General features: G+C 41.0%; 1 protein-coding gene across 4 annotated transcripts; it reads right to left on the bottom strand.

The window, feature by feature from the left end:
• Positions 1-25,877: 25,877 nt before the first annotated feature.
• gata6 (GATA binding protein 6) lies at positions 25,878-31,016 on the bottom strand. Of its 4 annotated transcripts, none has more exons than XM_069157631.1 (7): positions 30,712-31,016; positions 29,180-30,079; positions 28,399-28,571; positions 27,467-27,592; positions 27,292-27,379; positions 27,093-27,190; positions 25,878-26,638 (listed from the first exon to the last, which is right to left on the bottom strand). In XM_069157631.1, exons 2-7 carry the CDS (start codon positions 30,018-30,020, stop codon positions 26,477-26,479), a joined length of 1,488 nt encoding a protein of 495 aa, XP_069013732.1. In that variant the 5' UTR covers positions 30,021-30,079; positions 30,712-31,016; the 3' UTR covers positions 25,878-26,476. The 4 variants fall into 4 exon arrangements, with proteins under 4 accessions (XP_069013732.1, XP_069013735.1, XP_069013734.1 ...); XM_069157634.1 differs by having other exon boundaries at positions 28,399-28,565; XM_069157633.1 differs by having other exon boundaries at positions 29,180-30,074.
• Between the last annotated feature and the right edge of the window lie 20,637 nt (positions 31,017-51,653).

Genomic DNA, 51,653 nt, shown 5'->3' with positions numbered 1-51,653 from the left:
CGAGTGTGTGAGGCCAGCACTGAGCTCTCCAACAGGGAAGGCCTGTCTTAATGGGACCCGGGGTCTTATCAGAGGAATCTAAAGAGCTCCCTGAAGTTCACCTCAGTTTAATCGCAAGCTGTTGGATGACAATTGGATAGCGCGGTGATGTACTCAGAGGTGCAGACCATTCACTTTCAGAAGACTGAGAATCATGGGAAATAGGTTTTGTGACATGCAGATGAAAAAAATAAATATTTTTTCTTATTTAGTCAGAGATGATAAATTTCCAATTCATTGAATCTCTAAGGAAGATTATAAGGGAAAAGAATAATAGAAGAATAATTTGACTTTTGGGGGAAATACACTTATCTGCTTTTTGCCAAGAGTTGGATGAGAAAATGTATACCACTCTGTTTAGCTGTAACCAGCAGCCGGTTATCTTAGCTTAGCACAAAGACTGGAAATTAGGGGAAACAGCTCGCCTGGCTCTGTCTAAACGTAACAAAATCCACCCAGCAGCACTCCTAAACTTCAGTAATTTATACATGATATGCTAAGGGGGTGCCATATCATATTATTAAAAAAAAAAAAAAAATTAAAAAAAAGATTATTTGAATTACATGAAAATGTATATTATGATAATGGAAATATTCCAACTTGTTAAATCAGGTGACATCAAGTGACCCCACGGTGGAGTTAGCTCAAAAAAACGGGAGTGACCTCAGTCGTGTAAAAATGGTTTAGTTACAAAAAAAAAATCAACAAACCATTGCAAAATGTTTTACTCAATATTTAAAGGTAAACTGTTATGCTGACATATAAAACCATAACACTTATTTCTTTGCAAATTTGTGTTCTTGAAACTAATGTTTGAATATTTTGTCATATTGTAAAAAATATTGTTATTGCAGAAATACCCTGAAATACTGTGACATTATTGTAGGACCATATCGTCCACCTGTAGTTTTATCTTGTTTGTTTAATCCTCCCAAAAAACGAAAGTGTAAAAAGATACCATGTGGTTTTACAAGGGATTGTGCAACAGACTATGTCTCGTCCTGGTGACTTCCTGGTGTCTTCTTGTCAAGCAACTAACCTTCAACGAGCCAGTAAATAAGCACATTTTCCAAAATGTCGCACAATTACTTTAAAGGGTGATCATCGGGAATTAGGAATGTGTGCTTGTGTGTCAAAAGCTTGCCGTCTCACAGTCTGCCTGTTTGTGCCAAACAGATATGCTTATCCTGGCTGAGTGTTAATGCTCTGTGGTCAAGAGGGCAGTGCTGGTTGTGGTCCGGTACGCAGTAAAAGGAGGAGGAGGCGGGAGGGCGGTGGAAGAGGCGGCGGCGGGAGGCGTGGAGAGGTGGTGGGATCTGCGGTTGTGTTCCAGGATTGATGACTCCGTTATAGGTCGCGAAGAGAAAGCCCACCCGTGTGCCACAGCCCCCCAAACATCAAACATGCCGTATTATGTTGATCTATGGAGATGGCCGGGCAGCACTTTCAACTGAGTCAGGCCAGGTCCATCAAAGGATTTATCTCCTCACAAGATTAAAGGAGGCCAAGGCGTCTGCTAAACAAAGGCTAACTCTGAGGGTCAGCCCAGGTCCTGAACTGAGAGATTTAAACTGATACAACCTTCGTATCATAGTAAGACCCAGAAGAAGACATTATAGCCTCTGTTACATATTTCTTTAATTCAGTAAGCAGACATATGTCATGACTGTCCACCGTGATTGATAAATTTGGAATCTCTGCATGTACACGTTGTTGCAAATGTACAGCAATATCACCTCACACTATAAACACATTAGCACATACTTTCTGTCAGACCTTGTGGCAGGCAGGGTTATTCAAAACCTCCTCTATATTCCTGACACGTTCCTGGTATCTTTCAGGATTCCACAGGAATGATGAAATCACTTTTTGGGAACATTAAGGTCGGTTATTTTTTCCTGTTTCCTTTTGAAAATGGAAAGCTGGGATTTATAGTTAATCATGGACGTGAAAGTTTGAGTCACGTTTGTTCAGATTCATGTCACATCCATTGACTTGTTCCTGTTGCTCTGACCTTTGCACTCCTTCCTATTAGTCACTCTGTAATGTTTTTGGTCTCGGAATGCCGGCAGGTTTCACTGTCGCACTTTCAGTGAGATGCTTTGGACAATTTTACAGCTAAATGCCAACTTGAAAGTGTAGAATTGCAATGTGAACATTGATTATTGACCATGTGTCTTATTTCACTGCTAATGGTCTTCTCATCTTCCTCTTGTCTACCAGCTGTTCTTCACTTTGCACCAAATTCAGATGTGAACAACTGTGTTGATTTAAAAAAAAAAAAAAAAAAAAAAAAATTGGCAAGTATTTTCTACTCTTGTTTTTCTTTTACCCGAGTTTGCTCCTTCTTTAAGAGTATTAGCCAGTGATTTTTTTTTTGGGAACATACTTTGCTGTTTTTGGTCTGTCTCACAATGAAAACACTCATTTATATTCATTTGGAATTGAGTGGGTGAGAGACAAAGTGGACCGGTGGCAAGATACAATCAGGCGCTGGAACTGGGATGGTGTGGCCTCTTTCATATGAACGTGGAGGCTTTTAAACGAGCTAAGGCCCGAATTTGGCCAAGAAAGCCTTAAATCAGGGTAAAACATTGTCAGGAATGTAGCTTGACATACCTTACCGCTCATTTCACATGGGAATATTTGTCTCACTTATAAAATCAGTGGTTGTGGGTGTGTGGTGATGTTAATGGAGGAGTGAGATGAAGGAGAAGAAAGACTTTTATTTGAATTCTTCTGTTCTTCCAAAGCAGTTTGTCCATAATAGCCATAAAACAGAGGGGACATGTGACCCATACTGACTTCTTTATACCTCATCATTATTAAACTTACTACAGTGTTTTGATTGGCAGTTTGAAAGCCATTGTCTTGCTTATATATAACAGTGAGCATGATGAAAGACTGTAACTGAGCTTTTAAAGCTGCAGTGCTGCAGAAGAAAGAATTCAATTAGCTGATTCTGAACTTTGAATGTACTCACCCAATGAGCAAATATCACAATCCTTATTCTCCGAGTGTGTGTAGGCAGGTACGTTTGTGTTTGTCTGTCTGTTGGCGGGAGTGGACACGCCTCTCTGTGTATGCACATATCAGTATCAGTATTAGCACAGTGTTGCTAGGTGCTGCAGTGCCAAGCCTCGCCCATAGTAGGAGGAGAGTACAGGGCAGGGTCAACACTGTGTGAGCCAGAGGAGACTCTGTGCCTGGCACAGACACACACACACACACACACACACACACACACACACACACACACACACACACACACACACACACACACACAGGCAACCTTGAGAATCCCAGCCAAAGCAGAACAGAATGTACATTAAGGAGGTCATCTCTCCTCCCCTCTTCTTCTTATTTCTCCTCCTGCAAGCTCCATCCTAACTACATGGCCAGGCTAAAAAAGTTTCCTAAATTCTCTTCCTTATTAATGCGACTACGTTACCTCTTGCTTCACAGTTGTGTCAAAGAACTCGGAGAGTATTTGCATCCAAAGAAATGTGCCATTGGTTCCAGTTTACGACGGTGTTTGCTTCTCAACATCAGGAGCGTTTAAAGGTTGAAGAGCACTACGCCATAATCGAGCCCTCGCCCTGCTGCTCCCTTCCTCCCTCAGTCACTGTCAAACAGTTTTAAACGTCGGAGGTCACATGGCTAAACTTTGCCTTGTAAACACCCATCGGAGGGTTTTACCTTTGTGTTAAAGGTCCTGCTTTAACAACGCACCCAATGAGTAGCAGATGAGGGGAGTTGTGTGGGTATGGGTTATAGGTGTCAGTGTCAGGTGTGCTGTTGTGGAGGACTTGGAGGATCTATTGCAGGTCTTGGGACTTTAGGAGTAGTATGTGTTGAATAATGTTCTGTTTTACAGCCAAAATGTGAAACATGATCCTGAAAGATAACTGACTGACTGAAGAATGTAAAGCCAAGAAAGCCAAGAAACAACTGTTCCATTACATACTAGAACTGACCTGAGATGTAGGATCCACACCATGTTTTAAGGGAGGATTCTTCTTTATTAGAACTTCTGCAGTTTTAGTCACCATTTTTACTCGTGATATTATCACTCAACCCAGCAAAGTCAATGCTCTTTGCTGAAATTTTTCAAAAGTAATTTACAATATTTTAACGGTGCATTAGAAAAATATTAATAAATGTTCAACATTTGTACAATCTGCTTGTTACACACAAAGTGACATGCAGCAGCGCACAAACATACAATGTGAAAGATTATTACTATGTAAATTAGTCTGCACATGAGCAGATCCGTTTCCTTTGCAGAGGTGTTCTTTCCTATTACTTGCCAAATCCCCCATTATAATAGCAATCCTCCAATCTGGCTTTAAGCGGGAATGGGAGATGGCGCTCTGCTTGGTTAACTTTATGTTAGGCACATACACACCAATGATGAATAAAGAGACTAAGTACCACCCCGTTGAACCATGCGCCTTTCTATGCAGTCGTTATCACGAGATTATCCACTGTTAAACTAGCAAAAGTGGCCCTGAATTGACTGTTCTCTTCAATTGTAAAAGGAAAGCTCTTTAAATATGAAGTTCCCGACAAAAAAAGAAGTTTAGGTAATCCAGCCAAACTATAGGGTTGTTTACAACCTCTAGCTGACTGGCTGCTGTTTTCTTATCCCAACCTCATTGCACCATTGTTGCCAAGTACAATGTTATTATAACCAATAGAAATGAAAGCCAGCAATACAAAAATTAGGCCCAGAGCATAATAAACCAGATGTGTCCTTTGAAGATGTCAATGATGGGGCTTTATTATCCATTCAACATCCCAAGTTGAATTTTGGTAGGGGATCTTTGTTACATGTCATGCCTCACCACCTTGTCAGCTCAGAGCTGCCAACCACTTTGTTCTGTTATCCCTGCTGCTGTTGATGAGAAAGGGTTGAGGGAGAGAAGAGAAAACACAAGCAGCAGATTTCAGGCATTCTACAATGCATTAGGTCATGAGAATTGGAACTGGTGCTGTTTAAATGATGAAATGGCTCACCAAAGGGACCTCAGTTGAGGTCTACGCCATTGGTCACCAAGAGGTCATCTCCATCGGAGAGAAGAGAAGGAATGATAAATACGCTTGGCTCCACACAATTATTAAATTTCATCTTTTCCTTTTTTTTTCTCTCTCTCTCTCTCAACACTAAATGAAGTTGTTCTCGAGGGCTGTTTAGGTTTGAACATGAGCTTGGTCTTCGTGTGGGAATTCACATGTGACAGACACACAGAGAGCGACGAGGGCCAGAGTACAGAGAGGTCGTAGCCAGACATCAGAGCTATTTTTGTTTGTAGAAATTCAGAAGTGGTCCTGTTACCCTGGAGGCGGCTCGTGTTTTCCATATAGCTCAGCGACTTGGCAGGCCTCTGCAGGGGCAGTTTCACATTGAGCCCTCTCCCTCTCCCTCCCTGTTCCATGCTCCTCTCTCAACCCCGCATCTCCCCCACCCTTCTCCCTTCCTCCCTCTATCCTCCCACCGTGCGCCTCTGCCCCCCCCCCCCCCCACACACACACACACCCCACCCCCCTTAAGCAGGAAAACGCTCGTGGCCCGCAATGGAGACAGCCTGACTGCGCAGGCGGCCCGGCAGATGCACTGGAGATAAGTTTGTGTGCGTAAGCTGGGCCGCGACCCTCGGCGGCAGGACATTGACCAGATCCTGTCAGTGAGAGGGCAAGAGCCGGCCCAGCACCTCCTCTGCTCGTTTGCTTCCATGCTGCCCCCCCCCCCCTCCCCGCCCCCACCCCTATCCCACTGTCTCCATGCCTGGTTTCCCCAGCGGCTCAGGATGGGACAGAGGGGAAGACGGGCCCCCTCTGGAGCCACGGCTTTCCTCTGGGATCCGAGACTGCGGCCCTGGTCTCCGCAACACCCGTGCATGCACAGTAGAGGTGCCACCAACACAATTAAACATAGTCACAACTCCACGGAACACACAATAGGGCCCCAAGATAATTTTCCCTGTCTCACGGAAAGATAATGGACGGTGGTGTGTGGCAGGCTTTGTGACAGAGACGCCGAACCACTTACGAAAACACCATCCTTCACGCTACATCAGCACTTTTTGGTTTCTTTTGTCCCTGAAATGGTTTCGCAGGAAACACCTAGGCTGGAAATGTGAAAGATTTGTCATGTGAAAGCGGAGCTCGTGGCACCAAGTGGTGACTGTGACAGAAAGCTGCGTACGTTCTTCTATAGTCAGGTTTTTTTTTTCTAGCAGGGATAATGTACAACCAGATTTCTTATTGTGTGAGGACATTTATTCAGAGTCAGAGAAGCTGAGAGGAAAGTTACCTCTGACAACAAGACACCATTATAAGGTACAGAAACCAGGTCTGGCCTAATAAACGCTCGAGGATGGTTGTTTCTATATACTATAGAGTGCTCCGCCAGTCCTCCCACATCCCAACTAGTACCAATGACTTCCTGACTCTGTCTAAGTGCCTGGCCCTCAAGGACCATGGGCAGAGATGAAAGAACTGGCACAACTTGAAATGCCATAGGGAAGTATTGACAATTTGGCTGCTTTGAAGTACAGATAATTGAGCTTTCACTAGTTTTTATCTCCTCCTGAGACTATTTTTAAACCAGTGTGCACAGGGCAGTGCCATTTAGATCTTGCCATGAAAACAAGTGGCCAGATCTCTGCAAATACAACTTATACATATTCTGCAATGGAAGGAAGAGCCTGGAAATTGATAATACAGATAACAATGATTCCCTGCACCTGTGCAAAAAAAATACACCTAAAAACACCAAACAAAAACTATATCGTCACAAATATGAAAGTGTTCTCCAAAGGCAATGGGACTTGTTTGAAATATTTAAAGACGTTTCACCTCTGATCCGAAAGGTTTCTTCAGTGCTCCTGCCTTTTGGTGAAATGTCTTCAAGAGTTCAAGCAAGTCCTCTTGCCTTTGGATTACACTTTGACTGACCATGACCTAGATGAATAAGAATCTTCACAGAAATGTGGAAAATGCTCTTCAATACATTCTGTCATGTGAGGTTTTATGTTTAAACAATGCATATTTTAGATACAACTGGAAATAATGGAGAAAACAAAGCAATCCCATTCTATTCACATCTAAAACTGCAGTCACTCGTGCCTTTCTCCATTCGGAGGAATGAGAGTGCTTGTGGCTCAAATCTCAGTGCGCTGGAAGGAACTTAAGTCCAAACATCCTCCTGCCTTGAATCACATCCCACCACTAGAATTCATCTCTTCACCAGACAAGCGACTCCTCCACACGGAGCAATAAGAAGCTGAACACAGTTCCTCATAGCTGCAAGGTTAAACCTAGTTTGTCATCAGATTCCAGTGGGAGGGAGCGAAGAAGACGTTGTGTAAAGAACAACCAGGTCTGTTCACAGGCAGGGTCTGACTCCTACTGACACCTCTTCTAGGAACTCTCATCAACAATTCCCTTTGAAACCAGTGGGTTCCTCTCTTTCCCTCCAACTTCTTTTCTTGTTGCGCAGTTTTTCCTGAGAACAGTGTTTGTGTGGGGACTTTAGATTATCTTCAGTCTCCACCCAACATCCACAACTGCAGGACAGAAAAAGTTGAAAGTGTTTTAATTAATTCAGCCTATTTTAAAGGCTGGCACAAAATGCAGCAAAGTCAAACCCATGGAGGAGTTACTTAACGGCTGAAAGGGCGCAGGCCCAGGGGCCCAAGGAGTCAAGGGGCTCCTGGTCCAGAGCCTCTGTTTGTAGCAACCTTGTAACATTTAATGTTGGTCAATCACACAAAACAAATACAAACCAAAAAAAGGAAAGATGCAAAATGAGCACATACAGATACAAAATCTCTCCAAAGAGACTTGAAATTACCACAGAAATGCACAACAACCACAAGGGGACTTGAAACATATCCATGTTGGTGGGGGGTATGTATGAGAGAGTTGGGCCTTTTTACTTGTCTGTCCATCTGTCTATGGCTAAGACGGGTAGCCTGGCTCTCTCCAAAGTTAACAAAATCCAACTAATAATTCCTCTAAGCTTGTTAATTAATATATCTTATAGTTATCTAGTTAACTACTATAGCTATAGTTATAGTTCTCTTTTTTATGATGTGTTTTATGATTCTGAAAAAAATCTAAACATGATGAATAGCAGTAATGACCATTTGATTATCACTCCCAGGAACATTATAGGAAATAATCACACCTATGGAGGTAAAGTCACTGTCTACACACATTAATACTAGATGCTGCAAACCCAGACTCACCCTCTTTCTACCAACTGGGAAGAATTAAGATCTTGAGTGATGATAAATGGCACCAGGTTCATTGATAGGTAACAAAAAAATTGTTGGTGCTGTCAGGTGGAACAGTGAAGTTGGTTCCTGGCACCTCCTTGATCACCTGTGTGAGTCACACAGACCCTGACAGGCTGCAAGCTGCAGATTGCTAATGGTTAAACATGTAGTCTGCTATGTCAGTCACACAAGTAACAACTTAGAATATAGCATATGTATAGTCTGCCATCATGACCATCTCATCCCGGAATCAGAAATCTTCAAACACGAAGATTTGTTGGGCAGAAAAATTACACCAATCAGATTAATCCAAGTGTGCCACGTTATGGTCTAAAGCTAAATGGTCACACTGTGAATCAAAAAATTATGTCTATAGCAATATTTTATCTCTGTTTAAATGTTTTCAAAGTGACTACTAGCTGCACTTTTGGTGACTCATTTCTTTAACAAACATCAGCGTCTCGCCCACTGTCTGCCAGCAGGGAAGAGTTATTGTAGGTAGCAGATTATTCCAGAGAAGCCCATGAGGATGTAATAAAGTCAGTGATGTTTCTAATCAGTTTTTGTGCCCTAAAAGAACAACATTGAAACAGATGTAATGTTGTGTGCAGCCACACTACTCTCTGTCCCCCCATAAATTTCCTGTTTCATTGCGCAACATGTGAGAGGCTGTGATCCAGGGTAAATATTGTCATAACATGATTCAACCTCAAATTCTTGAATGCACCGGTGATATTGTGACTAAAGTACATGGTTTCATCATCAGTATGCTTCTGTCTCTGGTGACATTAGGTGTGTTATTTATGTCATAATGGGAGTGGAGAAAAGGCACTTTACAGTCTGATTTCAGAGTCAAAATCAAACTGATCAGTTGGTGCACAGCTACACAGTAATGGTAGAAAGTAATTAAGGACACTACAATACTACTACACCAGTACTGCAGTTCAGGTCAGAGTTACTTTTATTTTCTCAGTATGTCAGATTTACTTTATATCCTGTGTCACAAACTGGAAATTTCAATTCTTATTCTTTTCTTTTTTTTTATTTCATTCAACTTCTGTGCAAACTAGTTTTCACGCACTCTCCTTCACAGCACTCGATCACTCAGATTATCGGGAGGTGTGTGCTGCAGCGCTTCTTGACTTTTCAAATGTTATCGGACCAAATGCATTGAATTCTGAGAGTGTAACGTGTCATTTAGCGGGGGTTGTGAAACAATTTGACCATCTTGCTACAGTAGCAGGGGAGTGGGCTACGACCATTGACTGTATATTAAAGTGGACGTAGTTTCCAGATCTGAAAAGTGATACCAGTGTGGTGGTGCCTTAAAATGCAATACCATGGAGGGCCGCTAGGGCTGAGTGCCAAGAAAGGCTCCGGCTCCATAGACTTCTCTCATGAAATACAAAATCAATACATTTTCTCTTTAGGTAATGTCCTCGGAGATTGATTCAGATCCACCGCTCCCCCCCTTGCTCGCTCGTCCAAATATGGTCACGTCTAGCGCCAAAATAGCAAAATGGCGGTGGCCAAAATACTGAACTTGAGGCTTCAAAGCAGCCGTTCACAAACCAATGGGTGATGTCATGGTTGATTTGCTGCTTTGCTATAATGGTAGCTATGACATAAGCATGTGTCAACAGTGTTTTTGTAAGTGTTTTGTCATAGAGACAAAATTACTGCACTGGAGGTTTAAGTACTTTTTGCTGATAATACTTTTACTTACGTGAAATTTATTATAAGACAACCGTTGCTTGTTAATGAGTGTCCTCACATTAGTGGGTTGTCTACTTTGACTTAAGTGAAAAATATGAGTTCCAACACCGGTGGTATGCAGTAAAGAAAAGCACTGATTAATTATGAGTCTTCTTTAGTGAATCCTTCTTTGGGAATACCCGCTCTCTGTCTGTTCAGTGTGTGTTGCAGATAACTTCCTGTGAGATGATATCCACTGTTTGTTTTCTGCTGTCACAAAAATTAATGGTGCTTTTTATGAGAATTTGTTACGCCATAACTCACGAGCTTCAGTTTTAATTAACGTGTGAATGAACATGTTCTTGAGGGAGTGTCTTGTTACAATTAACATGCCATTCCTTCGCACGGTGCTCGGCAATCGAGGGAATATGTTTTCTGGTCTTAGGAGCTAATCTTTCAGCACATGCAAGATGTTGCTAAAAGATTGAATGAATATAACAAAAATGTTGGGTTTCTTCCCAGATTAGAAGATCAATGATGTTCAAATTGTTTTCCCCTAAACTCTTCGGAGTCTGAGAGGAACATTAGTGTGACAGATGTGGCATATTTTGCTGTGGTTATGGATGAACTATACAGTACATCTTTGTTTAATTTTGGATAAAGGGTTTCCATAAATGGTTGCTAACATCAAAACATGTAAAACCAGAAGACGCCACTGTCCAATCTAACCTATGTTTTGAAATGTTGACTTCCGTTTTACTGATGAGCATATTCCTTTTTCTTTATAATTTAAATATTTTAGCACTTTTTATTTACTCTACATGGATTCAACTGAGAGGTGTTCCTTAAATTTTGTCCTTCCCATTTAAATGAATTGGGTTGAAAAAAATGTGGGCAATACCTCTCGATCTGATCCAATAACAGCCGAACATTATGATCCTTGTGAAGGGCAGATTTATTAGTAGGCTTGTTGTACTTTATGCTTCACCTGTCAGTGGTTTTAATGTTGTGGCGAATAAGTGTAGAAAACTCTGAAAGGTTCATAAACTTTCCTCTATATCCTCTATTTTGCTACGATTTTATATTCAGCTTTGGGGCATTTTCAGTACAAAAGTGCAAACAAGGAGAAAACAGCACACCCACAGTCCTGGACACCTCCAGCCTCAAGTAGAAAGAAAATCGACTGACACCAACATCCGTTGGAGTGGGTGAAATATTGTTCTCTGCTGTTTACCTCAAACACTGGCTGCCTTTTAATCTCTAATCCCTCTCTCAGCCTCAGACAACACAGGCCAGCAGATCCATTGTATGGAATTCCACATGGCTCGCTCAAGGTGTGTGATTAACCCCTACTGTACATAAGAGCAAACATCACATCAAAGGCAGCCACAGAGGGTGTCTGCAGGTGATGGGTCAGCTGGAGGTGAGGGGTGAGTTGCAGGCTGACAGGGCAGCCAGTCTGGGCAGGAAGACCAGGCCCAAAAGATTTTACTGTTGAACCTTTACTCCTCCACCTCAGCTAAAACTAAACTGTTGCCCTTTAAAACCAAATAGTCCCAAAGTGCCTGATGAAAAACGACCCAACAAACACCGCCGCTGCTCATTATGCGATAAAATGGACAAGACACATCCATCAAAGAACTAGCTGAGCAATCTGTGTGTCTGAGATAGGCAGTGATGTTGAAATGCTGTTCTTGTAGTTGTCTAATTTGCAAGAGGCTGTCCTCCCTAAAGAATAACATATACACATATCATATGTAAAGTATGTTAACCATATAAAATATTCATACTAATTGCCTGTCAGGTTAACAATATAAAACAGACCAATGTTAAAAGACATACAACCTGTTTTTGTTCCCATGATTCTCACATATGTTTTGCATAATTCAAGAAATGGTTTTACTCCTTTGTCCTTGTTTCATTGTGGCATATCACCAATCTGTCTTTCATCGCATTTTCTTTTCATTTTTGTGCCTCATGCTGACATACAGAATATGTCATGTAAAAAATTTTAAATCCATTTTGCAAGATCTACATCATCTGGGATCATTCTGATGTCCTTCAATTTGGGTCTTTTTTTTACATTGTCAAGAGAAAGCGGCAACCAACAGTTCATGAACTGCTGTTTTGAAGCCTGGAGTTTGCCATTTTGGCAGTCACCATTTCCTGTCTATTTTGGAGCCAGAAATGTCCATATTTGGACGAGTTTGGGAGGAGCAAGTGGAATCTGACTTGGTCTGATTGGGAACCCGAGGACACTAAACTTTCCCACCTATAACGGCAACCTGACAGCACCATAGGCTTGTCAATCAAACAGACATGCCACCAAATATAACTAGTTTTGGGGCCCATGTAATGATAGGAATATTTTCAGATGGACTACCAGAAAACTAATAAGAAGAAGTGACTTTAGTGAATGACACCACATTGACTTGTGGAAATTTTTTTATTGACTTTGTATTTCAAGAGAGAAGTTGTATGGGAGTATATGAAGCCAGAGCCTCTTTAGAGACAACCCCAATTGGCCCTTGGGGGTATTGAACTTTAAGGCTCTTCCTAGTTAAGTTCCTGGTTCAAATTTGACTCGCCATATTTGCCGTGTGCACACAGATTTCCTGTGAAGTCAGGGAATATTATTGATATTTTACTTACACTGTCGACTTGCTTAGAAACAATTTTAAGGACACGTGTTTTTATAAAAATCGATTTCTGTCGTGCAAATACAGGTGCACATACGTTCAGATTCATACTGTAGTGATAGCTCTATTTAGCAGGTGTTTGCATGGGTCAGGTTGGGAATTGATGTCACCCTCCATAAACAGCAAGAGAGTGAACACAAACACGCACAAACATGCTCACACCTCTTGCCACCAACAGAGAGTTTACCAAAGACCACACAAACTGTATTTACACCTTGCATTTCTCTGCATAAACACTGCTGCTATTAATTAAGCTCACGCTGTTTGTATATAGCTCTGTGTTGCTAGTGTGGGTTTTGGGGAACAAAGAAATTTCAGATCCCTCCTCCTCCTCTTCCTCCTCCTTCTCCTCCTCCTCCTCCTCCCACTGTTGCACTAATTGAGTGATTCAGAACAGGGCTCAGACTCGACGGCCCTGCGACTCTATCTGACTGGGATATTATCGGAGTGGCTGTCAGAAGAATGGTCCAGAGCAGCTTGAGAGGAATGCAGCCTACAACTGTGGGCCAGCAACAGACTCTTCTGCAACTGCAGACCCTCAGTCGTTCCCCCCCAACCCCCCCTCCCCCCCTCTTATTCCCCCGAACCACCTCAGGCCAATCAGTCAACAGGACCCCAGGGGACCATTTTCAAAAACAATCACTCTCTCTAAGTAGTCAAGAGGTGCCAGGGCTAATTATAAACAAACTATTGATGTTCTAGCAAAGGATTGTGCTAGACTGTGCCAGCGCAGTAAATGTTTGAGTGTGTATGCGTGTGAGTGTGTGTGTGTGTGTGTGTGTGTGTGTGTTAGGGTCACAGCAAGGTTCTGCTTGACAGAGCATTTAATTGGCCATTTAACAGACCTCACCCGAAGTGAACGCTCCATGAACATCTACAGACTCCTATTGACAGGTGCTTGAATTTCTCTCAAATAAATGGCAAGAAACTGTAAATATATATTTAAAAAAGTATTGATTATGATCCATTTTTGTCTGGGTTTTTGATAAATTCAAAACAAATATTTTTAATTTTAAGTCTCATCAAACAGTAATTGCCATTATTTTTTTCAGTTTCAGTTCCTAAATATGCAAATATCCTAAATCTTAATACTGACATAATGAAACTTGAAGTAATACAAAATATCCAGAAGCAATCAAGAAAATGGTACATCATATTAATATTTGCATACACAAGACAAAGGGTCCTGTTTTAATGATCTGAGCACACAGGCCAAATCCACGGTGGTAATCTGATCGGAAAAAAGGCACCGACGGTTTGTACGTTCTCTCTAAACTAATATTAGGTGTGTTGTGGGCGTATATGAAGTAAACCATTCAGTGTCATCTCCCATTCCCTTTAAATGCCAAGTACACTTTCTCCTTGGCGCATTGCTATTATAACAGTGGATATGCCAAGTAGTAGGAATGAACGTTTCTCGGTAGAGAAAACCGATCTGCGTTGCAATATGTTTGCAATGATAATGTTAGCATGCTAATAACTTCAAAGGTAGAATTTTCACTACATTGGTTTAGCATGTAAACATTTGCTAATTACCACTCAACCCAAAAGTACAGTTGAGGGCACCATTCGTTTTGCAGGTATTTGGTCATAAACCAAATATTGGACAAATAGAAATTTTGAAATGTTGATGGCATTAGAGGAAAAGTCAAGGGGACATCAAAGTTGTAAGGCTCCATCTTCTGGGTGAATGCCTGCATATGATCTTATGTGAATACATCCAATAGTTGTTTGAGACATTTCGGTCTGTACCAAAGTGACAGAGCAGCTGATAGACCAACATTCTTAGAGCCATGCTGCTCATAACAACAACAAAAAAAAGGCATAGAAATATACAAATATTTTCACTTAAAAACAAGTAAACCAAAAAATTACCCTCCGGCTCAACCATTTAACTCTTCAGTGACACCCAGTGAAATTTCACCCCTGAGTGTTGTGGCTGCAGGCAGTCCACTTTTAAAATAATGTATTTAAGTCTAAATCATGTGATAAGAGCTGCTGGTCTGTGCTGTGTGACGGAGACAGAGAGCAGAGTGACAGACACTCTGCAGAGCCAAACAGTTCCATCCTCCTCCGGTTAAAACAACAGTCTCTTTTGAGGAGCTATCGCTATGACACATAGTCTGATCCAAGAAAGTCATATTTATTTTGGTATGGGCTACATTTCTTTCCTTTAAGTAATGAATTAAGAAAACACAGGGCCTGGCGCTGGGATGTGGAGATGTGTGGGAGAGAGCTGCTCGCGCTGTCTCACTGCAAACGTTTGAGGAATGGAGTTTGGGAGTTGGGTGTGAAGTATCCAAGGGTAAGAGCGTTCCCTCTCATCTTTTCATCCTCTCATCCTCTCATCCTTTCATTTCTTGACCTCACCAACCTTTCTTTGTGCTGAAGTCATGTTTTCAGGCCGCCGTCCCAGAGAGACGTCCAAACTTGGGAGGACTCGATGAAGTGGGAGATGGAGAGTAGCGGAGTTCACGGGAGTTGGAGGCTGTCTTGAAAACAGTCTAAAACACTTAATGGCAGAGAGAAGACAGCAACAGCGTGTTTCTACATTATACGAGTATATGAATCTCTGAGGTTTTTTTACATGAGTGTTTCGGACATTGGTTAAGGTTGGTAACAGGTCAGCCAAAGAGATTCGGTAACAGCTCCCTCCCCTGCACACCCTCCAAGAGAACACCTCCTGCAGAGGGGTTAAATAAATGTTAGTGATGTGATAACCAGCCTGTTTATTGAGGGGCCTCCAGCAGGACAGCTAGTAGGCCTGCTTGGATTTCCACTCTGATGATGTCATACCACCAACCCAATAAATCCAGCGTACCTTCAGTTCCCTCTGTTCTTATACATAAAAATTAGAAAGAAGAAATGTAGATAAATTAAGTTGTGTGATATTTTAGAAGTATGTTAAAAGCATTTAGCTCGTACGGTATTGCCTTGATAATAATGTACAAAATGCACAAATCCTGCTGCACCTAAATATTAGTGTGGGCAGCTGCTATTGCAATTTAGCCCTGGACCCTTCAGTTTTGTAGAGATACATTGTGATCATTGATTCAGACCGATTGATCAGTACGTTACGAAAATCTTCCTGTTGTGCACAAACGAAGTGTGGCACACTGATGTGTGAAGAGCATCACTAACCTTCATGATTAAGTATTGCACGTTACGCTTGATCAGCATCAGCGCCTGAGCTACACATGTGTTTGTGACCACCAGTAAATGTGCACCCACGATTTCACCATCAACCTGACACATGAGGAGAGATCCAGTGAGTAGGGGCGATAGAGAGCGACGATTGTGTTGCTGTGGGCGAAACACTTCCACGTTTTCAACGCGCTGTGAGCAGGTGTGTTGTTGTGTTGGAGAACCAAAGCGACATCGCACCGCAGCTCAGTACATTTGTACCGAATGTTTTTCCCTCAAATGCCTCAGAACATTAAACTTAAACTCGTTAAACTTAAAACACCTCGCCTGGCCCATTGCTCCATTACTGTAGGCTTTCTGAAGCATTTCAACAGCTTACAGTATGTAGCCGATTTCCTAGGTTTGACATGAAATTTGATCTGCTCTCTCTGCTCAAGTTTCAGGTCAATAAAGAAATCTGATATGCACATCACTGTGCATAGAGCACAGTGACGAATCTGTTGCGCCATTCATGGGCAACAGAAGCAGGCTCTGAATGTTTTGACCGCACCTCATAGTTCAGTTTTTGATTAACTGTGTTTTCAAGGCTGCCATGAGCAGGCCTGTTTCCTTTGTATTTAAATTAACAAAAATATAATGTTTTATCTTTTTTTTAAGAATGGGAGAAATTTAGTCACTTGAAGAACTATGTGAAGCGCAAGCAAACAAAACAAAAACCCAACCACTTGAGTTTACCACAAAGAGAATTCAGGATCAGGGTTTGTTTAACTAGTTTTCTGTTAGCAGGATCGAATAGTTTTGGTCAGGAAGCCCAAAAGTTTCATGTATTGTCCACCATCTTTTTTACACTGTAGCTTTGTGCATTTTATATTTTGGTACTTTTATTGAAAAGATTTTCATTCATATCATGTCTATTTTTCACTTACACGCTCACTGATATGCCACAAAGATACCAGAGCAGAGAACAATACATGGTGTTCCCCCGACGGCTAATGAAAGACTTTGTCACTTCCTTCTGTGATCTATTTAGGCCAAGTTTTAGTTTTTTTTTTTTTTTTTTAAAACACCACATAAATTCTCCCATTTTTAAATATTCCAGCCCTGCTTTTTGAATCCACGTACGTCTTCACTTTCTCCTCCTTTTTCCTGTTTCCCAGTGAAAAACACAGAGGGTGAGGCCTGGAGGTGAATTTCAGTTCAAAGTTGAAAAGGGCACACCACTGAAAAACACCGGCAGGTATTCAGCAAGTGTGCTGCATTTATGATAACAGTCGAGTTGACTCTGCTCTTGAACACTGGTTGTAGATTTAGTGTAGCTGAGATATGAAGTGTGTCTGCTGTCAAGATCAGTTTGCGAGTTTTAATGCAGACTCTTCTACTCAGTTTACATGGCAACAGCAAAGTAATGCAGCGAAGTAGCGGCAAACAGCACAATAGAATTTGTATGCATGGACTTTGGCCGGCCAGTTGAATTGTGCAGCGTAAGTGAAAACTTGACCTCATAGCTGCTCGGTGTTAATACTGCAGGAATTCACTGGAATTTTGTTTTTAATAAATGAGGACAGGAAAGGGTAACAGTGGAGGCATAAATCAGGGATTTTTTTCGCTCTCCTCAGAAGAAGTGACCGCATTAGTGTAATAATAAACATCTCAGGCGGAGATTGATGTTGGATGGACCTGACTGAGGGCACGTAGTTGCTGACTCACATGCGGGCCGTGCCCACCTTGGGCACCAGCTCTTCCCACATTTCCCACATTATTCGGAGGTGAAGCAGGAAGAAATGACAGACATAATTTCCCTGTGATCAAACATTGTTGAGCCGTGCATTAACACGACCGATGCAATCTGTCATTTCTGGGCACAAAATAATTGAATGTGCTGAAATTGGGAACTATTTTGAGGCATTTCCTCTCTTTAGAGCAGCAGGGCAGATTGGCTTAATTAAAGAGGGAAAAACAGGAAGTTTTAAAGTCACGTCTATAATTAATTGGTTGCCTCAGCCAAAGGGTCTGCCTGGTCAGAGGATCACAAGGAAGCAGCTCTGTTGTTGTACTCAGTCACTGGGTTCACAATACAATCTATGCCACTGTGGACATACGTTAAAGGGAAACTACAGTTTATTACAAGGTTTATTTTTGTATCAATGGCTATCAGTGCTGCCCGTTATTATAACGTTTTACACATCAAAATAATCGCAGTGATCGCAGAATCCGGCAACATAACAAAAAATACACACAAACACACTGATTGCAGAAAACTACCATGCAAGGAAAGATTGTAGAAAGGAATGTATGTTTTATGTTTCTTGAGAGAGACTAGGTTTGACCTAATGTAAGAGTAGAGCACAGTGGGAAGTGACAAATTATTTTATGAGCAACATCAGATGAATACCATCTATTTCTCTCTGATGTGGTAACTTTGTTTCAGATCAGTTTAAATGCGAAAACCTTTGACAGAAATTAAGACTTAAAATTGTTAACATGAATTTGAACTGTGAGTTAACTTTTAGTTTAGTTTAGTTTTCTGTTGTATACTTATTCAGGGTGGGAATCATCAGAGGCCCCACAACATTATAGTGTCACAATATTTAAGTCATGATATTTTTAATATTTTAAAGTTTTTGCAAAACGCAGAGTCTTGTGATAACATGGCTTTTAATTACCTTTTTCAACTGTAACGGCAACGTAATTATTTTTAATGTTACGGATCTAAGCATGCATTATTCATAACATTATTCAGGTAACTTAAAAAGATTTAAAAGGAGTGATAGCTGGGGGTAAAGAAAATAAAACAAATGGTAATAAACTGTAGTTTTTCTTTAAGCTGCTGGGTTTGTATATTTTAGTCAGTTTTGTATTTCTACAATACCACCTATCTAAGGAAGTACTTAAAGAAAAATGTAAAACATTTGACTACAATGGCTGGTGAGCTTTTAATGAGGGTCTGTATCTTCTTTTTGGGAGCCTGCCATGCGTCAGCCTGTTATTTATTTTAAATGCTCATTTGGTTATCAGGAGTGTTCGTAAGAGGTCTCGGTAAAGAGACGCCCAATCAGCATGCAGAGGAGCCCCACTGGGCTCTTCTCGAAGCCTGCAGCATCCTGCGATTTATCTCCCCTCTTCACTGTGAGCCTCTGCTACTATCTTGAGCTCTAGATGAAAATTTATTACATTTCAAAACTTCAGTGAGCCAAATGGTGTTTACACAAGCATACCTCGTTCTGAGAAAGTGTGGGTCTGAGATGCTGCCGTGCATTCTGGGTAGATTCTCTGGAAAACTGGAGACCTTGAGCTAAACAACTGATACCAGTTGAGAAGGCATGGTTTCCCCCTACTTCTTCATCCAAGCCAAACACAGACGCACAAACATATAACGTGTACATCCTGGAGTGTTGAAATTACTCATCTCTGACTCACTGTGTTTTGTCTCGTTCAAGCTATATTGAACAAAGAAGATGCTGGCAAAGACAAAGTCATTAAAAAAAACTCAGGATTGTCTAGTTTCACAAAATTCACTTAACACTTTCCCATCTTTCTGAAAACTTAAACTGAACCCAGTTTTGTCTGTCGGTCCTCTCACAATTATGACTGACTATTGATCATACATCACCAGGAGAGAATTTGCTCTCCCTGCTGAGACAATGATTAGCATATTGCTTGTTGACATATGTTTAATTGATTAAAATAGGCCCGCTGTGATTTCACCGTGTTTTGTTTTTAAAGGCCGCGGTTCTGACAGAAATACTTGGGGAAGTATTGCATTTGGCGGCGAGCACGGGTTCCCATACACGAGAGCAGTGAACTTAATTCAAAACGCCTTGGACACAAGGCTGACTGTTGGGCTAGTAGGAGAGGAGAGATAGCTGTAACCTTGCACTGAACTCCCAAGAATCTCAGCGTATACTCTTTGGATGGCGACAGCAGAAAATACTTACACCAGTTACATGATTTAGTGGCTGCGTTTCAAAGCCCAGACCCCTTTAGGCAGAGGGCTTGGTAGTGAAATAACTTTTCCATTAGAGAGTAACAAAGCCGTAACCCAACAACACTGCCACTGCATTGTTGGGAAACAGGAACTGATTTGCTATTCAAATTGCGCCACGCTTGTCACATACATTACATACTTCACTTGGTTCCTGCAAATACACACAGCGTGAAAAGTTACAACATGGCTTCATGGCCACATTATGAGCCTTATGTCTTATCAGTTTCTATTATTATTCTTTTCACGTATCATTTGTGAGCTTGCAGGAGCATAGCTGTGTATCTACCATCAAAGTTTGTTTTAGTTTGAATATTTTGTCCGACTGAGAACATGACGACTTTGTCCACCTACGTTTACTGGATACCTGACAGTCAAACAAGACAGGCCCCCAAACATATCTCTCTTTGAGGCCTAATATCTGATTATTTATGGTATTATTTTCAGAAGGACCACCTTCTAAAAAAATACACTAATCAGGAGTGAATTTCGCTAATAACACTATATTGACTTGTGTAAAAACATTGATTGACTTTGTATTTCTTGAGAGAAGTTGATGCTTTTTTAATGGGACTCTACTGGCCCTCAGTGGTATTGCACTTTGAGGCGCATTAGCTTTACTTTTCAGACCCGGAGGCTACATCCATTTTTATATACAGCCTACAGGTTCAGACATGTTCACCTAAGGATGAATTGGGTCAAAACAAACAAAAATCAAAATCTTTGCTTTATGACAAAAATATCAGCAAAACTATTGATGTTCTCAAAAGCTTCAGCTGTATTTTGTTTTTAGTGCTGAATACAAAATGTTAGCATGATAGAATGACAAATTAAGGTGGTGACCATGGTGAACCTCAGAGCTGCCACACATAGCACCACTGTGCCAAAGTACAGTCTAACAGAGCCACTAACATGGCTGTAGATGGTTTCTAATAAAGAAAAACAACAGCGTGAGTCACAATAGTGGTGAGAACAACTAATAAAGAAAGAAGGACATAGCACTTACAGAAATTGAAATTACAAAGACAAAAAAGTCTCTTATGAATATTGCAGCCTTAACTTGTGACCATCAACACAACATTTATTGTCTTGTTTTTTTTATCAAGTTTGTTTTGTGCAATGTAAAGAGTCCCATTCTTAATTTTGCCGTGCAAAACAAAACCACACAAACTTCTATAACATTGTCTGTCTAAAAGTCAAATAGGTTGAAACACTGTATTGTAGAGATTCATATTTTAACTGGTTTGTTGACAATCCATAAACACTTTGGTCTTATTCAAAAACCTATAGTAAAAGTCTTAAATTCTCCCTGCGGTGACCTCATGTTTGTTGTCTGAATAAGTGCAAGTGTGTCATAGTATTCATAACAGAAAATTCCCAGCAGCCTGCAACTTTAGGAGGGACAACAGCCTGAACAAACACAAAATGTGAGCAGCTTTTTGTTCTCATTAATCCCACCGTTTTATTTGTCTTCAGAGTTTGCATATCCGAGTCTACCGTTATTTACTGTCCCTGCAGCACCAGACAGTATTGTAGTAGAAATATTTCCCCAGTGTCAATGTGAAATTTTTCTGCAGTATGTCACCTCGATTCAACCAAGGAACAACATTTCAGTGACTGGTGAGAGGAGTCTTGTTTCACTTGTTACAGGGGGGAGCCAGTCAAAATGTATTTCTCAGTGAAACTGTGAGTTTTTCACAGCAGTGAGTTTGACTTTGGTGTTCACGGGAGGATTACATATTTGTTTTTTAGTGAATTGTCTTTTAAACAACTGGATGGATTGCCATTTGACATTTGGTAGGGCATTCATGCTGAGGGCTGTTATGATCTTAAAATTTTATTCGACGATTAATAGTCATATAAATAATTGCAATTAACGATTTAATTATCTTTTTCTGCATCCTTTTATGCCACCACTAAAGTATATGGCAAATCATAGTTTAATTGTACACCTTAAAAATAAAAAGTCATTAATTGGTAATAAACACTGGAACATAGGATCTTTGACCGCCACTTTTTTTCTGCAAATCTGAGAAAAGACCTCCTCCAGATTATTGGGCTCTTCTTTTTCATTGTGTTCAAAACTAAAATGTGCTCACAGCAGTGCTGTAGTGTTTCACTTTGGAACTGAATCCATTCTACATACTAATGTTGTTTAAGATACTTAAAATGTGATTGGTTGAATATCAGACACTAAGCACCTCAACCTCATGGACTCTAAATAAAAGTGAATGTAGCTACTGGGTCTGAAAAATATAGTCAATGCAGAAGCGCCTTAAAATGCAATAGCACCGATGGCCACTAGGAGTTCTTTCCAAAAATGCTCTGGCTCCAAAAACTCCGATTAGACTTCTCTAATGAAGTACAAACTCAATACATTTCTTTCACAAGTCTATGATGTCATTCGCTAAAGTCACTCCTTCTGATCAGTTTTCTGGTAGTCCATCTGAAAATAATTCCATAATTAATTAGATATTAGGCCTGAGAACAGCTTCAAAGCATATAAACTATTTAGAAATTAAAATGTAATCTGAAGTTACTTCTTTCATTTTTGACAGAGAAATAAGAGTTAATAGTGATCCAGTGCATTTGAGTTTGACTACATGTTCCCAGGTAACTGGTGTTGCTTCTGAGTCACCTTCAGGTCACAGGGCCTCCGATTGTCAATGACCTTTTTCCTTTCTCATCATAACAAAGTTCTTTCCTTTCGTATTTTCCTTCACGTTCAGCATTAAATCATATCTCCTCCCATTAAGTCCCATTCCTGACAACTTCCTGGCAATCCTTACACACACACACACACACACACACACACACACACACACACACACACACACACACACACACACACACACACACACACACACTCTGAGTCAGGCCAAGGTTTTGTGTCCCACCCTGTGTTTCTCACTCTTCTCTACCAGAAGTGTCAGTCGCTCTCCAACACCCAGCCTTCCCTGAACACACTCCCACTGTTTCTCTAATAAGTAACACTGACTATACAAAGTTATATGATGTAATTTCTATATTGTGCAGTCACACATTTCACTGTCATTTAGTTTTTAACAATAGTTTGAGTTTCTCACTGTCTCTCATTATTTTAAACCGAACCTTTCCCTCGTGTGTTACAAACTTCCTGTGATTACACTGTGAGTTTATGACACGGACGGAGGAGGTGCCTTTATACTTTCCTGAACAGTTTTGGATAAGTTTGCTAACTGAGAAGGCAAAATGCTCTGTGGACATAATTTTGAAAGCACCGTTTAAATCTGAGAAGGGGAGTAAATCGAGAATAGTAATCCAGGTCAATGGGCACAAACACCCTTCCCGTTCGAGAGACTTTATTTTGATAGAGGTCGAAATCTAAAAGCCTCCACGAGCAGGACAGCTATCGTGTTTTTAAGGGGTTTCTCTCACAGATTATGCCACCGTGTCTGTCGAGGAAACCCAAAAGGGCTGAGTCAGAGATCCCATCTCTTCCGGAGGCAGGGCCAAGCGGTGCTCTCCTTTGAAAGGCAGCATGGAAAGATCAACGGGCATCTCCTGAGGGAGTCGCTGCGCCATACTGTGCTGCTGCCCCATGACCAAACAGCCCTGGGGCCTGTAGTCTGCTGCTTCTGCTGCTGCTGCTGCTGCTGCTGCTGTTGCTGCTGCTGCTGCTGCTGCTCAGTTAGCTTGTCTTGTTTACTTTGGGAGGACTTTCAACCCTGCACAGCCATCTAGATCTGTATTCTCCCTCTTTGTTTGCCTGTCTGAGTTTGTCTCAGCCTTCTCTGTCCAGCTTTCGATCACTTCTTTGGACAGAATCCCCTCTCTCTTCCAAAGCTGCAACTCTGTGACCAACATTACTCACCATCACTTCCCACCACTCTCAGATAATAACTGTGAGCTAAAACGTGGTAGTTGACGTGACCCTCAGCTCTACGAACAGCCGTCCAAATGAGAACGAAGGGAGGATTTCTGCACTGTTGTGTTTATATTTCCTCCCTCGTAGCAACCATGGATACCAGTCAGACAGTGCCAAGGTAGAGCCACCTCATAAATTCAGAAACCCATAAATATTTGCCCGTGTTTTGAGTTCAACACTAGCTTGCATTTACATATCTAAAGGCGCTTTTGTAATTGATCTGTTTGGAATCTCAAGGACTTTACTCCTGGTGGTCTCGGTGTACAGATTGGGTTTTATGTAACACCCAGCAGCAAATGAACACATGCACAGCGTTTTCCATTTGTCGCTTTTAGCTAAGTTTGACCACAATTAACATTAACAGTAAAAAATTAAAATTAAAAAAAAATGATGATGAATTATTGTTTTTCAGTACCAAATAGCAATAACTGTATCATTCCAATCAAATATCAAAAGTTCTATCTTTAGCAAAAAATATAAAAATAAATGCAATAACAGCGTGTCTCCAAACCGTGCATGTATGTTGTGAAGTGTAGCACATTCCTCCACACTCAATAAACTTTGCTAAATCAATATGTCGAAGAACAGACAGATAACGCTAAGCTCAGACATAAATCTTCACCATCTCTAAAATCTTTTCATGTGGTATTACTCACAGGCCATATTCTCTTAAGTACAGTAAACATTGTGACAGGTACTTTGAGCTGCTGGTTCAAGAGGACACAGGAAAGTGGATCGTGCTCCTTTCAGGGGGGGGGGGGGCAGTAGAAAAGGAAAAAACTCTTTAAGTAAAAACGTTGTCAGGAAGAATAAAGGCTCGCTTTAATGAAACATAAGCAGAGTTTGTAAGCAAACCACCCAGAGAAGCTGGAAACTGAAATCTGGGAGCAGCATTTTTTTTTTTTAGCTTGAGATGCAAACATTTAGGAATGACATCTGAATTTTTCTAAATTAAACATATAAAAAAGAAAATCATGAAATTCGTGCCTTTCATTCGCTGGTCTAGATATCTTTTCTCCAAATCATGATAACACCTGAGAAAATAAAGCTTTTTGTTCAGACAGGGAGAAATACGGAGTTAAAGCACAGATGTGAGTGACTCATACAAAAGTATGTCTGAGTAACATAACTTCAAAACACTGATGCTCTTTCTTTAAAACAAAACTCTTATTTTAAAACAAACTGTAAATTTATTTGCATCACCAGAACAAGTTATTGGACTGAATTTAAATAAAATTATTTCTCATAATGTTCCAGGAAAATAAAAATAAAAAGAACCATGATATTTAAAAAAAATAAATAAATCCAGAAGAGTGAATGACAAGCTCTTTTTGGATGAAGCAAGTTGAAAAAAGAAAAAGAAAAACTTCTTTATGCTTAGATTTAAATGTAACTCATCAGACTGCCTTCATGTTTCTATCTCCGGCCTGAAACGGCGTTTTGAAACTCCCACACTGCTGCAGAGGACACGGAGACAAAGAATGTGAAAAATTAAAATACTATGGAGGTTCAGATTTTTGCATGCCACCCATTCAGCCGTGAATGTGAATTTTCATCACTACGAGGCTGCATTTGAAAAAAAAAAAAAAAACATTGTATCGCTATCCATTTAATCATTACAGCGTTTAATCACAGTTATCAATGAATTACCCCAAAGTGACCTTACTCTTCTCTTTAGTCTAATTTTGGTCTAAAATGATGCAACAGTGTATGTCAGCATTGTGAAAGGTGTATAGTTTATAGTGAGTCAGATGGTGCCGCCATCACAACATAAAGGTCAGCAGGCCTGCAGCTATTCTGGGTGTGCTTTATTCAAACAAGCCACTGCTTTACATGTAAAAGAGTTTACTTCTGCTTTGAGACTAGTACCGTAATGCTACCCAACAGATGACAATGTCTTTGTATTAAAAAATTAGTCTGAAGAAGTGGATTATTTGCATTTTTTTTTTAGTAAATGATTAAATAAAAACATTAAATGACAAAGTCATTCATACCCTGTTTAAACCAAACTAGTTTTAGTCACATACAGTAAGAGCTCTCAGTGGAAAACATGTGCAGACTCAACACTACTGTACTAACAATCACTTAGAAAGAGAAAATTTTTTTGAAAAGAAGACATCAGATGGTTTAACTTCTACTCTATATTGATATTTTTATTAACAATCATAGCCATGTTTTCAACAATGGAAGATTTATAAATATTTTTTTCTTTTGATTCATAAAAGTTGTCTCGGCACTTATGGCATGATTCCAGTTGTGGGGGAGGGGGGGAAATCTAAATGTCCTTCGAGCATAGCGCTTTATGAAGCACTGATATCCAATCAACAGCTTTTTCTTCAAAGAGGAAATCCGTTATGTACACGCTGGTTTTCTTTAAAGAACCCAGATCTGGTTCTGTGCCATGGATGGGAGAGATACTGAGTGCGTGGCAGGTCCAGAAACCATCCACAGCAGGCCACCTAATTGATCATCTGGCCTGACGTTTCCCTTTGGTGTTGTTTATTTTTTAAGGCAACAAGATGCCTCACACCAATCTGAAACCCGATCCGAGATATTCCACGCTCGGTTCAAAGCTTGTAGTGTGAACGAAGGTCGTCTCAGCCTTTTTTTCCCCCCTGTCCGACTTGCATCAGCTGAGAGGGAAGAAAACAAACTCCGAATACTTCCACACTACTCCAGACAGAAGGGGCACAGGGCTTTCTGTCCGCCCACAGGATTTAGGTGTTCAAGCTAAGGCCATGGGGCACCAGGGCTCGCCCCTCACTGAGGCCACGTCTGATGACTGGGTCAAACCCACGCTGGTGTACAAGCTGTCTTGTCCGGGGTACTTCACCACTGAGCCAGAGCCTGTTCCGTCCCCCGAGCTGGACAGCACGGACGAACTAACCTGCAACAACAGAAAACATATTTAAGCTCTAACTGTGTTTGAGAAGCATAAATTCCATGTGTAAAACAAACATTCTCTGCTTGAAGTGTGATTCAGGTTTTGGTTTCGGGGAATTGGAATCCATTTGGGTGACACAACTATCAAAAAAAAAATCACCAGATCCTGAGAACTAGCTCATCTTACTGTAATATTATAATGACACATTGGCAGTCATCACAATAAAGCCTCATGCAGCCTGCATGTGACACACCTGCTGTAGTTCTTTCAGTCTGCTCGTTACAAAATAAATGTGAAAATGGATTGTAGATTAAGTCTGATTTTTAAAATAATTGAAAGGATAGTTTTTACTCATTAACACCCTTAAAATGTATTAAAATTATGTAAGTCACGTTCCAAATCAGACTTCCAATTTAATGTTTTAATTTATCTTTAAGAAAAAAAAAACAAGTCTTACCCCTGACACCTGTCCAGAGGGAGAGCTAGTTTTCGAGCAGTCTTCAGAGTTGGATGAAGAGGTGGATGTGGGAGTCATGGAGACAGAGTTGTTATTTCCTATAAACACATAAAATATGATGTCACGATATAAAAAAAAAAAAGCAACATTGAATGATAAATAACCACAGGCATATGATAAATAATAGTCAGTAACCCACCAGAGGATCCTTTGGTTTTATTCAAAGTTTTCGGTTTTCTTTTTCTTGTCTGGATTCCTTCTTTCTTCATGGCGAGCGGCCGAGGTACCTGCACATATCATTGTGATTAATGATGTGTCAATCAATTAAATGAAAATAAAATATGAGGAAAATGGCCAAAAGAATCTAAACTCACCCCGTGTAATTTTGTGTAGAGCCCGCATGCGTTACACACCGGCTCTCCCTCCGCGTTTCTGCGCCACAAAGTGGTCGTGCTGGTTTGACAGTTTGCGCAGGAAAGGCCGATTCTTCTGGACGTTGACTGGAAACACAAACATAAAATCAACCCTAGAATCAGATTTGTTTCATTTCAGAAAACAAATTCAAGCGACTCATGTTTGAAAAACAGTTTTGAAATTGTACGCCACACTCCACTAATTGAATTGCACTTCAGCTATTCACATCCTATTTCCTAACAATAATACAGGTCATGTTATGATCGCCATTTAAGTGGCATTTACGCACGGCTTTTTACACGGTGTTTCATTTTGAGGGAGTCAATACGTGACATTTAATGTCCGAGTAAAAACTGTGCGTAACATGTGTAATGGCACCAGGAAAGATGTGTCTATATTATCTCCTATTTAGATTAAATGACCAAACAGCAGCTTTGAATACAGTAAGTAAGGTGTCTGATTGCATTAAGAAAAGTCCTCAGTGTGGATGGTCCTAATCCAATTAAATTAGTTAATTAAGTTAAAGCCAATTCATTAGAAATGTATTATTTGACTTCTTCGCTACAAAGCACCTGATTGTCGACTGATAAATTAATGTCATTGTAATGTGCCCTAATGATGTCATCAATGTGCACAGAAAAGCACCCCTCCCTGACTAACATGTCAAATGCATATGCTTTAATGTGTTTAATAAATAAATATATTCCCATTTTAAACATAATAAAAACAAAAATTACAGGATTAAAATACAATTTTAACTAAAGGCTAAATCTCTCCTGAAGGTTTCTTTTCATCAAAGCATGAGATGAATATCAACGGTGATAACCTCCAGCCATTGTTTGAAACAATTAGGCAGGAAATTGGGCGCTTAAGTGGTCCCCTGTCTCCTTACCGTCCGTTTCTGCGGTTTAATTAATGGCCGGCTCAGCCCATTCATTTTGCTATAAAGGCCGCAGGCGTTGCAGAGAAAGTGGCCCGTGCCGTCGCGCCTCCACAGCGGCGTGGAGATGGAGCCGCAGTTCACGCACTCTCTGCTCTCCCCCATGTCGTCGAGAATATCTGAAACTGACAAGAAATGCAATTCAATCACAACAACGCACAGTTCTGTGAACATAAAATCTTAAAATCGAAATCTTTTTATAAGGGGTTGTTTTTCATGGATTTTGTTGTGTCAGATGAATTAAACTTAATGTTGCGTAATAATATGTAAAAGATATAGTTAGTATAACTGTAGATGAGATATAAACCTGATGTCATTTTAAAAATATGTTGTTAAATGTTGCTCTAAACTTTAAGAGATTTTATTTGATTTCATGTAATGCCATGTTTTGGTCAGTGCGCACATATTTATTAGGCCTGTTTCTTGCAGGACTGACACACACGTGACCTTTCTGACCATAGCCAGCACAATTGTACGCTCATGAAGAATATTTTTGTGGTACCTTACTAAACATAAATTTGGTTAATTCCTCCTGACATTTTGAGCTCCGGTCTCCTCACAGAGATCAGGTTCTGTTCCAAAAAAACGCACTGGAGTTTGTCTGCTTTGCCTTCACTTTAGACACATCAATATTGGTGATTAAGACACCTTTTCTCTCGTTTTTTATTTTTCAATCAGACGATGAAAAGTAAAACATATTCCATGTACCCTTCTGCTTTGCATTTAGTCTTACCTCCGTTTGGTCCTCGAATCAAGGGCGCGCCTCTGCTTTGCAAGGTGTGCAGCATCGTGTTGTCAAAAGGTCCCCCGGGCCACGGCGAGGTGAGCTGTGGTGCAACATACGGAGAGTATGGACTCGGGTAAGACCCACTGAGGGGGCGAGAGAGGCCGTACTGGTCCCTGCTGCTCACGTTCAGTGTGTTACTATAGCTGGTGTCCCTAGGCGTCCCGTTATTCATGGGCGGGCTGGGAGGGTAGTGGAAACGACTGGAGGTGTGCGGACTCCCGGTGCTGTACGAGGGGCTCTCGGGGGCGGACTGAGACCACACCGAGTGACTGGAGACGGCGTGGCTGGGCTGAGCAGACCCGCTTGCCTGCAGATAGGAGAGGCTGGGTATCATGGGGCCCACGCGGGAGCTCGGGACATACACGGGGGAGTTGGGGTTGGAGTGCATATAACCACCAGAGGAGGAATCATATCCAGTCTGGCTTTGGGCTGCCGCGATGGCCAGGGTTTGGTACATGTCGGTCGGGTCCACCAGCAAGCTCGCCTTGTGCGCTCCGGCGGAGAGGACAAGTTTGCTCCCCTGGTCTAAATCCGTAAACAGCGGGATGTCCTCGGTAGTGGTCAGTGTGTTGTTATGGTGTCCGAAGTGAAGGTAGGAGTGTAGTGATCTGCCGTCCGAGCGGCGGTGCCCCAGTGCGTCAAGCTCGCTCGGAGGTGTCCTCAGCTCATCCGAGGTGGGACCGTCCCTCCTGCTGTCACCGGGCAGGTAGGTCTGCTCAGCCGGTGACCCTGGGCTGCTGGATACTTCTCGCTTGACCATGGACCAGCTGTTTTCGCCCAGGTCCATCCAGGAGCACTTTCCATACACCGTAGGAGTTAATAAAAATGGTCAGGGAGTAGTCTACCCTAGAACAAACAGAGGTGGAACAGTTAGGAACCCAGAGTAAATGAACCTTTCTCGTGCGCGAAAAAATGTAAGCCAAAAACACATGGATAGAAACTCGCCAGCTTTTGGGAAAAACGCCAACCAACATCTGACATACAGCTTGTTTTCATCTTTTAAAAAAAACCTGCAAATTAAAACCGATTAATTATTAATATTGGTTAATTATCAATGAGTCCAAATAAAAACACATCCAGTCCCCAATAACTGCCATATATTCCCATCAAGCGCTCTTAAGAGGCACTGGATCCATCCGTGTCAAATCCCTATCCTCCCCCTAACACACACACACACACACACACACACACACACACACACACACACACACACACACACACACACACACACACACACACACAACAGATAGGAAACAAAACGCAATGTGTCTTCACAGCAAAAGAGATAACCGTTTGATAAGACTCAAAACAGATAAGAGCCGAGGGGCAGGAGGCTGGAGCGAGAATACAAAACCCCGAAATGATGAGTTCGATCCCCGCCGCGTCTCACCGTCTCACCAGCCAGATGTTTGAACCAGCTGCGAGTGTGAGAAGACAAGTGGAAAAGACGAGACATTAGACGCTTTTACAGCACATACCTTCTTAGTTGTGTGCCATATAGTTCGCACGCAAAATTTCCCAGCAGTGAGCCGCTGCTTCTCCTGGAAGTAATGGGAAACGTTACTGCGGACTGACGAGGTTTATGAGAGGAGGCGCTTCTGGTGGCTGCGGCTGCGGAGGGCGGACCAATCATGAGGAGTGTGAGCGGTTGGAGACACGACGGGGGTGCCAGTCTGTGAACTCCTCCAATCAATCACACCGAGAAACAGAAAGAGAGGAGAGTAACTTGATCACGTCCGAAACTTAGAATAATTTGCAGTTTGTGTCTCAAGAGACAGTTATGTTTTTGGGGTTGTTGTTTGTTATTTTTGGATGAAGAGGGAGCGCTACCCCTTTTTTAGATGCTCTGCTTTTTAATTTAATTAGCTGCAAATTCACGATAAACAACTTTTTGGCTACAAAATATCGTGACATTAAATACTTTTGTATTACATTTAGTTTTATTACCCAAGAGGTGCTGTTTTGATGCTGACAATTATTCAAACCTTTTATTAATCACAATTACGCATAGCTAAACATCTTCACCTGAGGTTACTGTTTTTAAGTAGCCTACAGATTTTATTCGACATTATAATATTATCTCACCACATTGAAGAAGGAAATATTTAGCTTTTTTATTATCTGACAGCTCACTTCTCCATTTATGACTCCACATAAAAATCGCATGACCAGAATATGACAAACTGTTATTAAAATAAAAATTAACTGCAGCTCAACAAAATAATTGCCACTTCCACGTTGTAATTATCATTAATCCAATGACACTTCTGTCTGGATAAACATACTTTTACGACAACATTTTATGTCTGAACAAATTAAGACTGAATAATAATGGCAGATTTTTCATGAATAACTCATAGTTAGACCTACTTTTTAGTGCCAGATGTGGATCATTATATTAAGCAGTTTAAGAACATTAAAACCAAAGGTTCACTTTCTTCTTCTTTTTTACATGGGAATATATTTATTTCAGGCAGATCTAACTTTTCCATTATAATGACGTCGAAAAATTATCAGACCATATTTTACGACTTAATTATGCAAAATGCAGGGAAATCCAAATGGGTTTTTATCAAATATATTTTCTTAAGACGTTGGGTGTAAATGTGACGTCAGGGATTTATGCATGTTTCCATTTCTGTTTCTTGTTTCTTCATTCAAAGTAAAAGCCTCGATGTTTCCTTCTTTCTTTTCTCCATTGAGCGCGCTGATCAATGAATCCTCCTAATTAGTTTATTTAAGGCAAACGCTTGCATTGAGGCTCGCCTGCGTCGAAGCACAAACTCTCAGCACGTCTCTTCTTGGCTCGGAGCTCCGCGATGATTCGTTCAGCCTGAATATACATAGAGATAGATGAGTGAAGTGATCAAAAGTAGCGATGGCGACAATTGAATTTACGCCCATTTACAGGTTTTCTCGTGCGCGTTCACGGAGGTTCACTAACAGCTTTGGGCTCAGCGCGCTCACAACACATTCAGCAGGTAGTGTTGCATTTTGTATGGGCCAATACATACAATTACTACACAGCAAACTGCATGCTCCAGAGGGACATGAGTACTCCAATATTTAAGTCTAATATTTACTAATCACGACTGCACCATTTACTAATACTGCTCCCTCTAAAGCTGAGGACTCCACAATTTATGCTTAATATTTATATTACTACTACTACCACTGCTAATATAATTCCAGGAGTAAACAAAACCACTACTGTTTCTAAGGCCACAATCCTTGTTACCGTAGCATATGCAATAGTTTTGGAGCTATACACAGCCACAGATACCGTTATTGTTAGATTGATACTATAATATATAATGCATTGTTCTATTTGCTGCCGGGCAGAAAACCACATTATTTATTTTTGTCATAAAATATCTACAAGATCTGAAGCGTAATGTTTCTGCAGCTGCACTCCAGCAGCTTGATACTGCTACTATGGTTATAACAGACTGCTGTTAGTGGTGCTGGATCTTTGTTAAATATCGCTTGTTTTGCGATGGAGTTGCGTGGCTCTGTTTCTATTTTTGTGCTGCACATCTATTTTGATGGGCAACAGCTTGAAATTTCCACAGAACTTTGCTCATATGTTTTCACGTTTGGAGCCATGTTTTTCTTTTTTTCTTTTTTTTGACGCATTACAGACACGGTGCTCCTCTGTATGTCTCCCAGTCTTTGCTGATGCCTTACTCTTAGTTATTGGATCAGATTCGTCTCAGTATCTGACAGCCAACCGGAGAGCTTTTGGAGATTTTTTTTTTTTTTTTTTTTTCAGAGGGAGTAACCAAACCGCGCGCTACTGTCTCCCATCCCATCGTGTCAGTGAGTAGTTGTCATGGAGGTGCGATAATACAAAATCCTGTTGGTTTTTCTTTTCTTTTCTCTCCCCCCCCCCCCCCTTCTCTGCTGTACGTCGTGCTCAGTGGCTGCGGAGCCTCGACGTTGATGAATGAGGTGTTTTAGCAGTGATGTCAAAGTGTGCTGCTCTGACACACGGAGCCTGTGAGGAGAAGCGGCAGGACGCCGCCCTGTCTCCACATTTATCCAGACTGCAGTCAAACACGGAGGGCCAAGCGTGAAAGTCCGCCGCAGGCCTCTGATCTAATTATCATCTAATCTAATTTATCACACAATTTAACCAGAAATTTGAATTGTCTGTAAACTGATAAGCCGACTGCGACTGCTGCCAATAATAATAATAATAATAATAATGAAAAGAACAACAATAATATTAATAATAGCCCCAAAAAATATAGACCTATAGTTTGTGTATATATGATTATCCCGTTTTATATCCCGTCCTAGAACAAATTAAAAGACATGATACTACTATTACTACTAGTATTAATAATAATAACACAAATAGGTTAATACTAATAGTAATAAAGGGCTCTGTTTCCTTGTAAAATTATGTTATTTTTAATTGATTGTTTTTTTTCTACCCATGAGACTATGATCCCGGTTTTATCTGGATGCTGTTTGTTTCTTTCTGGAGGTGTAGCAGGCTAATGGCCGACCCTCTTCAGGTGTCAGTGCCTTATGTACCGACTTGATAATGATTATCTCCGACACTCCAGCACTTGTTATAGCCTCCTCCTGATTAGCCAATATTACTGCAATATGCATGATGCTGTGGAGATAACGAGGAGTAACGTCAAATTCTTTAATAAAAAACGAGTTGATATATTTATTATTACAATATGAGTTATTAATAACGAAGGCGAGTTAATGTGGAGATTATTGTGGCGCTTTTTACTTTGGTTCATCGTTAGTTTCTTTGTGACTCAGTACAAATGTTTTGATTTTCCGTTTTCTGTTACACGGGCCAATAAAAGGGACTGTGGAGATTATTAACACGGCCAAAAAGACTGTGACGTCTCGATTATGATTCATGATAAGTGATAACATGCAGGAAAGACTCGTTCTTTCATAATTCATCCAGATTCATAATTGTTTTCACCACTCTTTTCTACTTTTTGTAGCTTTGCATTTTAGACATAATCTGTGGTTTTACATTTTTTTGTTATAGTCGACCTTTAATGATAATAGAATAATAGACAATAATAATATTTAATCATAATGATGAGATTAATATCCCAAATTTGATCTGGCGACATATATATATTTTTTGAGCCATTAAAATTGAATGATTTGTATTTTAATAGATTCCCAATAAAAGGGAGATTTTTGCCCATATTATTACTTTGATTACAATACTGCAACAATACTATTTGGAGATTTCCTTTCATAATGTTTTTTTTTTCATCAAATAAAAGTCACTGAAAGTCTGAAGCTATAACCTGTGTATTTATATGATACAAAACAAATCATATTATACAATGAGACGTTAAATACTTAATACAGCCTATATTTTGTAGTTTAATATAAATGATTTAACCTCAGGGTATCCCAAAGCCTCACAGATATTAAAAGGCTAGTTTTAGATCAAGATGACTTTCTTATAAAAAGACATTATGACATTCATCATAAAAATGAAATATTAATTATCAGTAAATAAACTCTGCTGGCATAAAAAGTTTGCTTATTGGGGACGATCAGATTGGAAGTCATGTTCAAGTAGTTATGTATGAAATACTGATAATCTAATCAATGTTTTAATCATTATACTACATTGAAACACTTGCATATTAAGATATATATCCTGAGCCAAATGCAGGTCAGATTTGAACTCTTCTGATCTTTTGTTTGTGCAGCTCAAACAAATATGTTCATCTCCCACACAGAACAGTAATTATAATGAATAGAAATTCATTAAAAAAAAAAAAAAATTAAAAAACGGGCACTATTTCTTTTTGTTTTAATCTTTAAATTAACCAATGTAAGATCAGTCATGTGGGAATACTCTGAGTTTCTCCAAATATTAACTCAGTCACATTAAATGTGAACCATGTTTCCAGTGTTTCTTTCCTTCTCCTCCCAGAGCCTTTAAAACATGTTTGTCCTCATTTTATGGAAGACACAGTTAAGTTTTATACCTGCGCTGGTCTTTTCCTCCCTGTATCCCATTGAATGGCAGATTGTCCTGAGCTGCTGGAGCAAAGGCTGCTGGGAGGCCATGAATGCCAGACTCTCCTGTTTGAAGTGGTAGATGATTAAACGGGTCATGACAGGTGTAAAAGCAACCTTTGTCATTTTGGACATGTACTGTCCTTGCTTCCTCAGCTCGCCCACAACGGAACGCCCTGCTCACCTGCCCGCTCATACCGAGTGTGTGTACACCAGTGTGTGTGTGTGTGTGTGTGTGTGTGTGTGTGTGTGTATTTTCTGGAAGGGATTGGAGGCTGCACCATCACTCCCTGTCAGCGTCATGTGATAAATGAGTGACGAATACAGTCCAGAGGACGATGTGAGGTTGTTGTTTATTGTCAGGGCTCGGTGCTGCTTGTTTGGCAGAAAGAACAAAATGTTACACACTACGAAGAAATGGAGGCTTGTCTGTGATTTTAGAAAGATGGAGGAACGTTTATGTGCTATTTTTTGTGTCTCCGGCCGTTGAAATTTATCGTTCCGGTGGTGTGAAGTCTTATCAGCCTGACAGGCCTTAGGGTTCATTTGACCTATTTTCTTAACTCTGGCTCTGATCAACTGTGTTATAATACTATGACATTTTTTTTTTTATCACTTGCGCTGATCTTATCTTGTTCCCTTGAAAAAAAAAAAAGCCATCAAGCTGCCTTATATATTACAGTTAAATGAAGATCAAGTTTGTTCTGGTTTCATGTGGAGATAAATTTCAAATAAAGCTTTAATAGGACACGCTGAGGCAAAGCAAATCATTCTGTAATATGCAGGATTAAATGGATTAGTAGATCAACTTCTTCCTGTTTGCAATTATAATATAAATTTGCATATTGTTCAGGTTGTGCTTTGTCATATTGGCTGTGGGATTAAAGGGATAAAGAGGCAGATCTCCTGCTGCATGGAATAATGAAACGAGTTTGTAAACTTTTTTTAAGCCGTGAGTCATTTTTAATGTGGACTCTGGTCTGTGAAAGACAATTTGCTGCTGATAGCAAAGTCCATTTACTATTTTTAGATATCCTAAGATATGGATGAGAGACAGAGAGCCCCGCTGATGCTTTTACTTTTAGTCGTAAAGAAGGGAATGCTTGTTAGTTTTTGTTTTCTGTGTGTCTGCAGGAAAAAGACTTTAAAACCGAATCATATGGTCGAGAGAAAATAATCTGCACTGATCTCAGTCTTCTTTTGGTTTCCATAAATAGGTTCTGACTCATTATTCCTCATTAAACCAACAGTCGACTCAAAGCAGGAGTCTCCCAGGGTTTTTAGGATATAATGGTCATGGAGGAAGCCCTGGTCTTTTTTGTCACTTTAGGTCCCATGCCAAAACAGCCCCACCTTGAAAGAGCCAGTAGTCAGATAAAACTTGAAAATGCCATGAAAACCAGACAAGGAAAAGCTGACAGTTCAACACACTTAAGCACTTATTCCACTCACAATGGGAGCACGACACTGGAACTTCAATGAGAGGTTAGAATTAGAGTAAAACACTCCGTCATTACAGGCTGATTTTATGTGAGAATTGTATTGTTCCACAGTTAAAAAAAAAGTGTGTTACATCTCGCTTTCTTTCTATGACTGATTTAGACTCAGTCGATATCAAGTTCATCCTTATTGGTTTCAGTAAATGAGTACGAGCGGCTCCAGACTTGGAGAGAAGGACCCCACAAACAGGCTGTGATATAAATCTGTGGGCAAATGATCCAAAGTCACAATTTGACATTTTGGGAAATAGGCCTTCTCACTTTTCTTGTAAGAGACAGCTAGTTGCTAATTATGTTAGCGCAGCATCAGGACAGGAGGCAGTAGAAACAGCCTGGTTGTCTGTCTGGTTTAAATAAACAAGATATAATGTGCTAATTATTGGGCATTAGCAAATTTGGTTGGAAGGTTTTTGTTATTGTTGGATAAAGTCAGGCTAGTTATTTCATCCTGTTTCCAGTGTTTATGATACTGTAAACTAAGCTAAACATATACATTTAGCATGGAATTAGTGTAGTTTCCCAATTTTAAAGTTTTACTTAAAAAAACAAAAACAGAAAAAAAAACAAATGTATTGATTCTATAAAAAAAAATATTTTTTTTTTTAAAAACGGTTTAAAAAGAATAAAAATTTGACATCTTGTTTCTTGCAAAATTTAAATACCTTCAGTTTTGGGGGCCTTTAAAATGATTATTCAAATCAAATAAACGGAAAAGTGAGAATTATTCTCTTGGACTGTTACTCACTCGTAGATTCACGCAGCCCACCGAGCATTAAAGTTTGTGATCCACTACACTGTAAATGATTTGAGATCAAAGAGGGATCGAGTGTGGACGCTGAGCTTCACTCACACAGACTTCCGCCGTCTTTCGGCGTCCGTCTCTGGAAAACAGAGCCTCATCTCTCGTGTAGATCCAGAGGCCGTGTTATTGTTTCCATGCGAGCGTCTCCATCCTGTGGAGCCAGCCCCTCTCGGCGTGTTTTGTCTCAGGAGAGAAGGTCAGGTCCCCAGTACACTTCGTGACTTTCCCTGAATCAGCTGTTTGGAGCCCCAGCCTGAGAGAAAACAGCCTTGGGCCGAGGTGACATCACTGATAGCGAAACAGAGACAGTTCAGATGTGAGTAGGTGGAGGTGGCGGGGTGGCTGCGGGGGTACGCAGGCTCGGGTAGCTTGGCGGGGTGCTGCGGTGGAGCAGCTGGGAGACCTTGCAGGCCCACTCACGCTTTCAAGGTCTTGGAAATCTCGGCTGCTTGTTAGCAACATTATGGGAGGAGTGTGTGGTGGAAATGAAACAATCACCTCTTGTTAAAATTGTGGCACGGATGGGATATTGGAGGAAGGTGGGATGAGACCTTTTTCACAGAAGGAAAAGCACAGGTTTAGATAAAAAATAATGAATGGCTGGATTCCATTGGCTGCTTCAATTTTAGAGTCCTGGTGTTATGAATGTTGGCTCACTGTGACATGTTTTACTTTAACCCTTGAGAAGAACGCAGCCAACATTGGCGTTAATAATCCATGCTTATCCTATATAACAAGCCAAATGATATATTTGTTCAAAACCAGAACCCATTTTGTGTATCGTGACGAGTCTTTTCACCGTAAATACAAACAGACGTGTTTCCTCATACTGCAGCATCTCATTTAGGAGGTTAGTGAAATTATAAAATATCTGCAAAAATGATCTTCCAAAAAACACAGGTGTAAATAATTGTAAAATGAATGATGGCCAAGTCTCTGGCCAGTGGGTACCTCGTTTTTTAGTGGCTTATGGCTTCAGTCATGCATTTTAAAGTCTCCATTTAAACACCGACACCATGCCTTCCCCCATCTCACAGATATAATTTGCCTGTAAAAATACCTTAAGAGCATTTACTCACCTCACATTCTCTTAAACCTCTCTTGGTTATCTTTCCCTGAAAAATTGTCATGTGCGAAGCACTTATGTGTTACATTAAAGCACCTGCAGCCCTGCGCCACCTACTTTCAAAGGCGTCTCCTTGCTCTATTGTGGTCTGGATTGTGCCACATTTTCACATCAGGTTGGATAAAATCACCTCTCTACTGTTTAAAAATGAATAAATGTCTTCCCAAAAGTGTACGAAGAGTATTTTGGGTGAGCAAACGTATGCTGAAATAGCAACGATGCTGAACAATATTTCAAAAATAACTGTCCGAGTAGGAAGTGCACAGTGTTGGCCTTGACCTTGACCTTTCTGTAAATACAGTTTAACTTTTATTCCGGGAGGGAAAATATGTTCGGATGTGTCCACAGCTTTTCAGTCAGAAGAACAGAGATCTGATAAGACCTGAGCTTCACTGAAAGGGGTCGACCAGACTCGGATGACTATGCACTGCGCCTGTACTTCTGTGACCGTACAACCTCACTTCATCTCACACTTATAACACACACACACACACACACACACACACACACACACACACACACACACACACACACACACACACACACACACACACACAGAGCTCTCCCTCCGCACACATTAAACACACTCTCAGTCTGCCCTGAAGGTTTCTGTCGCCTTCTCCGTCACTTTAGTGAAGTTCACTTTCGCCAGATAATGAAAACACTGAGAGGCAGTTTCTGTGCTAGCGACCGGGGCTTTTGTTTGACTGAAAAACAAATGTATTCTACATGCTTCAATTATGGTTTTATCAGATTGCTGTCAAAACGCACCAACCATGCACCTTCCATTGTGTCCTCTCTGACGGTGTGTAATGTACCACACCGAGCGGGGGCTTGCCGTGTTTGCATACCTCAGACTGGTTTGTGTCACCGTTGTTGGAAAACATGCGGCTTTAGTTCTAAAAAAAAATGTCTCACAGTCCCTTCTACTTGACAGTATCAGATTGATTTCGAATGCAGAACTTCCTGGTGTGAATATTACAGCAAAATGGCTCTCAAGCGGTGTTGCCCTTCAACGAGAACACGTTCAGTTTCTGCTCTGACATGGGTCGCCTAAAAAAAAAAAGGACCATATCAGGGAGATCTGCAGCACGTACAGCTAAACCCCTTATTGTGACTTGAACTGTACGGCCCAACAAAAGAGACCAAGAAAGACCCGGCTGATCTGACTTACCATTGGCTGAGCTCTCGACTGGCCTGACTTCCCTTCCGTGTCAAAAGCACGTCCACATCGACAGTTATTTCACATGAATGTTATCATAGCTAAAGTTGTATAACCACAGTATAAATCCATAAAAAAATTTAAAAAAACTGTATGGCACACCTGCAGCTGGAGAATTGTTGGTGCATTTTTAAACATTTAAAAAAATATAATTCGATTCTGTATCCAAACCATGATCCAAACGAATCCTGCTCTGAACTTCAAAAGGAGTTGTCCTCTAGTTTGACCCGTGCTATTATTCTCATTGACACAAAGATGAACCCTGACAAGTGTGTGCGCTTTGTTTTGATAGACGCTGGTCAGCAGCTTAGGCGCCTAGGCTCCACTAAGCCAAGTGTTTACAGATCTGCTAGAACGCAGCCTTGTAGATTCGAAGATGCTTCATCCAGGCAGACATGGCTTAGGTCTGGACTGCGCGATATCATCCATAAAACATGATTAACACAACACGGCAATATCAGGAATCAAGGAGAAGGGAGGCAGTTGTCATAGTTGATATCTCGAGTGAGAAAATGTGTGGGACAAAAATAAAGATGACCAGGACATGATACAAAGCTTTTGTCTTTTACTTATGATCCACAATCATCTGGCGCGAGATGGAAAAACTGCCGTCAAGGTTTTGAGATGCCTTATTGAAGTTAAAATGTCAACGCAGAATTTACATTCTTGATAATCCACAGAGCAAACTGGCAAACATTTTCATAAGGACTATTTCCATAGGGAAAGTAGTAGCACGTAGTTGTAGCAAACATCTCTTTCTGTTTGCGGCTGCAAAGGTTATTAAGAATCATTTTGAACGTGCTGACTTCATTGACATAAAGACACAATACTTGTTTGCTATGTTGCTGAGTTACATGAGAAGAGACTCAGCAGACGTGTTTGTGTAGCTGGTGCCTGAAAACGATTCGCTTAGATTAGGATAAAAACTGGAAACCCGGCTTTGTTCAAAGCTAAACATCTGTTAGCTAGCTCCGCCCACATATTGCTCAGTTTTTGCTGGGATCATAGTCTGGAAACCCCGTTTGCGTGAAGGTTTTCTCAGCTACTCTGAAGAGCGGCCAATCAGCGAGCAGTGGGATGAAGTTGAAGTCTCACGTAGTTAAAACAGTAGCGAAAATTATACGAACAGATGTCGCAGCACGAGCAAACATCGTGGAATTTAAGCCGGAGCGAGAACAACGCTGACATGCCGTTCCACTCATGCTCACGTCTGTGCTTACAGCTTGGTGAGTTTCGGCACGCAACGTACTTCATATGGTGCTCAATGCTGATTGGTTCAAGGATGCTCCAGTATCTTCAGAATTAACCCGAAGTCTACGTCCATCAGGATCCAACGACTGGAAACACACCCAGACGGGAAAGAAAAGGACCTGTGAACATGTATTGGTTTTTTTTGTTGTTGTTTTCTTTACCATCGACAAGTAAAAAATAAATAAACACCAACTCGTAAGGGCAGAGTGATTCACTGTTGTTCACTCAACCGTTGTTGCCACCTTACTCTCAATCTGAAAGAATTACACAAACAATACGCAATATGTTGAGTTAGCTATCGGAAAGAGTCAAACTAAGCAAACGGCCTCCTGGCTATTTAAAAACACAGACATCAGAGTGGTGTCGACCTTCCTTACAAAGAAATGGAATAGGTTTTTGTCTTAAAATATGAACTATTTCTTTAAAGACATTCTCCTCCCTGCGCCATTTCATTTACAAGAGAAATTTGAGAAGTAGCACTTGAAGACAGTTAAAGCCAGAAAAGCTTTGATTATGTTTCATTTGTCCCAAAAAAAATATATTTAAAAGTTGATCGCAAGTGCTCGTATCGTCCTGGGCTACGATTAAATTATGACAATGTGACCTAGCATTCGCAGAGTTCTCATCACAAAGCGCGCTCACATTGCAGTTCAACAGATTGAAATTTCCTCGTCTCACGGCAGCGTGCCTTATTGTACGTGTGCTGTGAGTCATCCATCAGTGGCCTCTACACCTGAGACTTTCGACTGAAGTACACTACGAGACAAACACGGTTCATTTAAACTTTGTACCAGGCGTCTTTACGTCTCTGCGTTTTATGGCAGCGAGGACAAAGGTCATTATGAAGGTCAGTGAAAAAGATCCAGAGAGGGAACAAGCCTGTGCGGGACAGAAGGAAGCAAAGAGGGATGAAGAAGAAGAAGAAGAAGAAGAAGAAGAAGAAGAAGAAGAAGAAGAAGAAGAAGAAGAAGAAGAAGAAGAAGAAGAAGAAAGAATTGTGACTAAGAGGGGAGGCTGCTTTCCAACACCGTGCAGGGTGAGGGCTGGTGTTGAGGGATCCACTGTGGGAGCGTGTACACACACACAAATCCACACCTTTGCGGGATTCCTACCTGTGACTTGGGTCAGTGGGAGTCTCAAGAGCGAGAGGTGGTAATCAGTAACAGTGTTATATGGCTGTGTTAATAGTTAACGTGGCCCCTAGACACTGTGCCCCACGGCCCAAGCACCTGCAGCCCCTTTTACAGGCATAATCCATGGAGAGAACAAATAGTCTGAATGCTTGTTGGGCACATCGGCTCTACATAAACCATCTCATCTGACATGCCAGCAGATGTTGGGCAAAAAAGGCAGCATTAAAAGCCAGATATTTGGTTGACAGGGTTAATAATTGGACATCAAACTTTGTTATTAGCTCCATGAAAAATAGGCACGCTCCGTTAAAAGTTTATTGCCTAGTTTTTCTTCTTTTCTTTTTCTTGCTATCCTTCCAGGGTCATAAGCACAGGAGTGTACGCGATCCGCCCGCCGACTCCCCCAGATGGCCTTCTGGCTTCACACACACACAAACGTATCTTTGACAAACGCCTTTGTCAAAATCGTGTAGCTGTTTCAGAATTAACCCCCTGCTTTCCAACATCGAGCGTGCACCGGCAGGCACACGTCCATACAAAAAAGAAATCTCACACACAAACAATCGCCTCCCTAATTTCTTGATAAATACAGGCATAAAAAAATCAAGCTCAGGTCAGGATAACCTCACGGTGACCTCTCTCACCAGCTGCCACGTCTGGCCTGCTGGCTGCCAGGTCAACCACACACACACACACACACACACACACACTCACACACCCACCCACAAATTTCTCCATAAATGTTTCATGCACACCAGTACTTCTAAAAAAAAACTTTCACAGCATTCACATCTCATCTCCTCCTTTTTTTTTTTTTTTTTCTTTTTTTCCTTTTTTAAAAAAAAATAATCAACGTCCAAGCAGAATTAATCGAGTCTCAAAGTCCAAGAGCTTGATGCAAACGTAACAGCAGTGACATCAAGAGAGCACTAAGGCAATGTTAATGCCTCTCCATCCAGGCAGATGGAGGCGTGTGTGTGTGTGCACAGTGCAAACAGACCCTTGTACCGAGGAGGCTAAAGCTGGAGCACTCTGCAATGTAAAAAAAAAAAAAAAAAAAACATCTAGGCTAATGTCTATTTCTCTCACTAAATAGTTTTTTGATAAGGGGAATATCTGGAGATAAGTGTTGTCACTATCCTATCTGCAAACCGGAAGCCAGTTCGATAAATCTGCTGTGTAATCTAATGGGAGTCATGGGCAGTAGCTGCGATCAAGGGAATCCTGTCTGCTGCTGCATCCGAGCTGAGGGGAAGACTTTGATTCAAGAAGAGGAGAGAAGTTAGCCAGCACCGCCGGCTTGTAAAAATTTACAACATCTTTACATTAAACAGATGACTATCGCTGCTCATTCAGGATTACTTTGGATTTGTTGACACACTGAAGTAATACTGATAGCCTTTGTCAGTTTTCCTAGTTACAGTGGATCTGTGCAGCGGAGCCAAAAAGTGAAGTGAGGAAAATGTGGATTATTTATGACCTGATGGTGACGCAATCTATAAGGACAGGATCCTGACCTGCTTTTATGAGAACCACCTGCACATAGGTTGTTTGCGTGAACAAAATGAATTTATACAGCACTTATAAACACTGAGAAATATACAGGGAGTGACACATTCTTTGTTTTCTGTTATTTTGTGTTAAATTTGGAGCTGATATTGTAGGAAAATTAACTGGAGAGATTAAAGTTAAGATTTAGCCTGCTCTATTTTTTTTTTTTTTTTTTCATATTTCCCCTGTAAAGTCAGTACCGTGTGAATCTGGACAGCTACATGGAAACACTTCCTCGTTGGTTTGTTTTAATGTGGGAAACTGACATGTGCAAATTTGAAACTCGCCAACAGAAAAGCGTCACGATCCCCGATGACAAACATGATGCTAACTTGGACATTTAACAACATTTTAAGCTTCTAACTGAGAGGTTGCAGCTTCCTCACATGATTAACATTAACGGCTGTTGTCAGAGGACGCCCTTCTTTCAAATTATATTACTATACCGTATAAATATATGAGCAACAGCTACGTGACTAAATGTTAAAGTTGAATGTAAATCAGTAGCTACGTATGCAGTAGATAGAAACTGATGTTTCACCTCCTCACTGTCCCCCACATCTTTTGCTGTGACAAAAAAATGGTGAACTGCCCCACCCCACCACCCCCCGACACACACACACACACACACACACACACACACACACACCCCACCCCCCACTCGGTGACCTGAGCTCCCAGGGGTTGGTGTTAAGTAAACTTTGTCAGCCACGCAATGATCTCCAGCAAAGATCTGTCTCCCTGCTCATCAGGAGACCCTGCTCTGTGACCCCCCCCCCCCCCCTCCCCACCTCTCTGCTGTGGCATTCCTCCACCACACCACCTCCCTGACCCAACTTGTCCTCATCTCTGCTGCCCCCCCCTTCCCCCGCCGCCATCAGGGCCGCCATCCGTCCGTCGCCTCGGGTCCTGCTCTCTATCCCGGCGGCCCATGCGGCCGGCTGGTGTCTCCTCCGTTGGAGACAGCCTATCAGGGGCCTCACGTCATCTGTCTCCAGGGCCTGACTGGCAGGTCAACCTCAGAGATTACCAGCTACTATCAGAGCAGGAGGGGGGGGGGGGGGACGTCTGCCCTTCCTAAGTGGATGCTCCTTTCTCTCACTATAACACTGGTTGGGAACTGGAACCTGCTTTAGGCCTCTGAAACTCTGATGTGCCATTTTATCTGTCTGGGAGCTGCTCTGTTGATTCGCTACAAGGTCTGCAGGGACGAACTACCAGACAGTGACAGATATCAACTATCCTGGCCAGCATGGACTTAGAGAGGAGAGAAAACTCAGAGCTTGTTGGTCTTTGTTGTAAACATGGAGCTACTTTTGGCTGTCCATCCAAGAGGTTTGGAATAACAGCACAGATAATTGGTGGTCCGCTATCAAGGTCCAGATGCTGCATTCCCAGGCTGCACGCTGAGACCTTCAGCTCTAATATTAACAGGAGCTTTTTTTTTTTTCCTTGTGAAAATTCTACCAGTGCAGCTTGAAAACGTTCCATGAAAATCAATATTTGTCATTGATTCAGACACAAAGCAAAAACAACTAAATCATAAAAAAAATAAACGGATTATTGATTGTCTCATAAATGAAAGAATATTAATTCAAGTAAAAAATATACTCATTAATTTTCCTGCAGTGCGATAGATGAAAGGATTGATATCATTGCCATGTCTGTGCATTAAATATAAAACTAGATACAGCTTTCAACCAGCATAAAATAATGGAGAACAATTAGCCTGCCAGAACTTCTAAACTTTACTTTGCTGGTTAAACCCAGTTACACTGACATGTAAAATCAAGTCTCTGTTTCCCCACTGACAGCAGTCTCTTTTTACTAATAAAAAAAAAGTAAAAAAGAAAAAAAAAGGACATGTATGAAAAAAGTAAAAACAAATAGCTCTTTAGAAGTCTCAACAAAATGGCAGTAAAGCCATAGTAAATAAATTCAATATTAACATTAATCATATAAATTCAGCTAATTTAAAAGGAGCTGTATGTAGTTTGTTTCTGGTTTCACGTGTTAACAAACTATAATTTCCCACAATGTTACAGTTATTTTGATATTGTCAAAAACATGACTTGAAACGTGAAGGCCCCTGTATGATCTGGCCTCATGTTCTCTCCACTGACTCCACCAGAAGCTTCTGGCCTTTAAAAACACACCTCCCTCTCTGCCAGGTGGTGTAAAGCTGCCTCACTCTCAAGCCCTCCTTTTTCCCGGTCCAGAACACGGAGCCCTGAGATATTTGTGTATCGCGTATTGATTTGGAGGTACAACCCTTGGCTGTAAAACAAAGATAAAGAAGTTAGACATTAACTATGTTTCCAGGGGTCACTCTGAGCCTGTTTCACATAGTTGGAGGAAAAAAAACACCAAAAAAAACCCACAAAAATGCCTGCCCGTGTGATGGACTCTGGAATATTGATTTTCCTCTCAGAACAAAAAAAAAAAAAAAAAAAAAAAAAAGTCTTTGCAGTCAGTATTTCCCTCCAAGCTCAGATAGGGCTGCTGCATTCCTGTCTACTCCCTCCAAGGTTACTGCCTGCTCGGCAAAAGCAAGCACCTGTCAGATTGTAGCATTCGCTGCCTCCATAGAAACCCCCATTTCCCCGTGACGAACAAGAAATTATAAGAAACAAAAAGCATTCTCTATGGGGGGAATTCAGTAAAGTCTGTCTTCGAGGGAGTTTTTTTTTTTGTGTGTGTTCTCTATCTGAGCTCTCAGGATTTACAAACTGTTGAACTCTCTTCACACATGTAGCTGTTAAATACTGAGTTGATTAGAGCTCCTCACCTGGCACCACGCAGGAGGACAGTGTCATCAACACCACCCTGTTTGCTTAGCCTGAGGGTTAAATGTGATGAGGTTTGCACTTGTTGATTAAGCACAGCTACCCCATTGTTCAGCATACTCGTAGTGGTGTGAAACTAATCACATCTAAAGTAAACCCCCACCGCAACAACTGGTTCATTATTTTAAGAATTCACAAGTCACTCTGGTTGTGGTTCATGTTTTATACCACGGAAATTAATCTAAAATATCTCTCACAAGGTGCATTTTTTTGTGACACATTCTCAATTAAATCACAGATCCCTCATTAAACCCTTTTTTTTTTTATTTGATTTTAAGTTATCAGGCTGTTCATGTTTATAATCCAGCCAGTGACATTAATAAATTGCAGCATTTCTAACTTCGTCAGGAATCTTTTCAATCTCAGCATCAAAAACACTTGACAGTTTACTGCCCAGGCAAAGGTTGCAGCGCCACGGTTTTATAGAATTATTAAGTAAGCAATTATGATAACCCACTGTTTTAAAGATAATAGGGTGATAAGGTTCTGCCAAACTCACACTGTAGTTTGCCCTCACGCTGCTCTTTCCTGACGAGCAAATCAATATCTTATTTTGCACTCGGGCCACTTTGTTCTCTGGACTCTGCCAACTGTTTATTTTACCTGTTGAGCGTCAAAAGATCCACCGAAAAAAAATTATAATCTAAAATGACACCCTGTAGCTATGACCCTGCTTTGCTAGTGGCATTTTTATCAAAGCTCATAAACCTTGAATGAGTATATATTGATAAAGACTGTTTAAAGTGTCATTGGAACGATAACATTTGCACTGTAAATGTAGCTTGCAGGCTCCAGCCTCCAATTGTGCCGGGTTGATAAGGACGGCACCAAGTGGGATACGACCAATAGGTCAAAAGCCACAGAATATTTGGTTTGAGATGATTAAAGACGACTTTTACGTTGTTAAAAGTCCTTAAATAGACAGAATTAACAGAGTTAAAGCTGTGGGCATCTAAAAAGTGCAAAGTAAATAATATGTAATTCCCAGAAAAGTGTTTAAAACTGATGCAATTTGAACACTGACCTGGAAATAATTAGTATTTGCATAAGAAATACTGAATGTGACCCAGTCTACAACTTCCTGTTCTGTTCCGGTACCACGTGGATTTTATGTTTGTTTTGTACGAAATGTATTAAAAATATTTAATTCAAAAACTTTTGATTGCATTTTAACACAATAAATTATTATTAAAGTCCACAAAAAGTAGGTAATATGGCTTAAAAAAAAACGATACTTTTACTTGAGTTTTTTGTTTTTTTTAAAGGAACCTTGTTCACCTATACTTGCGGGACTTGTCAGTAGTTGCATTTGAGTGTTGTTTGTGTTAACCTTCTCCCTCCACATGCATAAATAACAGTCATCCGCCACTGAGAGAGAGAAAAAGAGAGCGAGAAAGAGACAGACGAGTGGTTTGACACTTTGCCCAGATCAATATCAATAAAGCAATCAGCGTGTCAGGGGCCGAGATGTTTTGAGGAGGGATCCGTGGGAGAGGATAAGTGAGTTTATGGCTTTTCTGTGGGAGGTGGTGCTGTTGCTTTCAGGTACACCCACCCACAGAAACACACGCATGTATGGTTACACCACATCTGGGAAAAGTTTAGTGGCTTAAATTAATTGCCTTAAGATTTACTATATGCGTAACCATTATTAATACGTGCCAAACTTTACCATAGCTGTTTAGCTACAGTTTAGCTTCTACCGATTGTACCAGCAGTTAAAATGAAACAGTCGAAGTCCTTGGTTTGCCAAATTTCAACAGTTAAATGCTCTAAATTCCTAAAAAAAAATAATTCCCAAAATGTGACACTCACAAATCCTCAGGCCCCACGTCAGACCCCTCCTTTCTTCTCTGGTCCTCCAAGAGTTTGTCCAGACTGCCCAGATTACACTTTGCTCGGCCCGACCATAAACTGAGACAATAAATTCAACCAGACTTCTGAACTGGATGACATGAGAGGGAGAGAGAGAGAGAGAGGACCTTCAGACAGTCAGAGATCAATTCTTCCAACATGGCAGGAAAACCCAAAGCGGCCAAAATAGACGGATAAAAAAAGTATCTCTCCCTCTTTTTTCTATCCGTGTGGTCTGACTGAATCATAGAAGAATTGATCTGTGCATCTCCAGGTTCTTGAAAAACATGAGAATTTGAAGCCTGGTATTTTCAAATAGTGTTGTTTACTAATAAATGTGCCAGAGACAGCAACGCTTCAAGGTCTGCAACCTTCTTTTCTGCTTGTAAAAAAGTATGCCAGGACAACAATTCATGTTTCACCGCAACCTCATGGATCAACAAGTCAGAAAAATGCTATTTTTATGTGCATTAAATAAACTTTTAGTTTTCATGCCGAGGCCCTGAATTGCCCTCACCTCTTGGTTTCAGTTTTGCTCAGACAGTTTAATGAAATATCCATCATGCTGATCCTTCGAGCAGCAAACACATCACTTCTGAGATCACAGCATGATACGTTCGAGTTCTGTGCCAAAATGTCGCAGTAAATTTGAGCTGTTACTTCTTATTCGAGGCCAAAGTGAGGATTAACAACTGTTTCAAAGAGAAGCTTTAAAACGACTACAGGATAACATCTGGATGAATAATGACGTCTGTCACACCGAAACCGAATACTTAAGTGTCCTGTGGATTCTACTGCACCATCATATATTGGTTTATTTATGACAGTGGAGTTCTTCAGTATTTAGCCGTTGGGTGTACTGCCACCTTGTGATGTGCACTGAACTCTGCATGTCCAAAACCTGCTGTCACAGCTTCACCACGCAGTAAATGTGAGAGGAATACATTAATTTCTGTCAGGTCATAGCTTCAGAACCAGCGCCAAGGGCAAAGCCTGAGGTGTGTGTGTGTGTGTGTGTGTGTGTGTGTGTGGGTGGGGGGGGTCCACACCCACCTTCCTCCCCTGCGGCATGTTGAGTGCACCAACAGATGGATGTCACCAACCCTTCTCGGTGATCACAACACAGACTTGCGAGCAGGGTCACAGTCATTTTCCTGCTCGTGGTTGCCCGCTCTGCTCTCCGGGGGGGGGGGGGGGGGGGGGGGAGTTCGATTCATCTCTATCTGCTGCTCAGTCAGGTCTGCAGCGCCGGGCCACCATCACTCACACTCTGCAGGGCAGCGGGGGGGGGAATTAGTTGATCCCCTGGTGTGGGAGTAACAGCCCCTGCAGTCCAGTCAGCAAACACTGCAGCCTTCAAGCAGCTGAAGCTTGTGGGTGGGGCGGTCGGGGATGCTCCCCAGGATCAGGCCGGGGCCAGAGCAGAGATAGTGGCGTCTCCGGCACCCTGACGGTCAGTCTGCATGGCGGTCTGCTGTCAGACAGAGTGATGGACAGGCGGTGCGATCTATCAGCCAGTTTGCTGATGGTACTCTTTAACGGTCAGTTTTTATGATTGCGTGAGGTCTGCGGACACCGAAATGTTCCTAAATTATGGCTTTACTGTACTGCCGTAACAGTCTTCACTCTTGTATGAAGAGATTATGGAAGCCGTGTGCAGGGATTCGGTCCCGGAGCAACTGAAGTCGGCAGCTGATGTTGGGGAGTAAGAACCGGCTTTACAATTTATCCCAAATGTCTCTGACGGGGATGAGGTCGGAACTCTGTGCAGGCCGGTCAAGTTCTTCCTCACCAAACTCAGAAAAATAATCTCTTCCGGGACCTCTGTTTGTGATGTGTGCACAGGGACAGTAATGTCTGATAAACTGATCAGAGAACATGTTAAAAAAAAAAAAAAAAAAAAGATTTATAAATACTGACATTTGCTTTTACGGAAACAAGAATGTATATATATATATATAAATATAGCTTCTTTTTTTTTTTTTTTTAAATAAAAAAGCAGATTTGAATCTGATATATCACTGTTCAACTAATGAAGCAGGTCCATTTTTCTTATCGAGTATGGATGACCTATCAATTAAAACTCTCACACTGGTGGTACACAAGAGCCTTGCTGGAAGGCCTAACAATTGTACTCCAACTGGCTTAAGTCCATATTTTTTTTGTTTTTACAGACAACAGTTGCTGGATAAACACGTGACATTTCAATGATGTAAAAAACAAAATTGTTGTTAATTATTTAAACACTTTAGAAATAAACCGTGGCCTGCCGCTGCCCTCAAATTAGGGCAAATTAAAATTAAAATTAAATAATTAAAATAATAATAATTAAAAAATATATATAAATATAAAAAATATATAATAATAATATTATAATATATATAATAATATAATAATATATAAAAATATATAAATATTAAAAAAAAATAATTAAAAATTTAAATCAAATTAGCAGCGCAGCATATCACACAGGCCAACAATTTAGCACGCTGGATCCGGAGAAGATTTCGCACGCCAAGCAGACGGGCAGCGTGACGCAGGAAATGCGACGGCATAACGACGGAGGGAAAAGACGAGGCCCGTAGGGAGCATCGACATTTTCTTTCAGGCGTGTTGTTAAGTTGCGAAGAAAAAATATATCCGACAAAATTTACAATGAATCAAACTTCTCGTCCGACGTAAAAAAAAAAAAAAAATGCATTCACATCCCCTCTGCCGTTTCTGAAAATGGCAGAAAACAACGTTACAACTGGTGAACTCGAGAGCTTTGAGGAAGCGTGACGGCACGACGTCGTGAAACGGATTCTCCGCGCTCAGACGTGAAGCATAAACTGTGGCCGAAAATGGCAATTTATTCTTTAGATCTTGCGGCTGACAATGTTGTCCGCGTGCTTTTGGTCATACAACACCGGTATGAGAGCCCTTTTTTTTTTTTTTTTTTTTTTTTAACATTTTCTCTGAGACAACTGCTCGAGTAATAACGATGACAAAGTGCCGCAAACACGGCGGAAGACGTTGACGCCGGGCCGTGGCCTCGTGCAGCGTCGCGGGGGATCCGGGATGGTAAAAGAAGTTGTCAGAGTGTACAGTGAGCAGTGACAGTGAAGAGGAT

Source organism: Embiotoca jacksoni, unplaced genomic scaffold (assembly GCF_022577435.1).
Source record: "Embiotoca jacksoni isolate LCO1_2020_lvr unplaced genomic scaffold, fEmbJac1.0.p SCAF_22, whole genome shotgun sequence".
Taxonomy (NCBI): Eukaryota; Metazoa; Chordata; class Actinopteri; family Embiotocidae; genus Embiotoca; species Embiotoca jacksoni.
The sequence above is the reverse complement of the archived record's forward strand: the minus strand, read 5'-3'. Positions and strand labels throughout refer to the sequence as shown.

Excerpts from the sequence above, each read along its gene's own strand:
- gata6 (XM_069157631.1), bottom strand. The coding sequence starts at position 30,020 with ATGGACCTGGGCGAAAACAGCTGGTCCATGGTCAAGCGAGAAGTATCC. Across the intron at positions 28,572-29,179 it reads GATTCGAGGACCAAACGGAG|TTTCAGATATTCTCGACGAC; the intron begins GTAAGACTAAAT and ends ATTTCTTGTCAG. Across the intron at positions 26,639-27,092 it reads CCTCTGGACAGGTGTCAGGG|GTTAGTTCGTCCGTGCTGTC; the intron begins GTAAGACTTGTT and ends CTGTTGTTGCAG.